General features: G+C 39.2%; 4 protein-coding genes and 1 non-coding gene across 7 annotated transcripts; 1 reads left to right on the top strand and 4 right to left on the bottom strand.

Annotated features, from left to right (window-relative positions):
- Positions 1-3,715: 3,715 nt before the first annotated feature.
- On the bottom strand, positions 3,716-4,958 carry sox32 (SRY-box transcription factor 32). The gene is made up of 2 exons (XM_066681289.1): positions 4,766-4,958; positions 3,716-4,362 (listed from the first exon to the last, which is right to left on the bottom strand). The coding sequence occupies exons 1-2, from the start codon at positions 4,956-4,958 to the stop codon at positions 3,716-3,718; spliced, it is 840 nt and encodes a 279-aa protein (XP_066537386.1).
- A 13,340-nt stretch (positions 4,959-18,298) lies between these two features.
- mrpl15 (mitochondrial ribosomal protein L15) lies at positions 18,299-21,944 on the bottom strand. Its single transcript, XM_066681699.1, has 6 exons — positions 21,770-21,944; positions 21,379-21,588; positions 20,407-20,564; positions 19,900-20,065; positions 18,991-19,114; positions 18,299-18,740 (listed from the first exon to the last, which is right to left on the bottom strand). The coding sequence occupies exons 2-6, from the start codon at positions 21,484-21,486 to the stop codon at positions 18,403-18,405; spliced, it is 894 nt and encodes a 297-aa protein (XP_066537796.1). The 5' UTR covers positions 21,487-21,588; positions 21,770-21,944; the 3' UTR covers positions 18,299-18,402.
- Positions 21,945-21,951: 7 nt separating this feature from the next.
- On the top strand, positions 21,952-32,451 carry lypla1 (lysophospholipase 1). Of its 3 annotated transcripts, XM_066681702.1 has the most exons (10): positions 22,735-23,280; positions 25,576-26,072; positions 27,211-27,242; positions 27,342-27,407; positions 28,276-28,323; positions 28,426-28,496; positions 28,601-28,674; positions 29,839-29,940; positions 30,427-30,600; positions 30,743-32,451. In XM_066681702.1, the coding sequence occupies exons 4-10, from the start codon at positions 27,361-27,363 to the stop codon at positions 30,794-30,796; spliced, it is 570 nt and encodes a 189-aa protein (XP_066537799.1). In that variant the 5' UTR covers positions 22,735-23,280; positions 25,576-26,072; positions 27,211-27,242; positions 27,342-27,360; the 3' UTR covers positions 30,797-32,451. The 3 variants fall into 3 exon arrangements, with proteins under 3 accessions (XP_066537800.1, XP_066537798.1, XP_066537799.1); XM_066681703.1 differs by lacking the exons at positions 22,735-23,280; positions 25,576-26,072 and adding an exon at positions 21,952-21,969; XM_066681701.1 differs by lacking the exon at positions 25,576-26,072 and having other exon boundaries at positions 22,730-23,280; positions 30,743-32,450.
- Positions 22,682-22,753, bottom strand: trnaa-ugc (transfer RNA alanine (anticodon UGC)). The gene has a single exon. It is a non-coding gene; the product is annotated as a tRNA-Ala (tRNA).
- Positions 32,452-33,760: 1,309 nt separating the features above from the next.
- On the bottom strand, positions 33,761-40,465 carry LOC136707528 (regulator of G-protein signaling 20). The gene is made up of 5 exons (XM_066681656.1): positions 40,344-40,465; positions 38,139-38,320; positions 36,495-36,575; positions 35,748-35,982; positions 33,761-35,202 (listed from the first exon to the last, which is right to left on the bottom strand). Exons 2-5 carry the CDS (start codon positions 38,315-38,317, stop codon positions 35,008-35,010), a joined length of 690 nt encoding a protein of 229 aa, XP_066537753.1. The 5' UTR covers positions 38,318-38,320; positions 40,344-40,465; the 3' UTR covers positions 33,761-35,007.
- Positions 40,466-60,948: the final 20,483 nt, after the last annotated feature.

Below are 60,948 nucleotides of genomic sequence, written 5' to 3'. Positions count from 1 at the left end.
AACGGGAATCAAACCCACAACCTCCAGGTCCCTGGAGCTTGGTGTCCCTGGTGTGACTGTGACACTACCTGCTGCGCCACCGTGCCAGATATGTACTATGTGTATTTTTAAAATGTACACATTTGTTGAGTCCAAGCAGCCAAAGTTTTGTTAGTATATGTCTATGTCATCATTTATTTTTATCTAAGCTTCAGATCTCTCAAATGATGTAGGTCAAATTTATTCACTGAAGCGAAATAACTATACATTTGTTTCATTTATTTTTGTTTTTGGGGTGCCACATGTGACAATTGTGCCATAAAAAAAATGGAACCAACAACTGATAAACTTACTTTTTCATCCACAAACATGCTGCTGTGCAATGTTTAACTGAGGATGTCTCATTTATGTAGTTTTCTCATTCCTTTTGACAGACTGTATTCCAGTAGCCTGTATGAGATTTGACAGCCCCCTCACATGGTGAATCCTGGCAGAGCAGGATGCCAGAGCGTATGCTAACCACAAGTCTAAGTCACAGGGTAGAGGTCATGAAGACATTAAGGTAGCCTTTCACTCTGGTTTGTAAATGGTAGCATAATTCGTCTTCAAATTGTCATTTAAGTGATCAGATATAAGTCAGATATAAGATCACACTGGAAAGAGTGAGACTCAAAAGTGAGACCACATTGAAAATTAATCCTGGATAAAAGGGGCCTCCTCTTAATGCAGTGAGGAAAGCTATTTGTGCTCACTAGTCTTCCTGACCTTGTATAGCTGAGGTATCACCTGGAGACAAACTAGCGATCTCCTGATGATGAGTCCAACACCCCTGTGCCACTCAGGAGCTCCAGATTCAACCCTGTCCTGGTGAGCATTCAAGTCTAAGCAGCTGTGTGGCATGTGTGTGGCAAAGATGTTAAGGCTTTTTACAAATATTTTTTGAAGCTCATGTTTAGAAAAAAAATCCTGGACTTTTATGAAAATGAAAAAAATAATTAAATAAATAAATTCATAAATAAGGGCGGCACGGTGGCGCAGCGGGTAGTGTCACACAGGTCCAGGGACCTGGAGGTTGTGGGTTCGATTCCTGCTCCGGGTGACTGTCTGTGAGGAGTTGGTGTGTTCTCCCCATGTCTGCATGGGTTTTCTCCGGGTGCTCCGGTTTCCTCCCACAGTCCAAAAACACACTCAAAAGTGTCCGTGTGTGTGTCTGTGTTGCCCTGTGAAGGACTGGCGCCCCCTCCAGGGTGTATTCCCGCCTTGCGCCCAATGATTCCAAGTAGGCTCTGGACCCACCGCGACCCTGAACTGGATAAGCGCTTACAGATAATGAATTAATTAATTAATTAATAAATGAACTTCCAATATATTCTAGAAAATGTATGCATGTGAGAGCAGACTGTACTTACCAGGTCAAATTTACACACACACAAACACACAAATTTTGGCACTGTAACCATAAGAGGACATGAAATGTGTTACTAAGAAAGGGGTGACGTTTTTTGTGTTAGCAGACTTCTTATCTTTTCTATTGTATGGAAATGTTGAGATCTTTCTGTGTCTTTCTCACACACACACACACGCACACACTCTTGCCTTCACCTTCAAGTCTCTGGTCTCAGGGCATAAAAATACCAGCAAGAGATCAAAGACTTGACCCAAACTTGCTCACTCACACAAAGAACTACGATCAATGTGGAGGGGTTCAGTAAACACAGTGATCACACTCCTGCAGCCACTGAATCTCTTCATAGACAAATCACTTATTAACCATGTCTGATAATGTCTAATCAATGGAAGAACATCAGCTCTTGATCAAGCAAACCTTTTTTTCAGAAGCTGTTTCATAGTCATTTCCTTCAAGAATTCACTTTTACTGATATAACTCACTTTTAAGGTATGCTATATCTATCATGTCAAAACCTATTCTTATAAATACTTTTTGTGTTTACGTTGTATATTTGAAACCATCAGCTGCTATTTATACTGCAAAATGTCATAGAATAACCACTTTGAATGGATGACTCTGATAAAGCCAAATGCACCGGATTGTTTTTAAAGATTTTTTTTACAAACATTTGAAAGTGGTCTTCACACTCAAACATCTTAGAAATAAAGAACTTTTTCATAAGTGTAATACAATAATCAAATAAGTGCTTTTGCCTGATAAAGAGAAAGAGTAACTCAAGTCTGGTAATAAGTTAATATAATTGTACACTTCTGTTTAAGGGCTTGCTGGTGCATATTGCTACTTCAATTCAATCTTTCTTCAGTTTGTTTTACAACATCCACAAACTCCAGTCCAGCATTCCCTGAAAGTCCCACTTACTGTTCTCTTCCTCTTCAACATCTTTTCAACATTCAAACATTACTGGAACTTACTTCACACAGTTACAAATTTAGCATTAGCTCACAAAAAGGTCATCCAACAGGAAATAATCTCAGCTTCTGTTTTGGGTTACAATAATGGGGTGGTTCAATTTTAGCTCAAACTAAATATGAGCTATGAAGTAAACCTTGAGTGACATGTGAAATTCTTGTTGTAAAAAGTCCTAGAAATTTGCATTTTTGAGAATTTACAGGGTAGAAATGGAATTGATTTCTTTTGGCTCGTCACATATTTTACATCTCAAGTTCCGAATATCTCAAATTCCCCAGATAGCAGTGGTAGTTTAGATGAATGTAAAAGTGCAGAAAAGGGCATGGTACAAATATTTTCATCAAATATTTGAGATGGTTGAGTTATAAGTGACGTCAGAATACAGGTGATAGCACAGAAAAAAGGAGAGACACTGTTTAAAGCTGTCTTATTATTTGGGATTTAGCCAAATTTTTAGTACACTGTTATAACTACATGCAGTAGCAAATATTTACAAATATTTCATTCTTTAGTTTTTCTGGATGAAAACTCCTATAGTTTCTGAATGTGAACTCTAACTTCTCTTGAGTGGGTGTGATGTGGGGATATTTAGGGTCTTCTTAGTGACATGCTTCAAGAACATCTGGGACTGTGGCTCCACCCAAAGCACAAACATTTGGGTGTGATCTGATCTACTACTTAACTGTGTCTTTTTGCTCATGGCTAGTGTTAAAAAAATTGAAAAGCTATGTGTCTCCAAAAAGTTGACATCATCATGGACCTGATTTGATCATCCATGCAAACAAACAGGCGTAAGTGAAAAACAATAAAAGAATAGCAGGACCTCTGTTTCATGACCTTACTTGAACCTTGAGCCGTTTGTGGAACATAAGGAAGTTGGCTGGACTATATATCATTATTCACATTAATTCAGACATGACAAATGCGGATTATATTTAAACTGATTTTATTTATAGCATCTCAAAATGAACTTTCACCCAAGTAAACAAGTCATAAATATGTGTTAGAAACGTACAAAGATGTGCCCTTGTCTCCCCACTGTCAGCGGTGAGACAAAGAACTTTAAAATGTTCACACTGGGGAAAAAAATCATGGAGATCCTCCTCTAGCCGTTGTGTGACTAGGTCTTGGGATAGAGCTTAATATGTGACAACTGAAACATCTTCATAAATAAATACAAATATTTATATACACATATTCACAATAACACATTAAAAAACAGTCTGTAGCAGCAACAGTAATTTTTTTAGCAGCGATAGAGTTGGTACACTAGCAGCAGCACTTGTTCCAGAACACTCTAACTTGACCCATGTAAAGTCTCTTGAGTTTATAAAGCTGATTCATGTGTCTTTGGGTTCAGTGTTGGTCTTTTATTGGTGCTGGATTGAGATACTGGTCGAATTCACTGCGATCAAGTTGGTCCAGCATGTCCACTCTGACTTGCTCCAGGTAAAACTCTAAGGATGGTCCACCTGAACACAGCACACACCCACACACCTCTGCTCCTCGCCGTTCCCAATGCTCTGTCCTCTGCTGCACTGCATGTTGGGATGTGTAGTACAGCTGAGGCCCTGCTGAGTATCCGGCCTGCTGTGGGTATGTCATGGACGAGCCCAAGAAGGTACTTCTATCTGAGAAAGACACTCCTCCGTTTGTAAACGTCACTCCATTCTGAACTGCGGCTGGGTGACTGGTAAAAGGCAGGCTGTGTGATTGTGTGTACGAGTCTGGCAATGTGTGTGGGTGTTTGTATGAGTCTGACAGTGTGTGCGGGTGTGTGTAGGGGTAGTGGAGGCCTTGATTGTGGAGCATGTAGCTGAGGTGGAGGTTAGGGGAGCTGCTGGAGTCACTTGGTGGACTTTTGGCATTGCGTTTGTTGATCTTGCGTCTGCGGGGACGGTATTTGTAGTTTGGGTGATCAATGGTGTGCTGGACCCTCAGTCTCTCTGCCTCCTGCATGTATGGCCTCTTCTCAGCCAAAGACATTGCCTTCCATGTTTTACCTACACAGAATATGAAAAAGGGAGACAACAGGTTTAGAGAACTGTGTGAGGGAGATTCGCACACATTGCCTCAGAGAAACCTCATTGCTATTGACAAGCAATTAAATATGTGAACTATTTTGAGTTTACTTAGTTATATCACCTATTAAATAACGGTAACAAGGTGACAGTCAACTCAATAAGCTGGCTCAACTCACCCAGGGTTAGTTCCTCTTTGAGAATAATTAAAAATGTTAATCTCTAGGCTCAGGAGTAACCAGGTGGAAACTTGTTATGCCAGTTTTCAGGAGATAATATCAAATGAATTTTGTAAAAACACCTCAGAAAAAAATATAAGGGTCCTAGCTGATGTACTAAACTACATACTTTTATAAACTATATATTTTTATAGCTGTTTCTTTACCCAGTATCTTGCTGAGGTCAGTGTTCTCAAGCTCAGGATTGAGCTGAGCTAGTCTCCTGCGCTCCTCTTTGGTCCAGATGATGAAGGCATTGAGGGGTCTCCTCACTCTGGTGGGCTTCTGCTCAGGGCTGGAGCAACAGAGCTCAGACTCTGCAGACTGAGGTCTCATTGGACTCTGCTGCAGCTGCACCATCTCCACGCTGGGTAACATCATCAGCTCTTCCACACACTCTGTCTCTCTCACACACACAAATGCACAGCCTCACAGTGAAGAGAAGAGCAGCTCTGAAGACCCTCCGCCATCCGCGCGCACTTTAAACAGCGCGCCAACCAATCAGAGCGCAGGATCGCCGGGAAGGTGCGAGGATCCACAGCTCTGTCACAGAACAACAGAGAATACAACATCTGAGGACGAGACACTAAACACTGTCAACACACAAACACACCCTCAAGAGAACCGCCTCTAAATCTGAGATCACTACATTATTAATTCATTCATTTATTTAGTCATCAATCTCGTCGCCAACTGTTTTCAGACCATAAGGATGTAAAATATGAAACTAGAGCCGTAGAGACGTCGGTTCCTCTGCTGACAGTTACTCGGTAGTTATGTTTGGGCCTTCCCAGTAAACAAGGAACGTCCCTGGACGTTCAAAATAGGTCTAAAAGTAGTCTGTCCGTCAAGGACATATTTTAAACGTCAATGGACGTCCAAAATCCATCTTAAAAAGTTAGTTAACTGGTGACCAATCGATAACGTCAGTGGACGTCCAAAATGCGTTTTATACAAGTAATTTTTTTCGGGACCAATTAATAACGTCAATGGACGTCCAAAATACGTCTAATAGTCGTCTTTTCAATGTCTGTTTGGACGTCTTTTCAACTTTCATTTTCAACCTTAAGAGAACGTTTATTAAACGACAGTCATTACGTTATTTCAACGTTGAATAAACGGCTAAATATTTACTGGGTTTACTTTATATATAGCACATTTTTAAATGTTCTATTATTTTCAAAGTTTCTGTGTAAACACCTTCACCAAGAGAAAGTATTTTAACATAGGTTTCTTCAATATAAATTATAAATCGTAGCGCACAGATTAAGAGAAAATAGGGTTAGGGTTTAAATTACAGTGAAATGAAACATATTTTCAGTGTCAAATTATAACCAATAAAAAGTAAAAGCACAACAAATTATTTGCCATGACACTTCCTGTTAATTACATCATCTTAAGCCAAATCGCATTACGTTTCTGATTGAATTCCTATTTCCATTGTGAGAAATATTTTAATATATGCACAGGAAAAGTGATGCATGTTCGACTGCAGTAGTTTATTAAAATACGTTTAGGAGGATTTTAGATTTCGCTGTGGAATTGCATTGAATTTCAGCCAATGTCCCTTAAAGAAATAGCACCTTTAAACACAGTTCATTTATAAATGTAAGTGGTATTTAATCGTGTTTCTTACAGGAATATTTCATTGTGTTAGTCAGAACACTTAAGCCACAAATCTAACTATGTGTGCTATGTGTGTGTGTGTGTGTGTGAGAGAGAGAGAGAGAGAGAGAGAGAGAGAGAGAGAGAGAGAGAGAGAATAATTGTGAAATGTGTTTCGTAAAATCTGCCCACAGCACTGTACTCCACTGTGTTTTGTGTGCGTTGTCTGACTTTTTTATTAATAATTATTATTATTTTTACATAAATCTGTTGTTTGTTTATTCAGTCATAAATAGCATTTTTGAACAGTATGTTAGTGTATGGGATGGTGGACACTTCTAGAACATCGTCCCCATCGTCCCCACCGACACTCGTCCCCAACAAATATCAGTTTACTGGATACAGGCTGCAGCATGTGAATCACTGGCTTGTGTGTGTGAAAGAGAGAACTGACTTTATGTTTGTGTGATGCACCTGTTGCTATGTGTGTGTGTGTGTGTGTGTGTGTGAGAGAGAGAGAGAGAGAGAGAGAGAGAGAGAGAGAGAGAGACTGAGCTGCACCGTGTTGACACCTCGCTCAGACATAGTTCACTGTCTTTGAGTGATCACTGAACGGAGATTTTATCTCTAGCTTTGCCCTGTCTGCGCGCCAGGCCTAGCGAAACCTGCCCTAACACACACACACACACACACAAAGCAGAGACGAGCGCGTCCTAATCGATACAATCTGAGCACAGACCCTCTAATGATGCAGTGCGTAATCGAATTGGTTCATCGCTGATGATTGAGCGTTTGTTAAGTGGGGTGTAATTTGATCTTGAAGCGCAGTGATGATGATGATGAGATGTGATTTTTAACCACGTTACACCGAGACTGTACTGATTAAAAGCACGCGCTCCTCAATCATACATTCCCGCTCCAAACACTCCGTCCAAAGACGGACCTTCGCTTTCAACACAGAAACCTATATCTGTTCGTATCGACCGAGTAGAACATCAGTAACATCTATCTATCTATCTATCTATCTATCTATCTATCTATCTATCTATCTATCTATCTATCTATCTATCTATATATCTATCTATCTATCTATATACATACAAAAATAATAACCTACACATAAAATATAATGCAGCTGAATGATGATGATGATGATGATTATTATTATTATATTTAGCTCATTTATTAATGTCTAGTTCATATTTTTGCTAAACTATAACAATCCATCATTTAAAGCGCCATTATTTATTATACGTAAATTTGATCGTGTTTTTTTTTTTCGTAAATTCTGGACTCCTGTAGACTCACGTGACCAAGAAACTGAAAGAGGTCTGATGAGCAAAGATCTGAAAGTCACAGTGTTTTATTTAACCCTACCGTGTGTTAATGGGAAGTTTCTGCTGTTTTGGCCCAGCAGCAGAGGCTGTGCAGATATGGTCCTGAATGGACGAAATTTTGACACTTGTAGAAAGCAAATCAAGAGAACCGTGTCTCCATCCTCGAGCTGAGAAGATGCATGAGGTCAGTGTGAATACACACTTCATATGATGGAGTGCTTTACATGAGAAAGAAGCGCAATGACAGCGCACCAATACACATTCCACTAATGCCCGTAATGCGAGTTTGCACTAATAAATGATTGATGATTATTCTCTCTTTCTCTCTCTGCTCTTTCTCACTCTTTTCTCTGTGTTCCCTCGAGCAGAGCGCGCGGAATCCACATGAGTCGCGCGCCACTAACAGCGTTAACGGCCTGCAGCTCATTAGCGCGCGCTCACAGCGGGGAAACAATAACCAACGTTTAGCGCGGTTTCGGTAAGCGCCAGAAGCACTGAAGCACCCTCACCACCACACACTCAGACCTCTCTGGAGGAGAGAGCGCCGTAATCAAAACAGCTGTCCCAGTAAACAAGGAACGTCCCTGGACGTTTAAAATAGGTCTAAATGTAGTCTGTCCGTCAAGGACATATTTTAAACGTCAATCGACGTCCAAAATACGTCTAATATTCGTCTTTTCAATGTCTGTGTTTGGACGTCTTTTCAACTTTCATTTTCAACCTTAAGAGAACGTTGATTAGACAGCAGTCATTACGTTATTTCAACGTTGAATCAACTGCTAATTGTTTACTGGGGTAGAATATAACGGAGGTTGTTAATGGGTCTGTTAAATAAACTGGCTTCAAACTAAGTTTACACTACAGTCTCTTAGATTCAGCTGAGATGACTCAACTGAGTAATTAGCTGTGAGATAAACCGAGTTAAACTGTACATGTGAAATTTGAGGAGAGTTGAACTGGATATCTGAATTTATTTGAATTTCTAAATTAAACTATATTTAGCTTAAGACTGACAAAACCTGAAAAAGGAAACAGACTGAATATTTAGTGTCTGCCAGTCTACACCATGGGGGATTGACTTGTGTAGAAGCAAGTGGGCTGTTGTGATAGATGTCTTTAACTCAGTGAAAATATATCCACCCAATTAAATGTATGGATTTGTAAGTGTTCATATTAAGGTATAGGATTATGGGCATAAACAAAGTGCAGACCTCCACAGTTATTACGCCATTTCAGATTAAAGATTTTTGACAGGGGTGGAGTATTGAGAAAGGCAAGTGCCGTGTTTGCACTTGTCCAAGAGCCAAAAAATACAGGCCAACAGTGATTCAGCAGGTTTTTATATAAAATATTTTTTCAGAATATCATTGTATTCACAAAGGGCAGCTTTCTGGTGCTGCAGGTAGTGCCACTGGCCCTCAGCTCCAGTTCCTGGTGTCCTGGGAAAGTGTTGCTCACTTTGGGTCACTGCCTGTGAGAAGTAATGTGTGTTTACCCTGTGTTTTATGTGTGTGTGTATGTGTATGTGTGTGTGTGTGTGTGTGTGTGTGAGTGTGTGTGGGTGGATGGTGCCCTGCAATCAGTTGGGTCCATGTACAGAATGTGTTCCTGCCTTGTGCCAGCAGTGATGTCATGCAGTCTCCGGACACACCAAGAACATGAAAAGGATGAAGCATTAACAAGATGAATAAATGAATCATTTTGTGCGGCACTGGACGGAACTATTTCTCTGTGTGCTGCAACAGACAGTTGATAACAACAGATGGTCATAGGTTAGTAGGTTTATTCACATTTGGATCTTGTCATGGTTTGAATTCAGGACACATATTCAATCCATAAAATGAACCACACCAATCCTAAATTTCCCAACAACTATATGTATATTTCTGAGTAATCAGAATGTATCTTCATATCACTTACAGATGTATGTATGTGAGTGTGTGCTGCCATTGGGTTCTTTGCTCCTGTCTTTCTAGGAATGTGGTAATCCTGGGTTAGATTGCGATTGAATGGCCTCTGTGTTGAGTGAATGGGGATTGTCTTGCACACAATGTTCCATTGTATTGGACGGCGGACATATATTGAGACTGAGCAGAAGAGTGTCAGAACAGAACGCAGCCACTGTCAGAGAGGAGCTGTGGAGCCTGATGCTCATCCCCATGAACATTTTAGTGGAATATAAAGTGTGTGACTACTTGGCCTTGTATAAAGATGGATGGATATTTTGCCTGGATTTTCTGAAGCGACTATAGCTGGGTGTCCTTTGACTGAACTGCTTTTGGCTGTAGACTCAGTGGCACGCTGAACTGGGATGAACTGAGTCAAGGGGAGCTGAACTGGATTAACCGAGCGGAGCTGAATAGAATATATTTAACTGATTTCAAGCTGCTGGTTAAAATCAAGCATTTGCTGGTCTGAAATTTGAATGGGGCTTATGCATGTTTATGTGTGGCAGTATGTCTGTTGTAATTTCATGTTTACATTTACTGTCATTCTCACTGTTAGAACGTATTCTATATATTTCATATATTTCATCTGTTTTTTGTGTTCTATATGAGGGAGAAAGAAAAAACATCAGTTTGCCAACATACACCAGTTGACACTTCCATAAAGGAGTTTATCCCATGGAGGTGTGTGAGAGAGAGAGATATTAGAGCATCTCCACACAGTGCTGCATAAAATGGTCATTGTGTGTGTATCTGTGCTGTAATGTGGCAGCAGGCTGTGGAATCAGGAAAGTAAATACACTCCATTCAATTCATTCTCTCTTCTCTCTCTTTCTTCCATTCTGGCAGATAAGCAGGTGAGTATAAACACAGTGTGAGTGTATTGCCCCCCACGCCTCGTCCTCAAACAGGAGTCTGTCCCTATAGCACACACACACACACAGGATTACAAGACCCCCGGGGCACTTTGCTTGCACAGCCCTCATTAGTGCATCACAACGACAACTCCACCTCTTAAATCACATAATACACAAACACACACACACACACACACACACAGGTTTATACAGTGTTAGGACATTCAAGCCCTATGTGTATTGTATAGGCTATAATAATGTTTAAAAACCACAAAATATCTTTAAAACTATTTATCAGCATTTTTTATCACATCAAAATATGAGACAAAATACATATAAAAGATAAAACATCTCACAATAAAATTAATATTACTTGCAAATAAATGTAAAATATGAATTAATTAACTCTCATAATAACAACAATGCTAGGTAGATAGCCAAATAGATAGACAGGTGGATCATCTATACATACTATATGTTTTCAGAGGTTAAAAGAAATGGTTGTGACTAGGGGTGCTCAATTGATGACCACAGTGTGTGATGGTGCTGTCAGTGATTATTAACTTATTATCAAGTCATTTTTTAACTTTTATTGAATAATTTCACACTGTATGTTTTGTTACAGAAAATATTTTCCTTTGATTGGAATGCTGGCAGCCTAAGTTATTTTTTAGTAGCTTTTACAAATATAACGTGTACAAAGTATTATAAAGTTAATTCATTCATTGTCTGTAACTGCTTATCCAGTTCAGGGTCGCAGTGGGTCCGGAGCCTACCCAGAATCACAGGGCGTAAGGCGGGAATACACCCTGGAGGGGGTGCCAGTCCTTCACAGGGCAACACAGACACACACACATTCACTCACACACTCACACCTACGGACACATTTGAGTCGCCAATCCACCTACCAACGTGTGTTTTTGGACAGTGGGAGGAAACCGGAGCACCCAGAGGAAACCCACGCGGACACTGGGAGAACACACCAACTCCTCACAGACAGTCACCCGGAGCGGGAATTGAACCCACAACCTCCAGGTCCCTGGAGCTGTGTGACTGTGACACTACTGTGCCGCCAATGGAATATAGTTACTATCAGAATAAATCCTCAAACCAAAATCTCCAAAAAGTAACTTTAAAGAAAAAAAAAGCATTTTCTTTCTAATTCTATTGACAATGTTTATAGTGAAATTTTAACACAATGGAAACAACAGAAAAAGTCCAGTCCAGTCCAGTCTTGTGGCCCCAGTCATATCATCATTTGAAGAGAGAGAGAGAGAGAGAGAGAGAGAGAGTGAGAGAGAGTTAGTGTGTGTGTGTGTTTGAGAGGATTTATAAGTCTGTAGCATTCTGTGCAAATGCTGAATTGTATTCTGCTTGGAGTTTGTGATAAGGCAGCATTATCAGCCTGTGGCCTACTCAAACTATTGTTTACCTCTCAGCCAAGTGTGATCAACTACTGTATTCCCCAGCAGGCTACTGCACTGTATTCAGCTCACATACTCTCTCTCTCTCTCTCTCTCTCTCACACACACACACACACAATAGTATTATCTTTATGGGGGTTTTCCATACAGAACTGTGCTATGGCTACTAATTCACTTACATCAACACCAGTCTAAAACATTGGTTGCCCTTTACCTTTCATGATGACCAGATTATGGAAATTCTGCAACATATACTTATCAGTGTCTTCTACATTAATGCACATTCAGATTTAAGAACATCTTGTCTTTCTCGTTGACAGTAATACTAAACTACTTTACTGATATATAGTTTATGCACATATTTAGGTGCTCTTGCCCTATACATTGACTACACACAACTTAATCACATTGTATTTACTGAGGGCCAAATGTCATCCCTGTAGAAACAAAGTGTAATTTGATTAGGATATTTAAAATTTTGCACACTACAATATATTGTTTTTATATATTTTATATTGGCCCCCTCCAGGGTGTATTCCCGCCTTGCGCCCAATGATTCCAGGTAGGCTCTGGACTCACCGTGACCCTGAACTGGATAAGCGGTTACAGATAATGGATGGATGGATAGTTAGTTTTCCTTTATGCTTAAGGTACATTTTAATTTAAAAATAAACCAAAACAAAATGAAATAAAATCTTTATTATTACCAGTGAGAATGTCTGTAATATCAGCCTCTCACAATCTTTCTTTTGGCTTATGTTCACCGATTAATTACTAAGCAGCTGTTGGAGGGAGTCTCCAGGGGTCCCTGATTGACAGTAAGAGGCTTACCACAAGGTGTCTCAAGTTTTAAGACCCAATCACTGATCAGGTAAATCAGCAGCCATTGAATTTCAAAAAATGCTGGAAATGCTTGAAATTAGTGACGGAATGACCTGAAAGCATCTATTTACAGGCCTCCCAAGTCAGACTCGTGATTTTGCTGTTGTGATTAACATGGCATGTTTGGATGGTGTTAGTGTTAACCATATTTTTAGAACATGTTTTGGTTTGAAAGAAAATGATAAGGAATCAGGATTAAGTCTTTCACAAAAAGCTCAAAAGAGATATAAGTAAGTTCTCGAAGATAAACATTTTTTGTTTGTTGTTAGTTTATTTTTTGAGTGTTTTTTAACTGTTGTAGTGTGAGTCCGGGGTAATTCCAGACTCTGTTGTGTCCAGGTGTCTCACAAGACCATGATGCTTCTCTGCTTAGTGGCCATCAGAATTACAGACTTCAATTTAGTTTAGTTAGTTAATCAACTATTTTACAAAGCTAATTAGCGAGGGGAGACATGGATGTCTGACGCAAATAAGTAAACTCAAAGAAAGAGATTTTACACGATCTGCTATCCACCTTTGTCTGGCATTATTTTGGGTCTAGCATTTGAGATTTAATTAGGCTACATCAGTAGAGCTAATAATGGCCCACTCAGACAGGAGATTGGTATGGCAGATAAAACTTTTTCGCCACCAGACACAATGGGTGTGTCTCAGGAGGTACTGAGCTACCTTGCTCCTTTCGGCCTGTAGAGGCAGCTCTGTTGGTCCGCAGCAATTTAACCAAAATCAAACCTTGTAGGGTATACAATATTTGCATGTTCATTTAGATATGCAATAGATCATGTGCAATATTTAAGTGCATTACTGGAGTCATAATGTTCAACAAGTGGATTGTTACAACTAAGCGCATACTGAAATGTAATAGGTTTCTCTGGTCTGCACTACTGTGGCCTAAAATATTACAAGACTTAGACACTCAGCTTCCCTAAAATGCTTAATCCACCCCGTGCTTTCACTTTAATAAAGACATTTACAGTTTAAATTTACCATTACAATTAATGTTTGCATTTTACACTTTATAGCCATTTTAATAGCAGTAAAAGCATTCATAGCATGTAAAATTTACACTAAAGTGGCATCGTGCCACTAGTCTTTTTCCTATTACAGTTAAATTAGGCTTGTTTTTTTTTTATTCCCTTTTGTTATTGTACAATTTACATGTTTATTAAACACTTCAATGTCGTTTTGGATGTTTTGACATGTTCATTGTGTCATTTTAAGTGAAATTTTAAATAGTGAAGAAACATCCTGACTGAAATTTGACAACACCTACAAAGTTTTTATTTACTATCCAAAATAAATGTGCACCTACAAATCTTGGGGAACCGATTTTCTTACACTTTTCCTGTAACCAGAAATTAATGTATGATTCTAAAATAAATTTTTGGTCAAAGGTTTATCTGATACCTATCATAAAACATCATTTGGCATCATAAATCCATGCTGAATATTCATTACCATTTAACCATTCATAACCAGCTTCTAGTGGAATTTCATGCTATGGACTTCTGGTTCCTATCAACTCGACTGTGAACTATTAAATAATTCAATGTTTCTTTGGAACATTTCATATTAAACCACTATATGTGTGTATGATTGTGTAGGAATATCACTGAAGAGATATTCACTGTTGTATTTACTGTCCAGTTAAAAACTTGTATGTCTCAAAATAGCAACCTTACAGGAGAAGGAAAAAAACATCTTAACTTCAATTGATGTCTATGTTAAAAAAAAAATCCAAGTAAATTTGCAGCATTTCTAGTCGTCCATTCATCATGAAATTTTCACACAGTGTGAAGGACCACTGCAGAGTTCAAATGATGAATAGAGATACATGTTTTTAAATGGAAAGCGATGTTATACTGCAGAACACCTCCTGTAATTCCCTATTAATACATTCTGCAATTTATATTGTACATCTGTGTTTTCCTGGAAATTATCTTTGCAGTAAACTAGTGTAATGTTTACTGGAAATTTCACAGTGTAATACCTTTGAAAAGATACCAACCTAGAGTGAACTAGCATCAAATAAAATCTTTCATGTTATACTTTAGGCCATAAGTAAGGCCTTCAGATGAAGTAATGTGTTCAGATGAACTTTTACCGCACACATGCACCCACCCACACACACGCACACACAGGGTGAGTGTATTTCTGTGTTCTAGACACTCCAATCTTAGCACACTCACACTGCCTCTCTGCTCCTTTGTAGATAAGCTGTGGTGTTCCCTCATAAACACTGACTGTGAGTCGCTTTCCTGAGATTCTGCTTTATTTACACATTTACACTGGGCTGAAAGGACTCTGCCTTCTCTTCCTGCCCTTTCTGCCCCAAGCAGCCTGACACTGCCCACACATTCACAGACCTTTCAGCACTGAAAAATCCCTAATAATACACACAGACTGATTTATTCCATCAGGGTACAAATGTAAAATTGAATTCAGGACAATGTAATTTTCAAAATGTAAATGCTTCTGGTTAACAAAAACGAAAAATAAAAATGCTTCTCGGTACTGAGATCATGTATCAAATATGATGTATCATATAAAACCAAATCAAATACTAGACTACAGGGATTTTATGAATGAGCTTTGAATGTCATCTTTAGAATGAATTCTAAAGAAATATATTTTGAAAATATATCAGCAGTAGTTTAAAAAATTAAAGATTCTGCTGAAGTAGTAAAGAAAATTGAGGCCACTGCATCCTGTTGAGGAGAGAGAGAGAGAGAGAGAGAGAGAGAGAGAGAGAGAGAATGAGAATTATTAGTTGGTTTACACAAAGCTGGGCAACACATTTCTGCTCTCAGTCTCTCTCTCTCACACAGAGCAACAACACAAACATGTGCTTCCTTCGATAAAGTTCAGCACAGCAGCAGAGACTGAAGTCCCTCAGGACAATATCTGTACGCGTGTGCTATATATAGACCCTAGTACCCTCACAAATACAATAAAACATCTCAAAAGAAAGATTAATGCATTCTTACGAAACTGCCTGAATATGTCATCTCAGAGGCCTTTAGACAGCACTAGCTAAACATGTCTTTACTAGGGCCTGGCTTTTTAATGGTTTTAGCTTTGTAGAAGATGGATATTGACTTACATTCACTTCACTACATAAACTTAAGTACATTATGTTTGAGTTTGAACCTTGTGTATATTCAAATCATGATACTTTTACTTCTAGTGAGTAGTGAGGAACATTGTGTACTTTTCACTTTGCCATGCATTGGCCATTAGCATTTTTTTTTTATGTGTGTGTTTGTGTTTAATTTCATTGTTTTTGGTGGTGTGCCAAATACTGAATAGCAAATTTAATTATTTAAATTGTTGGGTTTTTTTGCTGCACCTGGATGATTTACATTACTGAAATGGTTTATGATCTTATCAGTAGGATATGCATGACTCACACACATCACTTCAGCTGAAATATTTGTTTCATTTGGAGGGCTTCACACTTTATGCTGGCAATTGGAAAGAATTTGAAGAATGCTTCCAGCAGGTTAGTATGAAATTCCTGAGGACACCGTATGAAGCAACCCTGATGGACATTCAGGAAATGTGTCTGTAATATGCTTTTGATGTGATAGGACAGTTGCATAGACAGCAAGTGTTTGCGTCTCATGTCTGAGTTTTTAATCGGAGTTTTAGTGAAGTGCTGCTGTTTGGTTGATTGTAGAAGCCCCGGATACAGCTGTAGGTGAGTAATGGGCTACCTCACTCACAGCCCCTTGCTTTGTACTTACACACACAGAATTGACCCACACTCATGCATCTGGTTCCTGTTTTCAGGCTGTGAAGTCTCTCATTTTTCCCATTTCCCCCTCACCTGCTCCACTACACATTTCTTCTGCCAAAATCTTTCAGTGAGCTACACACAGGCTACTTTCTCTGAGAAGGAAAGCAGCAAGTCATCAAAGTAAAAACACGTAGGAACACCATGATGGACTTAAAGATTATCAATAAATATCACTTTGTTGTAGCTGATAACACAATGATTAAAAAATAACTTTCTTTAAATAAAATAACTAATCTTTTCAATTTTAACACGTTCAAGGAAGTCTGTTTCAGAGAGTTCAGTAGTGCCCACGCTTCATCCTTCCTAGGGCCCACACAAACCCATTTAACTATACAAACAAACCAAAAAATGTGATCAAATCTTAAAAATATTAATTCAATTGGGAAACCCTTTTTAAAAATTTATAAAACAAATGAACAAATCATTCAAAAAATTATAGTCATGTAGCTTGGGACATGAATTATAGGGAGCACAAGAATAACCAATTACTATGGGACTAATGAATTTGGACATGTCTGTAATACATTTCCATCTCCAAATGATCTACCAGTGGTACAGACATTCATTCATTCATTATCTGTAAGTGCTTATCCAATTCAGGGTTGCAGTGGGTCCAGAGCCTACCTGGAATCATTGGGCGCAAGGCGGGAATACACCCTGGAGGGGGCGCCAGTCCTTCACAGGGCAACACAGACACACACACATTCACTCACACCTACGGACACTTTTGAGTCACCAATCCACCTACCAACATGTGTTTTTGGACTGTGGGAGGAAACCCACGCGGACACGGGGACAACACACCAACCTCATAGACAGTCAGCTGTATTTTTTGTAAAGTTAAGGCCTGTAATTACCGTAAGATCCATTGCAATGCACACTTATACACACAGCACACATACTAATTCTAACTAGTGTTTGAGTATGTTGTTCAGTTACAAAAGTTGAGTATACAAAAAATCCAGTGAATACTTAAAACCAGTCAATATTTGGGTATTGTAATGATGGACAATACTGTGCCACAATCGAAAGAGATTGTAGCAAATGAAAATGGAAAAGCTTCATATATGTTTGGCTCTTTCTCAAATAGTGCCTTACGCCCTACAAATTGCACTAGAGTATAAATCTAATACTGCACTCAGGCAGTGCACTACCTGTTAGAGAGTGGGGCATGAAGCTTACATCTAAAATAAATGGTTTTACTATCTGACATACAACATGGTTAGTGCAGAAACTGTTTTTTATGACTTATAGTGCGCACTACACAGTGTAGAGGGAGATAAGTTTCAGCTTTTGAAAATGGCAGACAGCTGCAGCTTGGTATGATGTAATGTCATAGCAACAGTCCCTCACATCCTGTAATAAGAAATGTTGTAGTTAACATTGTGTTTACTAACCTGCGGATCATACACTTAAGGTTACATAATTGGGACGCAGCCTATATGTTTTTTATTAGGAAGTGTAATGTCGAGTTTGTGTTGCTTGTTAGTCTTTATTGCATTTTCTCCTTAATGTGCTTCGGCTGTTATCCTCTACTGAATCCATGAAAAACCTTCACACAATATTCCTAGAGTATGAGCCTTGCTGTGCCATTAAAAAGAAATGGTTGCCATTTTTGGTTATAATAAATAAAACCAGAGCACCCGGAGGAAACCCACGTGGATACAGGGAGAACACACCAAACTCCTCACAGACAGTCACCCGGAGTGGGACTTGAACCCACAACATCCAGACCCCCGGAGTTGTGTGACTGCGACACTACTTGCTGCGCCACATTGACGCCCACTGTATAATTTGTGTTTACTTATTTGTTCACAATTATTATAGCTGGCCAAACATTAAGCATGGGGACATTTTATTATTAACAAATGTAAACAATAATACATATTTACAGATTCAGACATTATTGGGAAAAACAGACCTACGTTAGGGTATCACAGAGCAACATGAAACGCTATGAACTGTAGTACTGCAACAAGTCCTCGTCCATAGGCTTAAGAATCTTCTTGTCAGTCATGTTCACTACCCAACCTGGAGCCAAACCAAAAAAGATCTGTCGGGGACCCTTACGCTCTGCTAACATTTTACACACTTCCTCTGTGGACATGTCCGGTAACGTGTAGCCATATTTTTTTGCGAGTGCTAGCCTGGCAGCCTGGACCTTCTCCGCATCAGCAAGGTAGCCACGATTGTTGGCATCTGTGTAGTATGGCAGGAGATCTTCACCAGGGAACATTCGCTTTGGGATGGGCTGTCCACTCATAAAGAATGGAACTGGCTTAATGAGGATCTCTAAAAAACACACCCAAACGCACACAAGTTAGCTTGACAGATACTGGCAATTACATATGACGTTAACCAAGTCAAAGATACGTTCTAAGCAAAAGTACAAAGTAGTTGCATGGTGGAAGCAACTGACATCCCATTTATTTAAATTTCCTCTTTCTCTAAAAATGCTGACCAAGATATTTAGTGTCTAAATGTTGCTTCTTAAGCACCTTAAAAATCAAAATGTGTGTGTGTGTGTGTGTGTCAGACTCACGTAAGCTGCGAGGGTCATAATAGCTGGTTGTAATTACACCACCATTGCATTCCACGGCAGCAATGGCACCTTCAGATGCCATCTGTACCTCCAGATTCAACTTGGCACAGAATATATCAGCTCCCTGCAGCAGTCAGCAGAAAAAAAGCAGACACACAAAACAGAGAAAAAACACAAGTCAACAGGTAGAATTCTACATACAAAAAAGGTTTGGACTTTAAATGTGATTGACTACTGCCCCCATCTGGACAATATGACTCCCTACATGCAAATCGAACAAAATCGTGATCTATCAACTGGACGGAGAAAAAAATCTTGAGCTAGAATATACTTATCAGAGGAGGTAGAATACATTATTATATTATGCTATAGATGTGATTTTAATCTACAGCAGGCCTGAGTATACACCTGCAAGCCTTTACAATAAAAGTTCTGGAGTAAATGACTGCATAGTGCCGAAAATCATTTTTCTTAGTAGTCAAAGTAGACTACAAAACACTTGGCAATAGACAACAATACTGATGACCAGGAGACAAGGCTTGTCCAGTCAAACTGAGCAGTATATTTATCCTTAATACAGGCTCAGGACAATTAAGGAAGTAGAACATTAACCCTCCAAAATAAATCATGTTATGGTCATTGTAGCAAAGAATTAATTACTTTCTATAAAAAAATATTGATACTTAGGGTTTCAGCTGCCTTGGAAACATGATGAATACTATCCCGCATTTGGATCCTGACATTGCACTACATTTCATGTGGTCATTTGAAGGGAATTACACAGATTACACATCCTGTATGACCTGTGCATGGTGCAATTCCAGGCAAACTGTCTGGCAAAACAGTAAAACAGTGCTTTTTTTTTGCAGTTCTTTTACCCCACTGTCAAATAACACTTAAATCACACACCTCATCCACGAGGTGCACACCATAGTCCCGTTTGAGCGGCTGAATGGTGACACCTCTGCTATTGACCAGCTGGGTGAGGTCTATTGGCTGAGAGGGGTCCAGTCGCCCAACGTCAATCAAATACTGCAATCTCCGCAGAGTCAGCGGTGGGTACTGATGCCGGAGGCTAAAGCAAATATAAAACAAAAGCGGAAATAAATATACTTCACCTAGTTCACCACAAACTCATCAGACTTAGAAACAAACACAGAGTATAAGGAATTTATCTTCAGAAGTACATGTATTGTACACAAGACTCACAGACTATTTACAATATTTAAGATAATAAAATATAAAAAGAAAAAGAATAAAAACAAATAAAGAAAAAGAAACGTCTGCTCCAGATGAAATGAGCCAAAGGAGTGTGTGTCAGAATCTGAGATATGTAAAAATGCGTGAGATTCATTAAAGTTGCACACAGTTTTTTATATTACAGTACTCTTGAAATTGAAGCGATAGTTAACTCACCTGTGTCCCTGATTGTAACCATATTTAGGAATGATCAGATAAAAAGGGGTCTGTCCTCCCTCAAAGCCCAAACGAGGACGGTTCCCACGCTGTCGTTCACCCTTGTGTCCTCGTCCACTCTTATTCCCACCATGCATCCCACGGCCTCGACGTTTCTCCTGTGAACAGATGCATTAGATACACAAAACACATATTGTCACATTAAAAACAACAAACATCTTTTCTCATATATACTTGCTGATATTTCTTTGCAGTGGTGCATAATCAGCACCTGACATCAGGGAGGGTCAGACAAGCAGCCCTATAGAGCATGTTTACACTTCTTGTTAAGCCCATGGTTGGTCCTGGATCACAAACTCAATTCTAACACCCTATCACTCCAGAGAATGCAGTGGATTACTAACACCCCTCTAGCTGACACTGTGTTGGACATGGTGACCTTAGGCTGCACATGTTTTCACTAGGTAGAAGTGTCTGGACATTTTTAGACAACAGAAGTTAAGCCATTCACATTTGTAACTAACCACTGAAGTGTCTGCTTAGAGTCAGAGGCTGAAGAGTGTCAAACTAGCTTTTTTCCATTGAATGTAATACAAGACAATACTGTCCCTGTTAGTGACTTTGTATGTAAGCATTGAACCACTGCATTGCAGAATTTCAAGAAATTAATTTCTACAATTGGTGCTAAGTGAGGCTGAACCTCATGGCTCCCTACATGGGGAATAAAAGGAGGGTTTCTACTCTTAATTAATGCATTTAAATATTAGGTACAAAGTAGTGCCTCCCATGGCTGAATATAAATGGCTTTCTAACCGATATATGCTTCACTATTTTGGAGTAGATATCAGAATTGCTTGACCTAAATAATGCACTAAACAGACAGCTAGGGTCCATTTGGGACAGAACCAAACCCCAAGGTTGCCTGTTTTTCATTAACACACACTCTCTGATTAAAACAGAAGGAGCACTCACATTTTTCCTAGCTCCGGGGTTAGGTCTGAGGTTGGCGAGTGTTATCCTCGGCAGGTTTCTGACAATGTCAAGGGTTTTTCCGCCTCCTCCGGCTCTGGACACAGACATTTCTCCCTCTCTTTACCCTCAAGGGCAAGTGTCATGGCGGAGACGAACACGTGGTTTAGCGCCTCTTCAGTTCGGCCTCAATCCCAAATCTCTCCCTACTCCCTACGTAGTACGCACGAAGTAGATTCAAGTTAAATTACTGTATTTAGAAAACAGTTGAAAAGTTTAAAAAGAATAATATAAATCGGGAGAAAATAAAGCCATATACTTTAAATGCAATATAAATATTATACTAATAAACATAGTATTATTGTAATAAAGTCAAATTATTATGAATTAATACATTTTTGGTGCTCAATGGACACTAGACCCCGTGTCCGCGTGGGTTTCCTCCGGGTGCTCTGATTTCCTCCCACAGTCCAAAAACACACGTTGGTAGGTTGGCGACTCAAAAGTGACCGTAGGTGTGAGTGTGTGTGTTGCCCTGTGAAGGGCTGGCGTCCCCTCGAGGGTGTATTCCTGCCTTCCGCCCAATGAGTCCAGGTAGGCTCTGGACCCACCGCGACCCTGAATTGGATAAACGCTTACAGATAATGGATGGACACTAGAGCACTTTTAAAATTATTATTATTTACGAAACCTGTATGACCACATTCCTGATACATTTCATTTTAAAACACAGAAGTTGTTGTCTTTGCAACTTTTAGTAATCCCAACCAACACACCCTAAACACATAAACTTTATGGATGCTCTTCGGGGTCAGTGATGGGACTAGGATAGGTTAAAGGTTCATCTGGACTTTAAATGATTTTACACCTAATGAAGATGTGCTGGCTGGTGTAATATGCAACATTTAAGAAAATAATGGCAGTTATTTTTCAGTTCCCAGGGACTTTTATTCTAGAACATAAGAAGTGCGCTAGGTAGTGAGAAGGGAAGCACTTTTGATACAGCCCAAGGAATACAGTAAAAACCGTTTAGTTTTGTCAGTATTTGTGTCGATTTCACCAGTCAGGTTGCAGAGTTATCAGAAACGGATTTAAAACTAACTGGGCACATGAAAACAGTTAACTAGGCTCCATTCTGTATAATTGGAGAATATAGATGAACAAGCAAAGCTTGGTTAATTATTACAAAGAGAAACTTTAGGCTGGATACTGTGAGGTGGCGTTATAGTGTCCCGTGGTAAATTAAGTCTTTGTGTAGCGTCTTTGTGTCTACGTTATGAACTTTTATTAAAAGATATGTTTCCTGTGGAGATGCCGGGGATTGAACCCGGGGCCTCATACATGCAAAGCATGCGCTCTACCACTGAGCTACATCCCCTACACGGAGAAACTCCTGTGTACATCAATAGAATTTAGAAATTGGTTAAACTTTCAGTAGCTTCAGTTTGCTTAATTAATGTGAATTCAGAGAGGAATCTCCCAGTTTCTGAGTTGACGGGGAGACTGTGCTTCGAATTTTTTTTTGAGTGATTGGTGAGGATGAAGCTACACGAAAGTTAGATTCATTGGGCTTTTGAATCTGTTCACTCGATTCTTTCGAGGGAGTCGGTTCATGAGTCGGACTCGCTGTTCTTTATGGTGAAGGGTCACGAAGCGGCTGTCCGTCAGCTCCGAGAGGGATCCCGGTTACTGTGTGTAAACCCTGAACAGAGCGGGACTGTCCGCTCTCTGTGACGGCGATACACCTTGTGTGAGTGTGTGTGTGTGCGGTTTTGATCGGTAGCTGTGTGAAAGGTACGTGTTTCTCGTGTTGAATGTGAAGCTCCGGGGCGGTGTATGTGCGGTAACAACATGTCAGCGCCGCTGCCCGCGATAGTGCCCGCAGCTCGTAAAGCAACCGCCGCGGTGAGTCCGACTGTATCACTGTTTGTGTATATATATATATATGTGTGTGTACGTAAGAGAGAGAGAGAATGTTTCAGTTCATGGCCTAGTTGTGTACCTCCAGTTTACCTGTACCAGGTAGAGAATACAGGTGCTGGTCATAAAAATAGAATTTCATGAAAAAGTTGATTTATTTCTGTAATTACATTCAAAAAGTAAAACTTGTATATTATACTCATTCATTACACTCATACCGATATATTTCAGGTGCTTCTTTATTTTAATTTGATGATTGTAATGGACAACTAATAAAAAAAAACCAAATTCATTATCTCAGAAAATTAGAATATTGTGAAAAGGTTCAATATTGAAGACACCTGGTGCCACACTCTAATCAGCTAAGTAGCTTAAAACCCCTGCAAAGGCCTTTAAATGGTCTCTCAGTCTAGTTCTGTAGGCTACACAATCATGGGGAAGACTGCTGTCTTGACAGTTGTCCAAAAGATGACTATTGACACCTTACACAAGCAGAGCAAGACACAAAAGGTCATTGCTAAAGAGGCTGGCTGTTCACAGAGCTCTTTGTCCAAGCACATTCATAGAGAGGCGAAGGGAACGAAAAGATGTGGTAGAAAAAAGTGTACAAGCAATAGGGATAACCTCACCCTGGAGAGGATTATGAAACAAAAATTCATTCAAATATGTGGGGGAGATTGACAAAAACTGCACTGCAGCTGGAAACAGTGCTTCAAGAATCACAGATGTATGCAAGACACAGGTTTCAGCTGTTGTATTCCTTGTGTCAAGCCACTCTTGAACAAGAGACAGCGTCAGAAGCGTCTCACTTCCAAGAAGGACTGGACTGCTGCTGAGTGGTCCAAAGTTATTTTCTCTGATGAAAGTAAATTTTGCATTTTCTTTGGAAATCAAGGTCCCAGATTCTGGAGGAAGAGAGGAGAGGCGCAGAATCCACGTCGCTTGAGGTCCAGTGTAAAGTTTCCACAGTCAGTGATGGTTTGGGGTGCCATGTCATCTTCTGGTGTTGGTCCACTGTGTTTTCTGAGGTCCAAGGTCAACACGGCCATCTACCAGGAAGTTTTAGAGTGCTTCATGCTTCCTGTTGCTGACCAACTTTATGGAGATGCAGATTTCATTTTCCTACAGGACTTGGCACCTGCACACAGTGCCAAAGCTACCAGTACCTGGTTTAAGGAGCATGGTCTCCCTGTTCTTAATTGGCCTGCAAACTGGCCTGACCTTAACCTCATAGATATCTATGGGGTATTGTGAAGAGGAAGATGAAATACGCCAGACCCAACAATGCAGAGGAGCTGAAGGCCACTATCAGAGCAACCTGGACTCTCATAACACCTGAGCAGTGCCACAGACTGATCGACTCCATGCCACGCCACATTGCTGCAGTAATTCAGGCAAAAGGAGCCCCAACTAAGTACTGAGTGCTGTACATGCTCATACTTTTCATGATTATACTTTTCAGTTGGCCAGCATTTCTAAAAATCATTTTTTTGTATTGGTCTTAATTAATATTCAAATTTTCTGAGATACTGAATTTGGGGTTTTCATTAGTTGTCAGTTATAATCATCAAATTAAAAGAAATAAACACTTGAAATATATCAGTCTGTGTGTAATGAATGAGTATAATATACAAGTTTCAATTTTTGAATGTAATTACTGAAATATATCAACTTTTTCATGATATTCTAATTTTATGACCAGCACCTGTATTCAAATACTTAGGCTCAGGTGGTTTGTGTGTAACACTGTTCCTGACACCAGCAAAATGATCTAACCATGTAGAAATTCATAATGGCCAGAGAAGATATCATAATTGTGACATATGACTTAATATCTCATAATTATCACTGAGTCTTTATAATGTAACTCATGATAATGAGAACGTTTTTTTCATTATAATGACTTAAAATCTCATAATTATGACTTGCGATCATAAAGTAATGACTTACTGCCTCATTACTATCTCACAATTGACTTACTGTCTAATAACATCATCTGAGAGTTTATTCCCACTTTGCTGCATGAACCTTCTTCCGTTGCTTCTGGCAAGGCTTTATATTGGCTTTTGATGAATAGTACGTCCTAGTTATAAGCATTTGATGGATTCAGCTATGAGAACATTATGAGGAGATTTCAATAAGTTCCCTGTATATGTATGAAGAAAAATACATACTTTTTTCTTTTTTCTGTGTAGTCACTTTTAACCTCTAACCTTTTTTGATTTGATCTAGGAATTAGCTTTTCATTCTTAGATTTTTTAAATTGCCTATTCATTTCAGGTTCATGGTTGGTCCAAAATCTACCCAGAATCACACGCCAAACTCCTCACCGTCACCCAAAGCAGAGCTCAGCCCCACAACCCCAGGACTCTGGTGTTGTGTGACAGTGACACTAACTGTCACGCCACCATGCAACCCCAGTTAACTTTTAAGTTCCCTAAAAAATAAAACGCATGTTGTTGTCCAATGAAAAACATGTGATCTAAAATAACAACTTTACAGGAGAAGAAAAAACCTTAACTTGTAGTGGAAGTCAATGTAAAAAGATTATATTCCAAGTAATTCTGGAACATTTCTATTTGTCCATTCATCATGAAATGGTTACACAATGTGAAGGACAGCTGCTGGGTTCAGATGATGTGATGTGCAAAAAAAAAAAAAATTGGCATGTTTTTCATTGGACATTGACAATATTGTCTTTACTCGAAAAATTATAATTTATCACTTTTACCAGAAAATCACTGTCTACTGAGATCTTTCTTCAAATTTGGGAACAGGTAAAAATCACTCAGGGCTTACTTTGGGCTATTGGATGAAGGACTAATATCTTGAAATCCAAGATATTAAACATAATAGTTTTTTGTAGTAATTGTAATAATACCGATGATCGAAATGAGATAATGTTTTCTTTATATAACCTCAAAAGTATCACTTCATAGAACCACTATTAATTATTAAGAAAGTCATTAATGATTATCTGCAGGATTAGTGAATTATATCAATACAGAGAAGGTACTGAACAGCCCTGGTAGTGAGGTCAGGTACTGATGTTGAATGATTAGTTCTAGATCACAAACCACAAACACAACCACAACAACCCAAAACTGAAGCCTTTATAATCCTTTTAGTTCAATGATCAAAGCACTCAGATTTTCCAAGCTCTAGTGTAAAACCATTTCAGAAGAGTAGAGGGTTGCTCAAGCAAATTCCTTAATATCTTTAATGTTACAAGAAATGTTGGATGAGCTGGTGTCCACAGATTGTTGGCCAAATAATGAAGATTGCAGGTTTCCACTTGTTCAAATCAGATAAATAAATGAATTATGATTGATGATTAAGCCCTACACAGAGTAGAAAGCTGTACATTAATTCAAATGCTGTACACACTTTGAAACCATGGATACAATGTCATTCTGTAATTGTATGATGTCAGACACCAATGTTTTTCAAGCCTGGTCCTGCACAGATTGGTGTTTTGGATTCTCTAACACACCTGTTACACCTAATCATCTCATTAATTAACCCTGAGATGAAGAGGGTTCGTTAGAACAGAGAAAAACTAAACGCTAAGATTTTCCAGACACTCCAGGACCAGCTTGTACACAGATGTATAATACAACAGTAATTAGCCTGACTGACACATACGGCTAGAAGGTGAATCATCCTTATATTTCCATCACAATTTTCAAGTCATGAGAACTATAGTTTTTTATTATTAACCTATTTCAGTATTTATCAGACTACATCATAAACAGTGTTGTCTTAACTTGTTTTAAGACAACTAACTAATCTAAAACAAACAGGTCTTAACCTAAAGAAAATGGTCCTCTCTATAATCAGTTTTGTGCAATGTTGCTCCCAAAAACTCCCCAAACCTTTCAGCCACACTGACATGGCAGTGCTCTTCAATTCCAGGTGATCTTCCTCCATGGCCTTGGTGACACGGGGTAAGAACACGCTTCACTTAAGCTCTTTATTTTTAAGTGATTTAAGTTTTCACACCACCTTCCCTACTTGTACTTATCACCTGCTCTTGTTTCTACCAGGCATGGCTGGGCTGAAGCTATGGCTGGGATTAGGACCCCGCATGTGAAATACATTTGTCCACATGCGTATGTAAAATCATCTTATTATCACTCAATATACACTGTTCATATGATGTCCCCTTCCTCTCTGAAGTTTGAGTTAGTTTGTCCTACCAATATTTTTATTTTATTCAGTAATAACATATTAATTATACCAGTCAAGCTGTGATAAAAGCATTGCATTCATTAATCAAAGCATTTTTAAATAGTATTAAGGAATGATAATTTGAGGATACTTCTATTATAATGATGCTCATTTGTTTAGAAGAAGAAGAAACACATTTATTCATCACCTTAGGGAAATTACTTTTCTGCATTTGACCCATCCACGGTAATGAACACACTAGAGAACAATTCTGCACACATGCTAGGGGTAGTGAACACACACAACTGGAGCAGGGGGCTGCCAACCACCTTGGCGCCTGGTGAGCAGTTTGGTGGTTAGGTGCATAGAATCAGGCTATTTTAGCCTCATATGTTTACACATCCAAGGAATATTTCTTTGGATACACAGTAGCTCACAGTGAAACATGAACCTGTACATACTTAGTGGAAAGCAGGTAGATTTAAAGCATCTAGATCAGGGTAAATCAACACAATAAAATAACATAAAACGAAGAGTTAAATACAGAATGGTGTGTCAGTAACACAAAGAAGATTACGTGCTGTAAATGTACATGACTGAGATGGAGAGAAGCATTTCTGCTACTTGACATCTGTGATGTTACACTATTTCCACATTCTATTTCATTGTTTTACACATTTAAAAATAAAATATACAAATTAGAAGACGTTTATTTCAAACGTATGAGTGGAGATTCCATATAATTGTACATCAGTGCAGTGTACATGCTTGGTTTTGTTTTATCTTTCTGTCTCTTATTCACTGCTACAGCCCGATTATGCCAGTCAGCCTCAACATGAATATGGCAATGCCTTCCTGGTGAGTCTCACACCTATTTTTATATTATTCTTTCTCTACATTACCTCAAAGGCAGCTGTAATCTCATTAATTGTTGCCTCCAAATTGTGTCTTGACTCTCAGGTTTGACATCATTGGTTTGAGTCCTGATGCAGAGGAGGACGAGACGGGGATCAAAAAAGCTGCAGAGAGCAGTATGTACATTATAAATATTGAGTCAAATATTAAAAATGCTTTAATGCTTAAAAATCAGTTGAGTATCTAATAAATGTCTCAAATGGGTTTTTTACTGGTGAAGTTAAAGCACTGATTGATCAGGAGGTCAAGAATGGGATTCCATCTCATCGCATCATACTGGGTGGCTTTTCTCAGGTATGAAAAAAAGACACACAAAACTATATTTATGTGCCACTTCTGCAGAGGACAATTTATTACCATGGAAACTTTTAATGCACTTCTCCTGTCCTAAAACTAAAAGGAAACCTGCTGACTTGTAGAAACTGATTTTTAATATTAAAGGAGCCAATGAGAAGCTGTCAGTGAATAAAAAGGGAAGCACATTTATGGAAAGCTTCTGGTTCTTCAATCAATGTACTTGTAAATGGAAGTGCAAATCTTAATAATTTGTTCTTTTAGAGTTGGGACTGGTTTTCCAGAGGACTGTATTTGTGGTAATGTGTCAACAGCACAGTGGTGTAGGTTTTTTTTGTTTTACCATGGATGACAACCCTAAGGTTGTTATTCATTGATGGTAATACATTTATATTCAATATAATTACAATAACATTCATTCATTCATTCGTTTATTTATTTATTTTCAGGAGGTCCTCGGGTTACGTCAGTGCTGAGTTACGATGTTTCGTGGTTACGACACATCTCCCATTTACTGTATGAAGCCTTGTTTCGACTTTGCGTTGTAAACGTCGTAACGAGTACTTCGTGTTTGGTGTGCGCGGCAGAAGAATACACGGTTACGCGGCTCGGGACCGAGGAGGATAGGTGTTAGGATAGGATAAGTGCTTACGGCATGTTATTTACGTACAGTATGTACGTATGTTCCAACTTGCACCGAAAATCGGTTTACGACTCGACGTTTTAAATACGACCCTGTATTTAAAAATTATTTTAATATTTATAACGCTTTTCACTTTCATTTCTTGCTCAAGTTGAAAATAATCTCTGCTCTTAACACAGTGTTTTGTGATGATGAACAGACCAACTGAAATTCTCAAAAATCTTTTGAAAAATGTTTTCTTCCATTATCTTCCATTTTCTGGAGTTAAAAGGTTTGGTCCTGACAGCAGTGATCTAAATATAACAGATAGAAATCAGTTTGAAAAATGCTTTCTCACACTGTGGAAAATAGGCTTTTGGGATGTTCTGTGATGACTTGTATGCCTTTTGAGGCAGAACATAGGTGAAAGATTAATATGCTGTAGTTAAAGTTTTATTAACACATGCGGTACTGGGGGTACTTTTCATTATTAATAAGATTAACATATATTAGTATCTGTGTGTGTGTGTGTTTATTTTCAGGGTGGTGCACTTTCTCTTTATACAGCTTTAACTACTCATCAGAAACTTGCAGGTGTTGTCTCTCTGAGCTGCTGGCTTCCTCTAAGGAACTCATTGTCAAAGGTACATTGTTCTTGATTCTGTCTGTGTCTGTTTTCATACATTTTATAGAATGCCCTAATTGTAAATATACATTTAAGCTTTTAAAACTGAAAAGGCAAAAATGGTTTTGGTTACTATGGTTAACATTATGAGAGGGTTTTGTGTCTCATAATTATATATATAAGTTTATTATATATTATTAATTATAAACGTAATTATAAGTTTAGATTAAAGTGTAGTTTAAAGTTGTATATTATAATTTAAATTTAATTATATAAGTTTAGATTACAAGATTTACAAGTTCAAACAAATCAATCACCCTTGAATGGCCATATATTTTCTAGGCCGAATACTTTACATTTTTTCTTTTTCCTTTTCTTAGAAACAGTGTGCTGAGAGCTCTACATTCTTTCAGACCCACAGTACTGTGTTGTATTGGCCTTACCTTAAATCTTACCTCTTCCCCCCTCTCTCTCTCTCTCTCTCTCTTTCTCTCTCTCTCTCCAGTCAGTGATTGGCAGTAATAAGGACATAGCAGTATTACAGTGCCATGGGGAGGCAGATCCTTTGGTTCCATTGATCTTCGGTTGTCTTACGGTGGAGAAACTCAAGTCCATGCTGAATCCCAACAACATCACCTTCAAAACGTATCCCAGAATGCCTCACAGCGCCTGCCCGGAGGTTTGCTGCCTTTTCAGTCTTGCACTGTTGTTTTCAGCATTGGGATTTATTTGAAGGTTAAATATTATAGATTAAATAGCATTCCTGAAGTGGCATATGGGAGTTGTATGACTCAAACTTTTTGTTTTTGCACCCCCTACAGGAAATGATGGATATAAAACAATTCATAGAGGAACAGCTTCCACCGATCAACTAATCAGTAAAGCCTAATGGATCACATGTACTGATCGTTAATGGCAGACTACTACTTCTTCATCTGACTGAACTGAACACAGCCAAACACTCCCATACTCTGACTAAATAAAAGTATTATCAACATTTAATTATAATCCTAACTGGAACCATTCGGGACTGTATCCTGAGAGTCAGCCACGAACATGTTGCCATAGAATCTTTTACCATTAGACACAGTAACCTCTTGCTCAGGCTAAGGTTTGGTCATCACCCTTCAAAAACAGTTTCTCAGACTACTGTAGGGCTCATGAAACACAGTAGTCCAAACTGTAGGGCATTAGCAAATATTACAAAGCCATTTGAATATCAAACAGTGTTTGGTTGGGGATTAAGGGCTCCTAATGTCAAGTTGATATAATTAAAATAAATGAATAATGCATTGTGATGGCACTTTGGTCTTTGTGTAAGGAGGGTTTGAGATGTTTACATATGTATCTATATATCTGACTACATTTTTATGTTGTATGCATACCGGGAGGTTGTGACTTCAAGTCCCGCTCTGGGTGACTGTCTGTGAGGAGTTTGGTGTATTCTCCCTGTGTCTGCGTGGGTTTCTTCCGAGTGCTCGGGTTTCCACCCATGGTCCAAAAAAGTTGGCAGGTGGATTGGTGACTGAAAAGTGTCCATAGATGTGTGTGTGTGTGTGTGTGTGTGTGTGGGACTGGCACCCCCCCCAGGGTATGCTCCTACCTTGTGCTCAGTGATTCAGAGTAGCCCCGCCCCCGAACTGGACAAGCACTTACAGACAATGAATGACTGAAAGCATCCTAACAGCTATGTTTGTCATAACATACTTGCGAGTGTGTATATAAACACTGTCACTGGGGTGGTATCATCCACAGTACATCTTCAGTACCTTTAGTTCTGAAAAATAATAATATAGTTTTATGTTGCTGTTATATATATTCAATTCCATGAACCTCATTTTGACTTTAAACGCTTATCCTGAGAAGTTAATGAAAAAAACAAACTTTTTGAGTCCATTAGCACACAAACTGAAATATAACAATCCAGTTACTGTTTTGTCTTTAGAAATCATGGGAAGAAAACAAGACGTTCTGATTTTGTGCTGCATCTTGCCTAGATAGCAGGCATATCAAAACTGTCCCACTTCCTTCTCCAAGTCTCTCTGATCACAGTGCTTGATCCACAGTTATATGGGAGCGCAAAGATGAGATTAAACAGCAAAAACAAAGACAACGAAGTTGGAGAAATAAACATACCCATTAAATATGGATAAATCGAGTGAAGGAAAAAAAAGCAAACTTAGAGGAGAACATTGAGTACTCAGCTGTGTTATGTCCACTAAATGATGGCCACATTGACTAGCATCACTCTAACTGATGGTGTAAGGCCATGGAAGGTCATTCTGCGCAACTGTAGAGAGCAAGGCCAACGCTTTTGGACTCCCATGACTTGATGGCAGTGTCATTACCAGGGATCAAATATGGTGTGACCCCTTGTTGTTATGTAATCTGGTACACCTACCTTTCATTTATGTTCATTTGCCATTTCTGTCAGCATTTTACATGAGAAGCATGGCATGAATTTGGCTTATAAGTAACTCATTTTGTTCACTCACATATTTAGGGACTCAATGGATTGTTATTCAATGCTTTGCATCAAAGGCACTGTCTGTATTAAAAAGCAAATGGTTAATGTCTATGAATTTGTTTCTCTGACATGCATTTGAAAAGACAGCTTTTTAAAATGTACAAAAAAAAGTAGGACAATAGTTTATCTGATATTTGATGTAGCTTGTGCTTTCTCTGCAGTGTCATAATGTCATAATTCTCAGTCAGTGGCATAATGTAATAATAATGTGCAATTATTTTTCACTGTGAGGAGTTGGAGTTGGAGTATGTTCTCCCTGTGTCCGCGTGGGTTTCCTCCGTGTGCTCTGGTTTCCTCCCAAAGTCCAAAAAACACACGTTGGTAGGTGGATTGGCGACTCAAAAGTGTCCGTAGATGTGAGTGAATGTGTGTGTGTGTTGCCCTGTGAAGGACTGGCGCCCCCTCCAGGGTGTATTCCTGCCTTGCGCCCAATGATTCCAGGTAGGCTCTGGACCCACGCGACCCTGAACTGGATAAGGGTTACAGATAATTAATTCATTATCTGTAACTGCTTATCCAGGTTACAGATAATGAATGAATTAATTAATTATTTTTCATTGTTCAATGAAATGTGTTTCCCGCATATAACTTATCTGTGGCAGTGAACACACACACACACACATACACACACACTAGTGCACTAGGGGCTGTGAACACACACCCAGAGCGGCTGGCAGCCATCCCCGGCACCCAGGAAGCATTTGAGGGTTCAGTGCCTTGCTCAAGGGAATTTCAGCCATGGATGTTCCTGCCGGTCCTGGGGATAGAACCAGCAACCTTCCAGCTGGGTTCTCAGCTGCAGATAAACGGCAGAGAAGTGGGTGGAAACAGAGGCAGGATAATTCACATATTCATAGGTAAGTGAAGACTGGATGAAGGTGAAAATAATTTTACACTTATGGCATTTTTAAGGTATGGGGAGCTTTCGTCTTGGAAACAACTTCTATATACATTACTGTGACTAACAGGAATGAGAATGTAGGGATTTAATCATTTAATAAATTAATTAATTATATATTGCAGGTTATGAGTGTTCAGTTTTAAAAAATGGATGATGGATGAGCTGCATTATGATGAAACAGGCACCAGGAATCTGTGTGTATTTATAGTGGAAGTAAACTGGTGAGTCAAAAATTACGTTTTGTTTATTAATGAGCTTACAATTTTGAAAATAAAATTGTAGGCCCCTCCCTAAGCCTTGGGCCTACTATTGCACTATTGTGTGTAGACAGACTGAAGTTTGTAAACACGTACTAAACTCAGAATCATTGTGAAATAGTTGTGCTTTATTGATTCATCTCTCTTTATACAGTTTGTCCCGGTATACACACGTGAATTTATCAAATGCATTCTCTGAACTTCAAAAACATGCATGCAGTCAGAAATATGAGCTCACAAAAGTTGGTCCAAGGAGATATATTTAAGCTTTTGCTAAAATGTGTGTATGTATGTATGTATGTATGTATATGTATATACAAGTTTTATATAAATAAAACTTGTAACTTCATCTGTTGTATTACATTTGAAAGCACCTTGATGTATAGTGTAATAGTGTAATGTGTTTTTAAACTAGTATATTTAGCTAATCTAGATCCTCTATACTTACAGCAAGGCACGAGTATGCATCTGCCATTATCAGTGCCTTTTTGCACATCTAAGGCAGATAAATATTCAAATATATTTTCATATCTTTTGTAGAATTCTAAACTGAACCATAACACTACATTTTCCCTTTTCAGGCAACAACTAAATCATTCAGTGGGGTCCAAATGATATAAAAATACACAGGAATGACGTTACAGTACATAGGGTCACTGTAAAGTGAGGGCGTTCTGGGTTCAGTGTGTAAGGTAATGTAAGGTGTTGAAAGCTCTCTGATTAAGCAGCCTGTAGATGTTTGTAGAATCTTTTGTAAGGTTATGATTAAGGGACCTTGGGTGCATGTAATCATTAGACAGTTTATGTATTTACTTCAGTGTTATATTAATAAATCTCAGAGTCTACATGAGTCACATGGTAATCAAATTTTTATTCTAAATGAAATGCACCTTTATTGTTTTTATAAGTAACTTGCCACTGATCTCACCACAGCACATGCCCTGAAACAAATGCTTTGCTGCAGTCTTCTTATTAACATACAGGATATTTTGTGAAGGCTTATTTGGGACGTTATATGAAAAGAATGGGGTCATCTGCCACATTTCAAATCCTTTACATTTTTACAAAAGCATTTAGTGTTAGTTTCACATGGAAAAAATCTATACCCATTTCTTCTTCTGTAGAAGCGCAGATAAAGAAAATCTAATACATTTTTACTGGTCTTTTACTGGATTTTTAAAATCTGGTAATGGCTTTAATCTGCTCTAGTCCGTATTACTGGTGTGTATGTTAATGCACTCACTTCTAGTTTAGAGATACACTGATGATATTCATGTTCTTTTTAAAAGTGTGTGTGTGTGTGTTGTGAGTGAACTAAATAGGACTCGGGCAGTTGTAGGCTTTTTAAAACATTTGAAAGTATCAAAGATTTAATTGTGTGTGTGTGTGTGTGTGTGTGTGTTAGGACTCGTTGGGTGGTTGAGGTTCTTCCAAGCTCTTTAGAAGGTCTGTGTATAAGCTGGAGCTGATGTATCGTGGATAGGAGTCTCGCTGCATGAGTGTGTATATCTGCTGCTGTGCATCATCAAAAGTGTGTGAGGTCGGCTCCAGCATGTTCTTGTTGATCACTTCTCGCACACGAGAATCTAAGCTTACCTAGACACACAGCACACAGAAAAAGAGTCGAGTGAGCAACAAGGGTGCCCAAAATTTGCAAAAGCATTCAAATATATTATTTCACATTATTGCAAGGTTTCTACTTTTTTATGAAGGATTTAAATCAGAAGCTGGAAAATCTGTGTGAGGATTTGATATCAGTTGTGAGAACAGTAGTGAGGTCAGTTACTGATGTTGAGTGTTTCATTCTAAACCACAAATGCAACTCCAACTCATCCCAAAGGTAATGGATGTAGCTCCATAACTCGAGAGCAAACTGCTCCACTGCTCCACGCCCCAGTGTTGGGGGGTTTTATATCCATATAGCTGACACTTGTCTTCGAGCATGATGCCCTATGCTTGTGAACAGCTGCTTCTGAGCATCACATTTCATTTTTTTCTCTCTTTAGAGATTATAAAAACTGGGCATCTGTCTCCACAATGTGTACAAATGAAAACATCAACATTCATGGATTAGAGTGATGTCTAAAAGCTTATGCACATATAGGGTAGTACTTTCTGAGTGTGTGTGTGTGTGGACACACCTCTCTAGGTGACAGTATGGAGATATAGTCCTCGTATATTTGCTTAACAGTCTGTTCCACTGCAGTTCTGTTGGTTTCTTTCCTCAGCTCCTCGCAGGCCAGCCAGAACAGCAGGTTTTCCTCACTGAACTCCGTCTTCAGAAACTGCCTGAAACTCGCACGGCCATGAGGGCTTTTAATGAGTTGTTCAAACGTCTGTGACCAGGAACGTACGTCCTCAAGTGTGGGACCCCGCCTGTACAGATAAATACAGGAACCACTTTTTAGAGTATATCTCTGTACTATTTCCTACATACCATACCATTTGTACATACCATAAAATACAATGACATTAAATAATTGGTGTAAAGGTTTTAAATTATACACAGAACTGCACTTTTCAATTTGATATTTGTTTAATATTATCTAATATTCATAGTTTTCTTAGTATTTATAGGAACCAGGATTTACAATGTTTAAAGGTTCTCGTTGAAAATGCTGATGAGATCAAAATTTCTTTGTTTTTTTGGCTGCAGTAAAACTCAGAAACAGACTTGCATCATACACCAAATGACTTTTATTTTTGACTCCATTTTTTGAAGAATAATTTTTCACTAAAATGTGCAGAAAAAAATGGCATGGCACATTACTTTGTAACACTGTAATCAAAACAATATAATTTGTAATTTGAGCAGAGGTCTTGAAAGACCTGCAAAGTGTATGTGTATGTGGATTCTCAGAAGTAGATGGGAATGATGTGTTACTCACACTTCCTCTACCTCAGACTCGGTTTGTTTTTCTGAGGTCCTCTCTGGAATCCTCTCATTCTTTGAAGGACGCACAGTAAGACTACACACACACACACACACACACACAAACGCATATATTAAAATGCAACAACATGTTTTTATCAGCACCACAAACACACACATGTGTGAGACCTGAGCGTAAGCTGTATTCCTCTGTGTACACAAGACTGAACGTATGTATCACCGCTGGGACTGCAGGGCAAACGTCTTAAAACTTAATGAACACTCCCAGCACACCTGTGCGTAATCCAAGACCCTCCCTCCACACCCATACACACACACACACACACACACCCCACACACACAGGCATGCAAAATAACAAACCATGAACAGATATATAGTATATATGGCCAAAAGTAGTTTTACACATGGCTCAGTTGGAAGTTGGATGCCTTTCTAAAACCTGAGTAGCATTTTTGATGACTACTATTAAAATGTCCATTATTAATATTTTATATGTCATCTACCTTTGAGATTTATACACCATTTTCCCTGAGATGTATTTGCAACTAGTTAATACCATACATCACCATATTATGCATGATATATTTATATGCATGAATGCACTGAATTCTGAGTTACTGAATGTGTAAATACATACAGAAACACACTTCAATTTTACATTGGTAATGCAGTCCAGATATTTAAATCTTCAAACTGTCACTGTCCATAAAGAAAATCTCCACAATGGCAACTTTACAGAAGAAGGCAAATATGTTCTTAACCCTTAATGTACCTTAAAATAAAAAGAGTATATCTGATGATCCATCCACTGTGAAATTTGAAACAGTGTATAAAGCCACTGATGTGTTCACTTAAGGAGGAAAACTGAAGGATTTTTTTAGAGAGAGAGAGAAAGAGGTAAGATTTAAGGTAAGGCCAATCCTGTCCAATATTAAATGATTCTGGACTTAAGCTAGCTAACTAACTGAGAAATCCTGCTTTGTGTAATATGACACAATATAACTTCAATATTATTATCCCCATAAAATGAACTGTGGGAAAATTGCAGGCATCAAAGCACACTGTTTCAGTTGGTATGATTCCTGTGTGCTTGTGTATTTACTTTCTGTATAAACTGATCTAAATGCAGACTCTGAGAGCTGTCATTTTCAAAGAGCTTTCATGAGTTCTGTTCATTTTCTGCCTTTTGTAGACTGTAAATGTGTAGACTACAGAGTGTGTGGTCTGCTTTCCAGAGATACACAGGGCTGTGTGTGTGTGTGAGTGTAGTGGGTAGTAACTAAGTACAGTTTTGTGAGAGTTTTCCTGAGAGTTTTTTTATGAAAAGTAAAAATCTTTTTCTTCTATTGATTCTTCTATCGGTTACTTTTAAACAATTCATATTTAGTCACTAATTCCTTTCATGTCTTTAATTGCTTTTCTGTTTTTGTTGCTGTGCTTTGGAGCGTTGCCGATTTATTTTGAAATAAAAGGGTCTAAATAGAGAAGAGTACTCTTACACACTTCAGACTTGACAGATGCTGCAAGATAGATACTGAGTTTACTGAGTGGCTACTTTTGTAGTTGCACTCAAATAAGTTGGCTTGGCTGTGTTTATGGATGCACGTTTATGTGTGTGTGTATATATGTATGTTTTACCAGGAGCAGCTGCAGCAGCAGCACCAGCAGAAGCAGCAGGCGTTTGGAGGAGCACTGAGCCAGCCCAGAGTGTGTGTGTTCACGCTGTCCAGCATATGTGTATTTGGAGTTGTGATATGTGCGTGTCCAGCGTTATCCTGCGGCAGACGTTTCCCCATCTCCACCTGCTCTGACCCCATGAGCTGCAGCACAACAAAGCCTTTTATCAACCATTACATCAACAAGGTTTTTCATCATGTCATCAACTCAAACCTTCACTTTTCATTTTGTTTTTTTTTTTCACACCAGCTACTGTTTATACTGTGTGAACATTTCATAATGAAAGACCAACAGAAACAGCCCAAAACTGCAAGGAATAAAATGGCATTATAGTAACATTCGGTTTATCCACAGTAAGGGAAAATTTTTAATTAATTTCTCTGTAGCCATTCTTAGACAACGAATGTGATCCAATGGAAAGAAAGTGGAGACGTTTGCCGCGGTCTCCTGTTGATCAGAACCGAGGAAAAATCACCTGTGTGTCCGCACTGAGTTTTAGTGGAGATCTCAGTAATGTCTCACACTGGGCCCAGATTTGCTGAGGTTAAAAACACTAAGACAGAACTAAGACAGGATCACAACCATTTTTCATTCAACTCTAAGACCCTTCTCAGTTTTGATGCTTGAAAAATTTTAACATTTTAATGTTGGCCAGATTTTTTTTGCGTCTCTTTTGTGTTTGATGACTTTTCTCCTCTGTAAGTTTGAAATATCAGCATCCAGGTCTCCAGAGCTATCAAAGAGCCGTCTTTGAGGAATAACATTTTGGAAATTATTTATTCCTTCGCTTACAAAATTACAATTTTCAGCATTTAAAGCCATGACTTGCCAAAAATGTAAACTTAAATACAACTACCCCTTTACTAAATATGTAGCCAGTCAGCTAACATGTATAGTGTCTTAGTTTATTTCTTAGCTCTGCTGGAGCTACAAGACTAATGTGTTTTCTGATACTTTCTACCATACAGTTATCTAAATAAGGGACAAAAGTTATCATGAAACCTGACTTGTTTGCATGATTTTATTGTTTCTGTAGATGAGTGCATAACACACTGTCAAAAACCACATAAGCAAGTCAATTTGAGACCATTTAATGCTGTATCAGTAAGATTCCTCACAATCCTAACTCTACATTTACCTTCATTTGCACATTTTAATTAGCTTTATAGCTCCGGAGCAAAACTATAGACACAAATTTTAGATAGTAAACATGTCCTTGTTGGTATACTAAATTAGGTAACACCACGACTCTTCATGCAGCAATTTGGTGTTAGATTCCTGGCTCAGACAAGTGCACTAAGCTATATGACTGAGTCCCTGACAAGACTCTTAAGGCTAAATTCTCATAACGATGCATCTCTACTTCCTACATACTTATACTTCTACTGACTAAATGTTCGCTACATTAGCACCATAGCTCCAGTGCAACACTAAAAAGACAAAGTTATTTAGTACAGACAAGTCATTACCTCTTTGCATGAAAGTAACAGTGTAAGGTACACGGCCTCAGTTCACCTGCTCCGGTGGTCACACGGGTGCATGTACTACAGTTAGTCCAGCCATTCACTGAAAGCTGTAACATTCTTAATTAATTTAAGTTGATGTCCAGTGGGACTGGGGCAGACAGAGGGCTGCATGCCACAATACGCAAAAGGCATGCAGTCATGAGTCAAATCCACTGAGATCAATTACAACACAGCACCTGAGCACACACCACATCAACATCACACACACACACACACACACACACACACACACATCATGTTCTATTCATTACTATACTTTGATAATATGCCTCATTGCTGCTTAAAAGAAACACGTTGACTCTGTGTGCAAAAAAGGGCCATATCCAGCCTAGCAAAATCCAAGCCAAATTCACTGAATTGGAAAAGCACGCCATGATGCATAGCAGCACATCTCCAACAGACAACGGCCCTCGGTTCAAGGCTCTGCATGAAGCTGGAGCTCTGTATATTCCACACCAGCAGTGTTTACCGACCCGACATTCTAATTTAGCTGCGGTAATGTTAATTCTGTCCTCGTTATTCGAGCACGAACGACCGAGTAGCTGGAATTATCCGTCCCTCCATCCCTCCATGAACACCAGCTCGCGCTCCTTCACTGAAAACACCGTATAGATCACCCGCGCTGGTCTCACACACTTACCGTCTCAGCATTGGCGCGCGGTGTGAATCGCTCCTGGCGTGCGCGGCTCACACGCCCATCATTCTCAATCCCATCCTCATCCTCAGCCTCATCACCATCATAACCTTCATCCTCCTCCTCCTCCTCCTCCGCCTCTGCGCGCTCTGCTCAAGTCCGCGGCACCCCTCCGCGCGCATGCGCAGCACCCACCGTCCCCTGAGAGTAACAAAAACAAGAGAAGCTCAGCAGCCCCATGTGCTTCCATATGTCCACAAGATGTAGTTACATAATGACAGTGCACACGGAGATAGGGACTGACTTAAATGCTTACGGTTTTATACCAAAGCCCTAAAAGGACGTCGCTTTGTATATCTTTTTTTTACTACATTCACAGGGATAACAATCAATTGTATTTGTTTTATGATGTTTTTTCGAGACAATTGAATAATTTGATAGCGATCCCATGGCGTGCAACAACAGAATCAACATTATAGTCCCTCCTTGTTAAAATCAAGTGCTTGAATTTGTTTGACCTATCAAAATAAACACTCAGTGCCATGACTGAACCTTTGTGCTCTGACTCTGCAGTGCTCCAAAAACAGACTTAGAGGGGCAAATTCAGAAAGCTAGACTTTCTGATGTCATAAACCTAAGGAACCAATCCAAATTGTGAATTAGGGCTTCAAGCTGCAGGGGAGTGGAGGAAAGGTGGGAGGGGTTAAGGACAGGGACTAACTGGATATTATTCATGTACTGCATATAGTTCATGTATTAGGGGACATTTTCTTAGAAATAACTTTTATATTTGTAAATGGAATAAGGGAGATGATGTTTTAAATGATGGCTAAATGGGGATATAAATGAATTATATAACTGTTTATTTTTGCATTTTTTGTTATCTCAGTTGTACATTTGTTTTTTCTATCATGAAATAAATATATCTAGATGTCAATAAAACATTAAAGAAAGAAAAAAACTGACACATTATCATGGCAAAACAGAGTAAAAAAATGTGGCCATTCCCTAAAAATAAACTTACTCAATCATTTTAGGAGGTGCTCCACAAGGGGGTACTATTGTGCTTTGCATCAATGACACAGTGTTTCCATCTTTTAAACAGTATTTTTGTTTTGAGCGTTTATTTTTTCTTTCTTAAATGTGTCAATTGTGTGTTAATGATATGTTTTTTTTTTGTAAGGCTCAAAAAGGATGTGAAATTAAAGGCCTTTAATTGAATTCAGTGTAATGATATCGCACTTGATTAGAAAGTCTGCTGTAATCCTTTATCCCGCCACTCACAGATATTCTCTCTCTCTCTCTCTCTCTCTCTCTCTCTCTCTCTCTCTCTCTCTCTCTCTCTCTCTCTAACAGAATGTGATTGGAAACTGTAGTGTAGAGGTGATGGACACTACAGAAACATGTTACACAAAGAAATTTTAGAGACCTCTGTAGTTCCTTCCAAGTTAAATGCACTTAGAGCAAAGCAATAAAACCAAAAGAGTCAGAATGGTAGAAGGTGGGAAAATATTAATATGTTCTAATAATTTTTAACCCTGAGATATGACAGTCTTAAACTTTAAATGAATAAAATATTAAAAGATCTTTGTATTATGTCCAAAATTTTAGTAAAAATCTGGATCTCCTCTAATATTTTTAATAAATGTGTTATTTTAATGTGCTTTTTATAAATCTGTCATAAAATTCGAATAAGAAGTTTTTAAATTGTAAGGAATGAGCAGTAGGAAAATGTCCTATATTCAATTATTATTTTAAAAAATGGTCTTTATATGATCACAGACATTATAAATGTACCTTAAAAAGGCCTCATGGACTCGTGTTTTAATGGATCCTTCCTGGAGGTCTCACCAATGATTACAGTGGCAGATAATAACACAGAGTTAAGATACTTTCCATAAATAAGCCTTAGTAAGGTCAGAACAGTAAAATTGGAAATAAGCAGTAGCTGCAGCATTTAACGGGGAAACAAACATCTGAAAAAAAATTGTTTTTTATTCTATTAAAAGGTTGAAGCATTCCTGCTAATTTAAAATATAAAATTAAATTTTATAGAAACAGTTACAGGAAAAGTTTTTATTTTTTTATTTCCTGTTTATAAACAGGCCCATCAAATGTATTATTTATGGTTTCAATGGTGACTTTAGGATAAATATTTGTGATGTTTTTGATGACAATTGCTTTTTAAATCGCTATAAATTGGGGTCCAGGTTTGTTTTATAACCAAGAAGACCAAGGATTTTAGTGTTTATTCTGTGTGCTGGATTCATTTAGGTTTTTGTCATGTATCCAGCACAGTCTTGGCTCTAAATTTAAATTGTTATATTTCAGATTCTGATTTAAATTATTTGATATTATAGGCTGTAATGAAAACTACAGCATTTTCAGTCTTAAAATTGCACACTTTTACATTGTAATTTTGATACTTTTTTCAAGCCTTAGATGTATTTAAGAGGCATTCCTTGACCCAGAGCTTACTTATTTTGACTTCCTTTACATCTGCTAAACTGTATACCATCTGTTTAATTAAAGAAGCATAAATATGAAACCTACATGGAGTGTACATAGCAGAAATGCCAAATACTGTATTAATATCCAGGAGGCTTAGCTAATATGAGTCAGCCTTCTTTTTGATATTTGATAAGGACCCATATATTTGAAGAAAAATCTGAATTCTTAGAAGAGTGAGAGATGGAAATCTAATTTTAATGCTGTTAAGAGATGGTGAGGGTAACTTACTTTTAATGTGGTTGACATTTGGCATTGGGATTAGGAAGTTCATTTATTCATTCATTCATTGTCTGTAACCCTTATCCACTTCAGGGTCGCGGTGGGTCCAGAACCTACCCGGAATCATTGGGCGCAAGGTGGGAATACATCCTGGAGGGGGCGCCAGTCCTTCATAACATTTGGGAACATCATGATCTTAATTTGACTTAATTGACCCGGATTTATCATTTGATCAACACATAGGTAGTATCACTAGGACAGCTTTTTTACATCTTCGCAATATTGCTAAGATTAGAAATGCCTTATCCCTCCAGGACGCAGAAACATTAGTACATGCCTTTATTACTTCAAGGCTTGACTACTGTAACGCACTACTGTCAGGATGCACCAGCAGCAATTTAAGAAAACTTCAACTAGTTCAAAATGCTGCAGCTAGGGTCCTCACTAAAACTAGAAAATTTGAACATATCAGCCCAGTTTTATCATCACTTCATTGGCTGCCTGTTAAATTCCGCATTGACTACAAAATTTTGTTATTAACATATAAAGCTCTACATGGGCTTGCTCCTGAATATCTTCAAGATACAATTTCCTATTATGAGCCTCCACGTTCACTCAGATCACAGAATACTGGATTTTTAAATGTTCCCAGAATTCAGAAGGCCTCAGCTGGAGGAAGAGCCTTTTCTTATAAAGCCCCCCAACTCTGGAATGATCTTCCAAAAAATGTTCGGGACTCAGACACAGTCGCAATCTTCAAATGTAGGCTAAAAACTCATTTGTTTAGTTTATCTTTTGGTAGCTAATGCTCCCCCATAGATAAAGGCGGCAGATCCGGGGGGTCCATGGACACAGGGAATTATAGTATACTGAGACGCTGGTGCTGTCGTCCCGCCGCTTCTCGCGATCACTCAGGTTTGTTGACGGTGGAGCGGAGGGATGCCAGTGTTTCAGGATGCTCCCGTGTCTGTGTGTCCTTCTGGTTCTCTCCTTTTAGTTAATGCTGTCATAGTCAGATCTGCCGGAGTCATTAGCCACACTCTGGAAATTTTCATATTTTCTACTTTACAAACACAAAACAGTTCAAAACTAATTCCATCCCTTTACATCTTTCCGAGTAAACGACTGCCCACCTGTCTGTCTGGACACTGATGGATGACTGTCGAGATCCTCCTCCACGCTTCAGACCAGCTGCCCACGCTCCAGCAACCACCAAGTGCCTTGAAGCTGTCCCTACACTGAAGTTCTCATGGACTACTAACTATCATCACCAGTAGATTGACCAGAGGAGGATGGGTCACCCCTTGTGAGCCTTGGTTCCTCCCAAGGTTTCTTCCTCAGCTGGGGGAGTTTTTCCTTGCCACTGTCGCCCCTGGCTTGCTCACTTGAGGGTTTTACATTTGTCTTTACATTTCATGTCAAATCTTGTCTTACTGGAATTCTGTGAAGCTGCTTTGTGACAACATCAGTTGTAAAAAGCGCTATATAAATAAATTTGATTTGATTTGATTTGATTTAATTTAAAAAAAATAATAATAAAAAAAAAACAACTGCACACATCACTGCGCAAACACCTGGATCCATTTGCATGGAGAGGGTACACTCTAAAAATGATGGCTTCTTTCTTCTACCAAATTCCTGTTTTGAGTTGAGTTTAGTTTAGATTTTTTTTACCCAGGGTTTGAAGTACCACAACTCAAGCTCATAGGAGTTTGAATTTCTAATGGCTGAATGCAATGAATAAAAGAGAGTAAAAAAACAGATAATTTATCTTTTTAGTTATTTTCCCCATTGCCAGGTAGTGTTTATTAGCAGCTTACTCATTGTTGTTATTTGTAAAGTAAAAAATGTTTCATAATGGCAGTTGTTCCATATTAATACTATTAATGTTTTTCAAAATTGCTGATAAAATGCTGTGTTAATAGGTCTGAGTGTCACATTGGGGGGCATTTTATCAAATGTTTGGAGGAATCATGGATATGAAATGAATCACCTTTTGTTTATCATATGAAATGACATATGTATAGTTTTCCACTTTCTAGAAAACAAGATTGTGCACACAGTGATGACTTGGTAACATTTCATGAAATTTAAACAACTGTGCTTAAAAGAGTGATGGCAACACTAGAGGGCAGTAGCATGTTTCTGTACAGACCATTAGCGGTGTCCCCCAGCTCTTTTCCTGTTAAACAGGCCTGATTAATAATCTGGTTATAAGAAATACCCCACAAATTCACTCACTCATTCTTCACAATATTCTTAACGGAATGTGAAGTCCGACAATACTAGATTGGTCAAATGGATTTGTCTTTAAACTTATTTAAAATACATCAGGGTCTGAGGTGAATTGAGAAAATGGGATCCCAAATTCTTTTTTCCCTAAGTAACAAGATATCATAAACTCCAAGGGAGAAGCTTTGCAAGGTTTTATTGTATGTTTGCTTATTTGTATTCATTGTTGTATTATGTTGTGTTTTTATAAGCAAATCATGTACATTGTGCAGATAAACAGCTTTACATTTTTCAAAAAATTACCTACATTTACTGAGCGTGAAAGAACATTAATAACAAACGATAAGACACAGGTTTTATAAAAACTGGTACTACTACTAGTACATACAATTGTGGTCCATCAAGCAGTTCCAGCTGACACTCTGGATGAAACCTCATCCAGTAAATAGCCTCATCTCGTCCGGAGTTCTGGGTTTGGCTCCTATGGGGCCATGGGGAGATAAATGGAAGAACAGCGGGAGAGTAATGCCCTGCTCTCCTGCTTCTCACACTGAGATTTTCTTGCCTTTAGACTTTTTACCCTCACCATCACTGAAGCTTAAACTCTGGCCCAAGCTTAGTGAAATGTTAGATAAACAAAAAAGGAACAAGGCAATATAGCCAAAAGAGTTTGAACGTCTCATCCAAAATGTATTTTGAAACCATCCATCATCTGTAACCCTTATCCATTTCAGGGTCACGGTGGGTCCAGAACCTACCTGCAATCATTGGACGCAAGGCAGGAATACACCCTGGAGGGGGCGCCAGTCCTTCACAGGGCAACACACACACTCACACATTCACTCACACCTACGGACACTTTTTTGAGTCGCCAATCCACCTACCAACATGTGTTTTTGGTCTGTGGGAAGAAACCGGAGCACCCGGAGTAAACCCACGCGGACACAGAGAGAACACACCAACTCCTCACAGACAGTCACCCAGAGTGGGAATCAAACCCACAACCTCTAGGTCCCTGGAGCTGTGTGACTGCGACCACTACCTGCTGCGCCACCGTGCCGCCCTGTATTGTGAAACGATGGGTGTTAATATGGAGTTTATTCCAGCCCCTTGTTGCAGTAAAAGACTATTAGTTTGAGAAGACTTTGTTTAGGAGATTGAAACATTTGTTTTAAGTATTTGTCATGGTATTTGGCCATGATTAGTGAGGTCAGGCACTGATGTTGATTGGTTAGTTCTGGAAAACAAACACCTCTAACTCATCCCAATGCTACAAATAGTGCTTCTTCACTCCAGAGAACTGGAGCGCTCCACAGTGACTAATACCCCTGCAGTCTACTCTTGGCATTAAACATATTGAGGGCATGCAGTGTAGATTATACAATTTGTGTCCACAATGTGTGCACTTTAGACTAACCTTTGGAAATAGTATATGCTTTCTCTATATCCGTAGCTTTGACTTGCCCATGGTGCTGTAGTGGCCAGTGACAGCATTGTCCAGTTAAGATGCACACACCCCGGCAGTATCAATCAAACTTAATTTCCTCATTCCTCAGCTCTCAATTTCATGCTACAGTGTGTTTCCCTTGGGTGTGAGCACAGATTGGGATAATATGGCTCATCTCCCCTCCAATCACTCTCTCTATCCCCCTCTCTCCATCTCTCCCTCTCTTTATCTCTCTAGTACCTAGTATAAACCAATGGGGTGAGAGGCCTGCGCAGCTAAAAATCTATCCCAGGCTGAAGACTAAAGTCATGAAATAAATACTGTGTGAATCTAAAAGGTTAGTGAGGCTTTTCGTGTATATCTGTCCCCATTCCTACCACAGGAAGAGGACAAAGCCCAACACATTAGCATTTAGATAGAACTATGAACCTGTAATATGGAATCAACAATACAGGATGACGGAACAGATGGTAATTTGTGACTTCAAACGTTTTCTTTGCTTCAGCTCAGTGCAGAGCTCTGGGGAAAACACTTGTGACGGATGAACGTTACATTCAGGTAGCAAATACTGGGAGTTGTGCATATCTCCCTCTAATGGGTCTTCAGGCAGTAATTGTACTGTGGCAGCTGCTCAAAGGCCAGGTAAAAGCCAGCTAATGGCCCCTTTACGTCAACAGCTCATCAGTAGAGGCTACAGTGCTGGGCTGGATGGTATAGACAGAAACATGAATAGAGTGACCATGAGACCAGAGAGACACACTGAAACTGTGCTAATGACCTGTCATACCTCCTCATCTCTCTGTGTCCTTCTCTTTCTCTCATTCTATAATAATACTGTTATACATTTCAGTTAAAAAAAATAGTAGAGACAATATGTGAAATTGTATGTCTTTCTTGTCATCTGTCCTCACTAATGCTCTCATGGGTGAACGCCATCAAATCTTCACAACAGTGTTTCACAATCTGCTATAAAGCTCTCCCAAAAGGATAGTTGTTACAGGATCAGTTACTTATTAGTTATTACCTTGATTTCAGAAGAAATGTTGGATGAGCCGGTGTCCTTATATACAGTAAATAAGTGTATAAATAAGTTACAAAGTGTTTTTTTCTGTTTTGTTTTTTGTATTTTTCTTCATATATGTGTGTGTGTGACATATAGTTGTAATTATAATTCAAACATTCTCCTAATCTTTTGCCATTTTATAGTAATTGTTGAGTAGTAAAAGGCAAGCTAGACGAGTTCATTCGTCACTGCATTTGTTATGAGTTTCATTAAGAAAAAAGAGCTGCAAAAGTATGTGCACTGAGTTGTTCTATTATTGGGGATTGTATAAAAATTATGTGTGAAATTAGATTTTAGTCTTTTTTTTTAATATTACACCACTCTTGCCATGAACATATCAACAGGGTATTTGAATTTTGAATTACAATTTTATGTTAAAGGGCGGCATGGTGGCGCAGCAGGTATTGGTCGTAGTCACACAGTTCCACGGACCTGGAGGTTGTGGGTTCGATTCCTGCTCCCGCTCGTCTGTGTGGAGTTGGTGTGTTCTCCCTGTGTCCACGTGGGTTTCCTCCAGGTGCTCCGGTTTCCTCCCACAGTCCAAAAACACACGTTGGTAGGTGGATTGACGACTTAGAAAAGTGTTCTTATGTGTGAGTGAATGTATGAGTGGGTGTTGCCCTGTGAAGGACTGGCGCCCCCTCCAGGGTGCCAGTATTCCTGCCTTGCGCCCAATGATTCCAGGTAGGCTCTGGACCCATCGTGACCATGAAATGGATACGCAGTTACAGATAATGGATGGATGGATGGAATTTTATGTTACGCAGAAACACTTATTTGTACATCTGATATATATCATAGGTGAGAGGACGTGACATTTGGGCACACAGACAGACCTTAGAGTTTAATTGGTGGTTTAATATATCTATATATTTAGTCAAATTCTTCAAATAATCAATTAATTCCAACTGTATTCTAAGTCTCTGAGTTGTCATGATGGTCCATTCCTTTCCTACTGTCTCACCATTTTACCACGTTCTGAATATGTCTCTGTTATTTAAAATATGCCCAGATTTATTCGTTTGACCAGTGGACTAAGGATGGAAATATCTACTACAGAACATACACATACAAACACATGCAGACACACAGGCAGAGAAGCGGTTCTCCCTTCTGGGAGCCTGGACTAATTAATTCCTCATGGGGAAAAGTACATTTCTGCTCTGGCTCCTGCCCAGCTCCAACCCTTGGCTATTTTTCACCCCTGCAGGGACTCGAAGACACATTAACACCCACCTTTATATACTTCTTTTTTTATATCCTGCTTTATAAAGACTCTGAGTTCTGGGTGGTGTTAATGTGTCTTGTTTCTCAGTTGTTGACCCTAAATTTGTTCTGAATTCAAACATGGATTTGCCTGCCTTATATTGAACTGTTGTTTTGTATGGAGAGCGTTTAGTCTCAGATTAATTGACAAATGTAGATTGCCTAGCAGTGGCTTGTTCATCTGCTGGCCACATTTGTGGAAGGACGACTGCATTTGTGTGTGGATCGTGTGAAATGTGAAAGTCTCAAAATCCAAAATCCAAAAGAGGAAATGAACATAAGTACATCATGTAAATGGAGGCTATAGACTTGATCCACAAATTTAGATTCAACACTTTTTAATTAAATGTTAAATTTGAGACTGTGAATGTAAACAAATGTAGTCATTTTTACATAAATATTATATATCTATGAAAACCAAACACACGTATCCATGAATTTAACTGTGTTCATGTACATTGCTGACCACGAGACAGAGATTAGGATATATATATTGTTTTTTTTCAATATTGAAACATATCAAGCTATCCAGTTAAAAACATGCATCTCCCAAAATAATAATTTTACAGGAGAAAGAAAAAACCTTATTAACTTTCAGTGAAAGTGAATGTAAAAAGTTTTTTGCAGCATTTCCATAAGTTCATTCATCATTAAATTTTCACACAGTGTGAAGGAGAGGTGCTGTGTTCATATGATGCAGGAAACTAAATCAACAAAAATGGAGATACATGTTTTTATTTGGACAGCAACAATATTTGTGATTTGTGTCGAATTGGTGGAATATGATTTACACATTTGTCAAATATTTTGAGACTAATTTCTCTCCATAGATTTGTTTATTTCCTGACAGATGCTGGTATGAAAGTTACTTAAGCATGTTTATACTCAGTAGTGCCTTAATACTTAATTAAGCATGTTTATACTTAATATACTTATAGTGCCTTTTGTACTTGATTCACAATTTCACAGAAACTGCACTGCTTTAATAAGAGCATGGGACTTAGACTACTCTACGCACGTTTGGCCCATCACTTGCAGTAAATTCTGAAAAGGTTTTAAACACTGTTCAAGCGAGGAATTTACTGTATGCTACATTAGACAGCAAAAACTGTGTAAAATATAGCCAGGCACTGGGCTGTAGATATCAAATCCATGTGTGAGTTATGTTTCAGAAGGTGTCTGTCATGAAACCTTTAGTGAATGCAAGGCAAGCCACTTAAAATGACAGAATCATGATTTAGCATCGAATTATCTGGCTCTATTTACACCAGAGACATAGCAGTTATTCACAGGCCCATTCTACTCTAGACTCTGATCTAGTGCAAATTGCAAATTGCAGGGAATAAGGTCTGATAGAAGGAGAGGGAGAGAGAGAATGAGAGATACTGTATGTTGAGGGAACTGAGAAGAATATATCAGGATGACCATCAACCTGTTTCTCTCTCTCTCTCTCTCTCTCTCTCTCTCTCTCTCTCTCTCTCTCTCTCTCTCTCTCTCTCTGATTGAGACCAGAGCTGTTTGCATACCATTATCCGTTGATGCACACAGAAAATCCCCTTATTATGTTTTTTCCCATCTCTTTGAAATTTACAAAACACTAATTGGAGCAATTCTTGCTGCAAGGCTCAACTTCCCTTGATCCCAACCTGTAATTTAGCTCTTGAGCATACGGTGGTTGCCACTTGAGTTAAACATATGTGCATGTTGCTTTTACCCTGTTTGTTTTAAAATGCTATTTTTCTTTCTTTCTTTTTTTTCTGTCTGACAGAGAGTTTGCTGGAGACTCAATTTCCATCCAAAATGCTTGCTTTGTCTCCTTTTACTGCAAATTAGTTGTAATAAATATTAACCCCCTTCTGGCTTTCTCATGAGACTTTCATTAGCTAATTAAAAGCATGCAGGGTCTTTGCAACTCCCACTATCTCCTTTTGTCATATTAAATGCTTGCACATACCCTCACTGTTGATTCACATGCATTAATGAGCAATGACCTAACAGAGGGCACTAGACAGTTGTCTAAACATCACAGAGTTAAATCGCTGGGGTCATTAAAGTAATGATTTGGTCAAAAATCTAATCAGAATGGAGTTGCATATGTGATTTTCAGTGCTCAGGTACAGGACTACAGCATCTTTGGTGGAATGTTACTGAAGTAAAAATGTAAGCATCAGCATCATCATCCTCCCTCCATTTTTTTCGAACAAGGTTTGCAGTGTAAATTAAGCATGCATTATAGCGTTAAAAAAGGTGTAATGTGATATTCAAACAACAGTATGGCTTTACTTGTCTGTCCAATTTAGGAAATGGGTAAAATGTTACTCCCATCCTGACTGCAGGGATATAGAGGTATCTTATTTAGGCACATTAGGCTTCATAAGATGCTGTTTGGTGGCAATACCATTTGATTACTTGGATACATTTCTATCATATTTACAGTAAAAAAAGAAACAAACTTACATGCACTAACGCTAACATGTCTTATCAAGTGTAAAATTAGGTTATGGGCAAAATTATTCCTTTAAACTCGACTGTTAGAAGATAAATATACCACACCTCAGAGCAGAAACAATAAGAAACTGTTTGTGTCCTGTGTAAGAGAACGCTACATAAGCATTCTAGCAGTGAGGATGTTGTGGAGGTTCAGGCAGGATTGGTGTTAATCCCAGCATAGACAAACGAGTGAGTTGAAATGAAACATGAATCCCCTGTCAAATCCCCTTTCGGTCAGCAGCAGTCCACTGAGCTGTACTAGATTCCTGTGTTTGTGTAATGTTAGACCTCAAGTGTGTGTGAAACGGAAATCTTATTAGACATTGATTAGCTGCTGGTCTTCTCTGACATTAGATGACCTCTGATCAGCACAAAAGAATGTCTCCTGCAAATCAGCCTTTTGATTACTGCAGTGCATTATTTAAATAATATTTTGATGGGTCAGATGGGTGTCAAGGTTGAGGGTTCTCCTTCCAGATGTTTCCTAATGACAGTGTGTCCTCTATAGCATTTGTATCGAGACATATTAAGATACAGCTGGAATTTTATTGTCATTTTCACGTAGAAACAGTTACACTTCACAAAGACATTCTTACTCTACACTACCCCTATAAATAATAACAATATAATAAATAATACTGAAACATCAAAGAATCCTCACACAATTATACTACCACTGCCATGTTTCTTACTTTCTCATCTTTTTAGCAAATGACTTTTTACTGCGTCTTGTTGAGATCTTTTGCACACTTTAAATTGTTTTAAAAGTTTGATTTTTGTAATGTTTAAATTGAACAAGACTCTGTGTCTCATTAATGTGTGCAAAACTATTTGTAATTAGGTCATATTAGTGATACAGGAAGTGTATTAATCAGAGTTGCGGTGGGTCGGGAACCTACCACAATCATTGGGCGCAAGGCAGGAACACACCCTGGAGGGGGCGCCAGTCCATCGCAGGGCGACACACACATACACACACACACTCACACATTTGAGTCGCCAATCCACCTACCAACGTGGGAGGAAACAGGAGCATCCCACAGACATGGGAAGAACACACCAAACTCCTCACAGACAGTCACCTAGAGCGGGATTCGAACCCACAACCTCCAGATCCCTGGAGCTGTGTGACTATATATATATGTCCTCAGAGGGAGACATAGGGAGAAAACCCTATGTCTTTTTTTTTTTTTTTTTTTGAGGGGGGGGGTAGGGGGGCAAGGTTATAACCCTTTTTTTCCATGAAACAGTGAACAGGATTTTATTATTAGTCCCTTTCAGCCATGAAAGTCAGTTGGTTGGCTGACATGTAAATATCTAGTTTCATTTGTCAAAATGAAAAATGTGAAAAATATAGACACAATGTTTTTTTCAGATAGTGATCTGAAGTTATTTATGAATGTCAATAGATATTGTGAATGTAGTCTTTGGCATCCTTGGCATTGTGTCTGTGAGCTGAATTTTGTCTAGCAACACCTGTGTTCTTTAAAATGGCTGTCCAAAAACACACGTTGGTAGGTGGATTGGCGACTCAGAAGTGTCTGTAGGTGTAAGTGTGTGAGTGAGTGTGTTGCCCTGTGAAGGACTGGCGCCCCCTCCAGGGTGTATTCCCGCCTTGCTCCCAATGATTCCAGTTAGGCTCTGGACCCACCGCGACCCTGAACTGGATAAGGGTTACAGATCATGAATGAAGGAATGTGTTTGTCACCATGTCCTAAACTATACAGAGAATATACAGTCTGCATGATCTTAATAAAGACCTGAATATGGTTCTAGCACATTGAAAAAGAATGTAATAAGGATTTGTAATTTGTTTGTTGACCTCTAGTGTTTGTCAGAATCTTAAGTGTAAGTCCAATTCTAAAATAAAGAAGCAAAATATAAAAGAAAACATGTATTACTTGAGGTAGGAGCAAAATTGAGTAGAGTGAGTAGTTTACTGAATTTTCATTCATTGTCAAGAAAAATTGATTGTAAATTGATTTGATAGTTGAAAAAAATAATATTTAAATCTTCTGCATTCTCACATACTGCCAACACACAGTTTGTGTAACTTTCTGTTTTATTCTTTCACCTCATGGGAATTAGGAAATAAATTGTGTTGTGATTGTTTGTCAGGAAAGTGAGAGAAAGAAAGAACAAAGTACCAGAAAGAAAGAACAAAGTACCAGGTGAGAGATGGTTGGAAATTAATAATAAAAACACATTTGTTTATTTCTTATTATCCGCCTCTGTGATTTTGAATGTTTGTTCTCTCCAGTGACAAAGACTCAACCTCTGATCGGGGGAATCTCATCAGGGTTCACTAAGCAAGCATTTCTGATATCCATTTTTCATATTAAAAATGACATGTTACATTCAGTGTTTCTGTTGGTGGGCTGTTGCTTTATGTCTATACCTTTCAAGTTTTGAAAAACATTTTTTCCCCTTTCTGGAAACAAAGCACTCTCACTTCAGTATAATCAGTGAAAGTGGCGACTTGAGACTCATGTGCAGCTGGTCCACAGCATCCCACAGAATTCACTAATTAAAAGACTTGTCCATAAAACTTATTACACACTCAGAGACACAGAAACTATACTTTTGAACTTGGTCAGGATACTCACAGCACATAAAAATATTGCGGTTATTTGGAGGGTGTAATTTTATATAGTCTGGAATTATGCAGTATCAGTTTGCAAAGGTCAATATTACCAAAGGATGTATTATGCAGTTTATATATAAGTGAGTCCCCTCCAGGGTGTATTCCCGCCTTGCGCCCAATGATTCCAGGTAGGCTCTGGACCCACCGCGACCTTGAACTGGATAAGCGGTTACAGGTAATGAATGAATGAATGAATATATAAGTGAGTTCTAACATCAGTCTCCTTTTTGAGCAAAGCCAAAGTAGGTTTTATTTACGTCCTGTGTCCCAATTCTGTTAGCCCTTCAAATGACCTTAATTTGAATTTTTAAATGTGCTTCTTCAACTGCTGCTGTAACAAGCCACAAAATCCTTAATGTACAGTTGTTGTAGTGCAGAAAGGCTGAAAAGTGACATACTAAATGGAAGTCTGTGGACACAATAAGAACAAGGTTATTTATGCTTACCTGTAATACTTGTTCACAGCAGTGTTATTGAGGGAAATTCTCAGAGTTGTGCCACTGAACACCTTCCCAAAATCATTGGAGCAAGAGCAAATTTTCCTCCATAAATGGAACAATTTTGCTGAATGCTTAAATCGATTTGCTGATACTAGACTGCTATTCAACATCTAAATTAAAGTCACTGGCAAAGACATTTTTTTGGGAAAAGTAAAAGAAAGGGTGGAACTTAATGAAACTCAGTGCAGAATTTGATTAACATTGCTATATAAGTTTCTAGCCCTAGCCTTTTCCCAGAGCTGCTGATTTTAAAACCATACCTAGCTACAGGCTATAAAGTCATTGCGACTGTCATTTGTATAAGGCAGCACATTTGCTGTAGAGCAGTAATCTGGAACTTCCCCAGGCTTGGAGCTATATTAAATGCTGTATGTCTGTATTTCAAAAAGATTTGCTCCTCAAGGGATTTTTCAAATATTCTTGAAGGATCTGATGTTTTTGACTCTTACAAGGATCTAATGATGACTGGGAGGAATTCAGGGAAGGAGATTTTGCTGGAATAATGCGTTTTCAAAATTGCTTGCAGAGGCTTTTTTGCCTATACTGCACATAAAGGCCACTTGTTACACAAAGGCAATGCCATTAGGTTGTGGTAAGCGTCATTTTGTGTCACAAGATTCAGGCTAAATATAAAGCAAGTCTATGACCAAAAGACTCACATTTACAGTGCAAAGTAAATTTACAGTATAAGATGCACAGAAATGGGGTGCCGGAAATTCTGCAAATGTAAACAAACAGTCCTAGAGTAAATATATAAGGAATATTATGTACAGCTATAGGACAGAGTGTTACAGGGTCCAAAGGCAATCCTCGATGTATTCTGAGGTGTGAGGCGAGGATATATATATATATATATATATATGTGTGTGTGTGTGTGTGTGTGTTTACTTGTGTGTTTAAGTTACAAACTGGGAAGAATATTCATAGGCAAGTATTAAAGCATTCCCAGATGCGGGTTTTGTTCAATCTGTAGTCAAATGCAGTAAATAATGTCAGAAGCATATTGACATTTTACAGAGTACAAAACCTTCAGCTCTGAGCACTCTTTTATGAAGACAAATGCAGGGATGAATAAGGATGTCTTAAGCCTGCCTTATACAGCTTTATTCCAGTTTAATTATTTGAGGTGTTGAGCAGATTGCATTCGCTGTGTGCACAGGGCCTAATGATTCAGGGTCTAATGAGTATATGAGCATTCACTTCATATATTCAATGTCTGAATTTATGCATTGACACACACACACTGTAGTGAAATTTAAGGCACAAACGGGTTTACTCAGATCATTAAACATTTTTAAGAATATTTTTGATGAATAAAATGTACTTAATTAACAGTTTTTAGAGGGATGTTTAATTAAATGTCAGAAAGAGAGAGAGAGAGATGTAGTGCTTCATTCTGGATAAAGGAAATAAGAGGGTGCATTTGGAGCAGACATTCAATCAGTCCTCCAATGCTGCCTGCTGCACACATACATTTACCAAGCCTTCTAGTGTGTGTGTGTGTGTGTGTGAGTGAGTAGATTACTACTGGGGCTCTGTTGGGAGTTGGAGCCAAGTGAGAGAGGCACAGGGTTTAGAAACCCAGGGAAGATGAAATATCACTTAAGGCCAGAATGATTCTCTCTCTCTCTCTCTCTCTCTCTCTCTCTCTCTCTCTCTCTCTCTCGCGCTCTTTCGTTCTTTCTTTTTTCTCACAACAGATGCCAATCCATTTTTTCAAAATAAAATCCCAAACACTGCTTATTGACCTGGCTTCATCACATACAGCATAGAACCTTTACCTTTATTAACATCAAAATACCCTCACTCCTATTTAATATTGATGAGCTGTTTCCTTGGTAATCCATTAGAAACTGGGGTGCTACTGTATGCTGCTTGCTATGTTTTTCATTTGTAGATACTTAAATACCTTTTTAATTACACTGGCTCTATTTACCTTCTGTGCTCACAGGTGTAAAATATGCATATCTGCACATAAGCAATATCTGACTTTTTGTTTCTGTCTGTTTGTTTCAAGGTTTTTTTTTTTTCATTTTAAAAACTGGCTACCAATGGGATTAAGATGCTAGCAGTAATTTCTGGCTTGTCTTGTTTCGCTGTGTTCTGTGCTTTGAGCAGGCTGGTCTATGTAATGGTAATGATTTTAAGTGTTATTTGATTCTCAAAAAGAAAAGTTGGAAAAAGTTGACATGTGCTTTTTGAGTAATGCACTTTTTGGAGTAATGTGCTGTAAAATTTAACACGAAATACAAAGAAAAGATTTACAATGTTGTCATGGACCAACTTAATTGTATTTTATAAATATAAACAAATTTGTAATTTTATGCCTGCAACGCACTCAGAAGTTGGGAAGAGGCAAATTTATAGTAAAAGTGAGAGTATCCTAAGGATCACGGATATAAAAAGATTACCTACCAAAAGTTCAATTTTTATAAGCAAAGGGTAGTTGCTTGCCACTTTGTGAGAATTGTTAAACTGTCGGTGCAGAATTTCTCTCATCCCATTTTATGTTTTTAAAGACAGTAGAAATGGTCAGATGAGTCAGCTTTTCAGCTTATTTTCCAGAAAAATGGACATCAAATTCTCTGTGCCAGAGACAGAGTTCATCCGTTAACAGTGAAAGGTGCAAAAGCCCACATCTGTCATGGCATAGTACCATTGTTACAGAGACATCAAGAAGATGTCTTTTTTTGGGACGTCTGTGTGGGTTTACAGTGTGGCTTCAAAGAAACAGACAGCATGAGGTTGACTGACCTGTCTCTTATGCATCATAAAAAGATGAGTATGTCAACTTTCTGGACAATGAACATGGTACAGCATAATTTTTGTTATGACAGGTAATAATTTTTACATCTGCGCAAGGTTACATAGAGTCTGAGAAAAGATCCATAAAACATAGCATTTGACACAATAATAGATTATACTCTACATCACTTAGAGCTTCCGGACACAGACTGCGTTTAGCCTTCCACTAAATTGCGCACACCATGGAACATCTTTACAGAAAATTCTTTTAGGATGGGACTATGGGGTAAAGATCGGCCCAAAAAACAGCTCTAGAACGAAGTAATAGGCTGATGACTAACGCTCCGTTTGCCTGTGAGAGCCGTCATATTTAACTACAGGATGAATCATGCAACAGTGTCAGAAGAACTTAGGTAATGAAGGTTGATGAAAAGGGTGGGAGTTTGAGGCAGTTCTATGACGTCACACATGAGTCTTCTTCAGAAAACAAAGGTGCTGCTTAATATTTTTCAGTATATAACATAGACTATTCTTTTTTTTTTACTTAAACCTTCACTGTGTTAGCTTGTTTTCTTAAGTCAGACAAAACTGCACCGTAAGCTTTTATAAATCTTTTCACTGCCTTGAGTCCCCTGGAAAGTCAGAGGTGTGGGTTTGGATTTGGTGGGATTTTTCCAGACCAAATCATACATATTAACACACATATTAACATCTCTTGCTCCTGATTGGCTGTTTCCTGTACCTTGGTAGTGACATCACATAAAATTTATGACACTTGACAAGACGAAGACTTAAGGAAGATTCCAGTTGAATGAATATCCCAGAATTCTGAATCATACTTCTGCCATATAAAAGATTATAAGTTAACACCAAGTAATATCATTAAACATAAAACATAATTCTTAACAAAATAACACACAGATTATGTGGTTGTTACGCCCTCGTCTCGTCGTGTCTGTTTTCCCCGGTCATGTGCTCTTTCTCAGCACATGGCTATGTTTGTTTACGTTCTAGTCCCGCCTTTGTCCCGCCTCCTCGTCTGTCATTTGTTAACCCGTCCTCCTCGTTATCTGTCCAGGTGTGTCTCATTTGTGTCAGCATTTAAGCCCTCTTGTCTCACTTCATGTTTGTCGTACATTTCACATTTCTCCTTTCTCTAGTTGGTCGTGTTATATAGTCTGTCCGTCTGTCTCCACAGTTTCCCCGTCTCTTTTCCTTTGTCGTTGTTTTCGCTTTTTGTCCGTCTGTCCCGTTTACCCTGTCTAGTTACCCGTGTTTAATTTAGCCTGTTTGGCTCCCTGTTTTTTTTCGTTCTGTTTAAGTCTCGTTGTGTTGTTATAATTCTATATTAAAAACCCTGTGTTTTAGCAAGTGCGTCCGCTTCCGTCAGTCCGCCAAGTGATCCGTGACAGAATGTACGACCAAACTATGGACGCAGCTAGCACAGGGAATTGGTGTGACAGGGCCGTGCTATGGAGTAGCCGGCTCCGGCAGATACACGCCAGCGTCAATCAACGCCTACAGGAAGAGGCAGCTCGTGAATCGAGTGATTGCGCGAGTCGAAGCGCTCCTGTCCTGCTGTCAGCCGCTCCTGTCCTCGTGAACGCGGCGCCTACGGCCGCTCCTGTCTCCGTGAAAGCAGCACCTACAGCCGCGCCTGTCCCTGTGAAAGCGGCGTCTCCAGCAGCGCCTGTCTCCGTGGGCACGGCGCCCGCCTCTCCAGTCTCCGTGAGCGCGGCGCTTCCAACCGCTCCTGCATCCGTGGACGTCGTCGCAGGTCCCCCTGTCTCCGTGGACGACGTCGCAGGTCCCCCTGTCTCCGTGGACGACGTCGCAGGTCCCCCTGTCTCCGTGGACGTCGTCGCAGGTCCCCCTGTCTCCGTGGACGACGTCGCAGGTCCCCCTGTCTCCGTGGACGTCGTCGCAGGTCCCCCTGTCTCCGTGGACGTCGTCGCAGGTCCCCCTGTCTCCGTGGACGTCGTCGCAGGTCCCCCTGTCTCCGTGGACGTCGTCGCAGGTCCCCCTGTCTCCGTGGACGTCGTCGCAGGTCCCCCTGTCTCCGTGGACGTCGTCGCAGGTCCCCCTGTCTCCGTGGACGTCGTCGCAGGTCCCCCTGTCTCCGTGGACGTCGTCGCAGGTCCCCCTGTCTCCGTGGACGTCGTCGCAGGTCCCCCTGTCTCCGTGGACGTCGTCGCAGGTCCCCCTGTCTCCGTGGACGTCGTCGCAGGTCCCCCTGTCTCCGTGGACGTCGTCGCAGGTCCCCCTGTCTTTGTAATGGCGGCTCCTTCAGCCGTTTCTGCTCCCGTGACTATGGCCCCGGCCGCTCCTGGTCGTGTCCGAGGGACGGCCCCAAGGACTTCGGGGCCGATCCCCAGAACTGTGCCCAGGCTGGTTCCTCAGACTGCCCCACAGACATTTGCCAGTCCTGGGCACCCCCCTGTTATATTGGTTCCCCTGTCTGTTCCTGTCTCTGTCCTTGTCCCTGTGCCTGTGTCTGCCTTTGTCTCTGTCCCAGTCCCTGTCACTGTATTCGTGTCTGTCCCCTTGAATGTCTTGGTCCCTGTTCCCCTGCCAAGTCCAGTCCAGTCTCCTGTGAGTCCTGTCCAGTCCCCTGTCAGCCCTGTCCAGTCTCTGTATCAACCCCCTGTCCAGTCTCAAGTCCCATCTCCGGTCCAGTCCCCGTTTCAACCCTCTGTCTTGTCTCATGTCCAGTCCCCTGTTAGTCATTTCCAGTCCCCGTATGACAGTGGTTCCTTGGTTCCTACATAAGTTCATATAAAAAGGTGATTTTAAACATATGTAAATTAATTCCACCCGTTTTGATTGTCCAAATGGAATTCATTTCACGCAGTTGTACCCATATGCAACTTGTTTACCATGTTCGAACTTCGGGATGTTTGATTCTTTTAGATTTAACAGTCTTTAAAATGTGTAAGAGGATATGGAATCAAAGTGGAATATTATCTGAGTCTGTGTGCCTCTCTGCTATCACCAAAGATTCTTTTCTTGACCCTATGTGACCTTGGGTCATAAACCGTCCTGGAGTGAGGTTACGATCCTTCTTTGCTCGGTTATCTCACATTCCGATCTGGGCTGTGCAAGGAGAGCGACTGAGAGTAAAGAGAGGCATATTAAGTCCCAAAAAGTCAAATTTCTTATTAGAAATTAATAAAACAATCATCTCCACTACACCAATTTGGGTATCTGTCAATTTGAGTTTCTACCAACCCACAAACTGTCAAGGCACCCCTTTTTAAGTAGATTATCATTATACCACTCCCCCAGTTTGAGCATTCAATCTCAGAACGTGACCCATGAGATATCTTTAAACCATCTTAAGCAGACATAATCAGAGCAGACAAGTGAGAAAACAGTCAAAAAAAGAAAACCATCAAAAATGAATAGAGAAGGACAAGAACCATGCTAATCCAGCGAAAATGAGTGAAGAAAGAAAAGCATGTTAAAACTGAGCTTCTGTGTGCCTCGCTTGATGC

This window comes from Hoplias malabaricus, chromosome 9 (assembly GCF_029633855.1).
Source record: "Hoplias malabaricus isolate fHopMal1 chromosome 9, fHopMal1.hap1, whole genome shotgun sequence".
Lineage (NCBI taxonomy): Eukaryota > Metazoa > Chordata > Actinopteri > Characiformes > Erythrinidae > Hoplias > Hoplias malabaricus.
The sequence above is the reverse complement of the archived record's forward strand: the minus strand, read 5'-3'. Positions and strand labels throughout refer to the sequence as shown.

Coding starts and splice junctions, on each gene's coding strand:
- sox32 (XM_066681289.1), bottom strand. CDS start 4,958: ATGGTGCAGCTGCAGCAGAGTCCAATGAGACCTCAGTCTGCAGAGTCT. Junction 4,363..4,765: donor TGACCTCAGCAAGATACTGG/GTAAAGAAACAG, acceptor TATTCTGTGTAG/GTAAAACATGGAAGGCAATG.
- mrpl15 (XM_066681699.1), bottom strand. CDS start 21,486: ATGTCTGTGTCCAGAGCCGGAGGAGGCGGAAAAACCCTTGACATTGTC. Junction 20,565..21,378: donor ACCCCGGAGCTAGGAAAAAT/GTGAGTGCTCCT, acceptor ATCTGTTCACAG/GAGAAACGTCGAGGCCGTGG. Junction 18,741..18,990: donor TTATGACCCTCGCAGCTTAC/GTGAGTCTGACA, acceptor TGTGTTTTTTAG/AGATCCTCATTAAGCCAGTT.
- lypla1 (XM_066681701.1), top strand. CDS start 23,212: ATGTGCGGTAACAACATGTCAGCGCCGCTGCCCGCGATAGTGCCCGCA. Junction 23,281..27,210: donor CTCGTAAAGCAACCGCCGCG/GTGAGTCCGACT, acceptor CTTCAATTCCAG/GTGATCTTCCTCCATGGCCT. Junction 27,408..28,275: donor AAATACATTTGTCCACATGC/GTATGTAAAATC, acceptor TCACTGCTACAG/CCCGATTATGCCAGTCAGCC.
- LOC136707528 (XM_066681656.1), bottom strand. CDS start 38,317: ATGGGGTCAGAGCAGGTGGAGATGGGGAAACGTCTGCCGCAGGATAAC. Junction 36,576..38,138: donor TGCTGCTGCAGCTGCTCCTG/GTAAAACATACA, acceptor GTGTGTGTGTAG/TCTTACTGTGCGTCCTTCAA. Junction 35,983..36,494: donor GAGTCTGAGGTAGAGGAAGT/GTGAGTAACACA, acceptor TTATCTGTACAG/GCGGGGTCCCACACTTGAGG.